The 57,500-nt window shown below is 52.7% G+C and overlaps 2 protein-coding genes across 2 annotated transcripts in view; both read left to right on the top strand.

Annotated features, from left to right (window-relative positions):
* CCDC187 (coiled-coil domain containing 187) overlaps positions 1-4,607 on the top strand; it is a 74,724-nt gene extending 70,117 nt beyond the window's left edge. The window contains exon 28 of the mRNA XM_083161127.1: positions 4,005-4,607. Coding sequence (XP_083017253.1) covers positions 4,005-4,166 — 162 coding nt within the window. The 3' untranslated portion in view covers positions 4,167-4,607. The remainder of the gene's footprint in view (positions 1-4,004) is intronic.
* A 4,594-nt stretch (positions 4,608-9,201) lies between these two features.
* On the top strand, positions 9,202-37,115 carry QSOX2 (quiescin sulfhydryl oxidase 2). The gene is made up of 12 exons (XM_083161126.1): positions 9,202-9,542; positions 15,632-15,732; positions 16,326-16,374; positions 16,640-16,748; positions 17,447-17,537; positions 17,821-17,966; positions 21,024-21,167; positions 21,569-21,698; positions 25,610-25,732; positions 30,985-31,135; positions 35,321-35,509; positions 35,608-37,115. Exons 1-12 carry the CDS (start codon positions 9,287-9,289, stop codon positions 36,081-36,083), a joined length of 1,965 nt encoding a protein of 654 aa, XP_083017252.1. The 5' UTR covers positions 9,202-9,286; the 3' UTR covers positions 36,084-37,115.
* Positions 37,116-57,500: the final 20,385 nt, after the last annotated feature.

Here is a 57,500-nt window from a genome sequence, read left to right as displayed (position 1 = left end):
GAGTGTCACTTTTCATTGGCAGCAGTAGCCGGGAGAGCCGGGACTTGGCGCAGACGGATGCGGCAGGAGGTAACGGCCGCACGGGGGGGCAGTGGGGAGTTTGTTTACCCTAGGGGGGAGGGGGTGTTTACCCTAGAGGGAGGGGATGTTTGTTTACCCTGGGGGGGGCGCCCCTCTGCATTTTCGGCAGGGGGGCGCAGAAATAATAGTTAAAATGTAATACACACCGGGACTCGGGCATATTTTAGGCATAACCCATTCTGGTACAGACATTCCTCACTTAACGACCTACCTGTTTACCGACCACCCGGACTTACGAACCGGGCCTTCGTTTAGCGTCCGTGCTGTGACTCCTCGGATTTACGACCCTGCCTGCTCTGATTTACGACCTGCCCGGCTACCGTCTCGCAGTTACGACCTGCCCGCCTACCCTCTCGCAGTTATGACCTGCCCATCTACCCTCTCGCAGTTACGACCTGCCCTGCCTGTTTAGCGACCCGCGTCTCAGAAGTCTTTAAGTGGTTTTATATATGCTCGTTTAACAACCAATTCACTTAACGACCGGGTCGTAGGAACGGAACCTGGTCGTTAAGTGAGGAATGTCTGTATATGGGAAAGTTTATTTGAACACAAGACATTTAACAATGTGTTTCCAGCAATACCGGAAGTCAACTTAAACACGTGACCGAAAGGAGTGAACATCACATACTGGGACTCTGTATAATTTAAACACTACCCATTCAGCTAGAAGCCCATAATTCAGCATGAATTCTGATATGGGGTATGAGGATTAGATGGAATCAAGTATGCAATTAAGGGGATAATTATGCCCAATCAGCCAGTGGGTCCATGAACAAAGATCATCACTAGATCGAAACTCATTGGTTTGGATTGGACCGCTGGCTTTTGAACAGAAGGGACCCATACTTAACAATTATATGAGCGTCTATGGCAGTTCCCACCATAGATGCCTCTGTTAAAGTTTTAACATAGGCGTCTATGGTGGGCTACCCTCCATAGACTACCAAGTGCGGAGCTCCCCCAGAGTCAATTCCTGATAGTCTAAAGGGAATCCTTCATTCTCGGGGAGGAGGCACAAGTTTAAACACTCTTGCGGTTCACTTGGTATAGTGCTTTGCCGGTTTGTTATTTTTTAAACCCTGGATGCCTACTTGGACCAAAGAGGACCGATCTACACTGGAGGGATGATGAGTATAATTTTTTTCACAGGTACCCTTTTAGATTTTCTAGTGGTCAAGTGGACCGAAACTAGCAACTTACCTATCAAGATAGGTAAGTATGTATTGGACGTGTAATAAAGTTGTACTTTATTTGTGAGTGGGTAATTTCTTTCAGTATTGGTTCTGTAGTATGACAAACAAGTCCTAGTGTGCCCATTTATTCCCTGCATGCTGAGAATTGTTGTTCTTCAAGTACCAGTATGCAGGAGAGGTTTGGTGGGCCTTGTAGTTCTAGCACAAACCCCAATATCTTATTTTTACACTGTTTTTAGCCCTTTAATTACCATCAGTCCACGGCCCAGGGGTGCTTGGGACAGCCCTGTGCTTCAGCCCATGCCACGGGTGTACTGAGGGGGGAGACCCTTTGTTTGGGGAGGACACCCGGCCAGGGCTGACCAGCCAGGGTGTCCTGTTTTGGCTGGGAGAACTTATATAAAAAGTTTCCCCCGACTGTGGCATGATACCGCTGTCTGGAGCCTGGTGCTGGTTATATATAGGAAAACCCTATTTTTTGTCCCCCATGTTTTTGTACGCATAAATGGTCCAAGAGCAGGTGCTGGTCTCTTGAATGGACCCTATTTAATTTTTAAAACCAGAATCTGCCGTTTTTTTGCACCGAGAAGTCAGGTCCGTGCAGGCTTCAGCCAAATACGGATGAAAAGTAACTGAATTCAGCAGTATGAATGATAGTAAATGAGACGATCACCACAGAACTCATGGCCATATACAGCCGAGTTTTATCGATGGTGTAGTCATCATACAGCCGAATTCACCTGATAGTAAATTTGCCGGGTCCCGGACGTATTTTTAGATCAAATGCACCGATTCGTAAATTTACACCTACATTGTCCTTACAAAGAAAAAAGGATTAAAAAGGGTTGAGAGGGTTGAGATTACCTGAAGGGTAAAAAAAGGGGCAGACTAGATGGGCCAAATGGTTCTTATCTGCTGTCAAATTCTATGTTACATTGGATGTAGCAGAGGAGTACTGCTGTGATGTATAACATACTACATCGGGTGTAGCAGAGAGGTATTGCTGTAATGTATAACATACTACATCGGGTGTAGCAGAGGGGTATTGCTGTGATGTATAACATACTACATCGGGTGTAGCAGAGAGGTATTGCTGTGATGGATAACATACTACATCGGGATGTAGCAGAGGGGTATTGGTGTGCTGTATAACATACTACATGGGGTGTAGCAGAGGGGTATTGCTGTTATGTATAACATACTACATCGGGTGTAGCAGAGAGGTATTGCTGTGATGTATAACATACTACATCGGGATGTAGCAGAGGGGTATTGGTGTGATGTATAACATACTACATGGGGTGTAGCAGAGAGGTATTGCTGTGATGTATAACATACTACATGGGGTGTAGCAGAAGGTTATTGCTGTGATGTATAACATACTACATGGGGTGTAGCAGAGGGGTATTGCTGTGATGTATAACATACTACATCGGGTGTAGCAGAGGAGTATTGCTGTGATGTATAACATACTACATCGGGTGTAGCAGAGAGGTATTGCTGTGATGTATAACATACTACATCGGGTGTAGCAGAGGGGTATTGCTGTGATGTATAACATACTACATGGGGTGTAGCAGAGAGGTATTGCTGTGATGTATAACATACTACATGGGGTGTAGCAGAGGGGTATTGCTGTGATGTATAACATACTACATTGGGGTGTAGCAGAGAGGTATTGCTGTGATGTATAACATACTACATGGGGTGTAGCAGAGGGGTATTGCTGTTATGTATAACATACTACATGGGGTGTAGCAGAGGGGTATTGCTGTTATGTATAACATACTACATGGGGTGTAGCAGAAGGTTATTGCTGTGATGTATAACATACTACATTGGGTGTAGCAGAGAGGTATTGCTGTGATGTATAACATACTACATGGGGTGTAGCAGAGGGGTATTGCTGTGATGTATAACATACTACATTGGGGTGTAGCAGAGAGGTATTGCTGTGATGTATAACATACTACATGGGGTGTAGCAGAGGGGTATTGCTGTGATGTTAAACATACTACATGGGGTGTAGCAGAGGGGTATTGCTGTGATGTATAACATACTACATGGGGTGTAGCAGAAGGTTATTGCTGTGATGTATAACATACTACATGGGGTGTAGCAGAGGGGTATTGCTGTGATGTATAACATACTACATCGGGTGTAGCAGAGAGGTATTGCTGTGATGTATAACATACTACATTGGGGTGTAGCAGAGGGGTATTGCTGTGATGTATAACATACTACATGGGGTGTAGCAGAGGGGTATTGCTGCGATGTATAACATACTACATGGGGTGTAGCAGAGGGGTATTGCTGCGATGTATAACATACTACTTGGGGTGTAGCAGAGGGGTATTGCTGTGATGTATAACATACTACAATGGTGTTGCAGAGGGGTATTGCTGTGATGTATAACATACTACATGGGGTGTAGCAGAGGGGTATTGCTGTGATGTATAACATACTACATGGGGTGTAGCAGAGGGGTATTGCTGTGATGTATAACATACTACATGGGGTGTAGCAGAGGGGTATTGCTGTGATGTGTAACATACTACATGGGGTGTAGCAGAGGGGTATTGCTGTGATGTGTAACATACTACATGGGGTGTAGCAGAGGGGTATTGCTGTGATGTATAACATACTACATGGGGTGTAGCAGAGGGGTATTGCTGTGATGTGTAACATACGACATTGAGCTGGTACTGAATGCAATATCTCTGCCCACAGACTGCTGCCCACCCAGCGCTGAGGAAATGCAGCACCCAGGGAACATCTGAAGATAACTCACAGCGGGTGTCCAAGATGGGGACTCACGGGAAGAGCAGCGAGCCCTTCACCCTCCAACGGGGGGCACTGTCACTTCATTTCACCAATCTGCAAGGCACCTAATATCTCCTGTCTGCTGTGTCCTATATTAAGCACTTTCTCAGGTTTTGCACTTTGATTTATTGCACTATTGTACAATCACCTCTGCTCCTGTCTGATCCATACTCTGGTAAATGATAAATATCTATCAGCCAATTGGGTAAAATCGCACAACCAAAATGCAGCGTTCCATATGATTGGCCGGGGAACTACGCACGGTGAGAGCAGAGCACGTCATCTGGGACGGTGACTTGTGTGAGGGAATCGCCATGTCTGCTGCTGCTGCTGCCCCCTTATCAGGGTGAAAATAGGCCTCTGCCTCATGTTCCCGGGAACTGGCCTCCATTTGTAGTATGGATTATATATATTATGTATTTGCCACACTTGTCTTACTGTATACAGGAACGTTATATATATATATATATAATATGGATTTGCCACACGTGTCTTGTGCAGATTTTCTATTTAAATAAATATTGGTAATTTCCTAATCCTCCGGTGTTGTGACATCCGCGTTCTCTGTAGAGCGCCTGGGATCATGGATCTTGGTGATGAATATGTGAGATATTTGCCCCTCATGAGGATACAGATGTGTATGGCGATCACTACAGAACCATGCGCTGTACCTGTCACTAAATTCTGCCACCTGCCAAAGAGACAACAGGCCCCCAGCTGTGTCCGTCAGGTGGATGATGGACGCGGTGAGCGCGGGTCAGGATTACGGTTATCGTATAGGAGATCAGCGATGTCTAGATCGACAGTAACAAAAAATCAACACTAGCAAAAGGTTGACAAGAACATGGTCGACAGTGAAAAGGTTGACACAAGTTTTTTAACATTTTTTTTAGTGTGGTATATGGTTCCGACAGTCATTAGCCCGACATCAGTATCCCAACTGGCCCGGACTGAGACAGCATGGCGAGCGCAACAAAGCCCCTTGCGGGCACGGTTGCTCGCCACCTATTCTATTCTCCCTCTCTGGGGGTCGTGGACCGCCACGAGGGAGAATAGCCAGTGGCCGTCGGGAACCCGGCTGTCTGTGTTTTAACAGTTGGGATCCTGACGTCGGGTAAATAACTGTCGGGATCCCGTCCAGCACCCGTGACAGCAGTATCCTCTGGGTCATTCATAAGGCACCTCAGGCTCCTGCCTATGGCCCGGAGGGCACCAAAGAGCCTGTATTACTTCAAAGTGTGTTTCTATGGGGTCTCTGTCAGGCACTGGGGAAAGTTGGAGGGGGGGGGGGGGGTGTGCAAGGTTCCACCTCATCCTCTGTTTTATGTCTCATCGCTGCCCACCCAGCAAATGGGTTAAACCCATGAAAGGAGCGTCCGATGTTGTAGCAGGAGACAGAGGTGGCTTTCCTTGTGTAATCCCATCAAAGTGTAGAGATCTGAGACTCCCCCAGCCCTGATTAATGCCAGGCCTAATCTGGCTGGTCTCCGGATGTCTCTGAGGGATGCCTGAGGTAATCCGGCCCTGTGTTACCTGTCTGCTTGTCCTGCCTGGAGGTGAATGACTGTGGTGGTGTCTGGTATAACACAAGCTGTGGACAGAACCATCAGAGCCAATGAGACCGAGAGGAGGGTGCATGGGAGAAGGTTCCCACCATATAACGTGTACAATAGACGCAGCGCCCCTGGCAGTCACCCCCTGGTGATCGCATTAACTAATAGTCTCTACATCCCTGAGACGCCCACAGAAGCTGCATCTGACTGCGCACAACCTTGTTCATGCGCAGTGTGACTGATATCGCCTGCGTCCGATATCACCGCTGCCTCCACCTCTGCAGCGAGCACAGACTCGCCAAATCTAGGAGCTGAAGAGTAGGGAACACCATCGATGGTGCCATCAGCGATTTACACCTATAGTTACAGCCATGGATGTTCACATTGGTACCACGTACGTGACCGACGTGATACCAGTGTTATCCAATGACCACCACAGTCACCAGGTCTCAGTACAGACCTCGCCATCTCACGCTGGTACCAGGGTCAGAGTCCTTCAATGGCTGTCGTGTGTGTATATACAGTATGTATGTACAGTATATACAGACATACCGCACTTAATGACCAGGTTCCATTCCTACGACGCCGTTGTTAAACGAACATGTATAAAAAATACATAATACAAATACAGTACACTTCTAAATAAAGAAAAGTCATACTCCTCCTATTCTCTGACATGTCACAGAGACGCTGCAAAACGTGTGCAGCACGGGTCACTAAACAGTCTGCGCAGGTCGTAAGTATGAATGGGTAGGCAGGACGCAAGGGCAGAGTCGTAAGTCTGAGCAGTCGCAGTGTGGTCGAAAAAAGAAGGCCAGGTTGTAAGTCTGAGTGGTTGTTAAGTGAGGAATGTCTAGATAGACAGATAGCAAATGTATTCAAAATATGCAGAAGTTGGGAGAACCTGTCCGCCTATATCTGTGACATCACACGTTGGGGAGACGTTGGTCAGTTGGATGGTTGGTCAGTTGACTTTATGCTGGCCACACATCAGACCAACTTTCCTCCAACCATCCAACTAGTTGGTTGGATGGAATAAAAACCTGGTACTGGATAGGAGCAAATGTAATTTGTAATTAAGTCATTAGTTTCCCAAATCGGAAAATGGACAACAACTGTCACCTATTTGATTTAAACAATTTCACTGAATGTTTTTGTCCATTCTCCTGAGTTTGTGAGCAAATTGCTTATTGGCATTTGCCCAGTGGCGTAACTATCGTCCCGCAGCCCCCGCGATTGCGGGGAGGCGATGAGGGTATGTGGGCGCCGGGGGGGCTGCGGGATGATAGTTGCCTTCTGCCGCCGGACCGGTGGTTTTATTTGCACCACCGGGTCCCAGCTCTCCCGAGTCCCGGCAACCGCAGCGCTGTTCTAATACAAAAAGGTGACACTTGGAAAATGGCTGCCCCCATACCGCAGACAGTTTTTCGTCTGCAGTATGGGGGCAGCCATTTTCCAAGTGTCACTTTTTCATTAGCAGCAGTAACGGGAGAGCCGCCCGGGACCCGGCGCAGACGGATGCGGCCAGCCGGCCACGCCGGCCAGAGGTAACACACACACACACATACACACAAACACGTCACACATACATACAAACACACACACACAGAAACACAACCCCCCCTCCCCACCGCCGTACCATGGCTCCGCTCCGTTTTTTTTTACCGGGGGGCGCCTCCTGCATTGTCGGCAGGGGGGCGCCGAAAATCTAGTTACGCCGCTGCATTTGCCCCCATATAGTACCAGATTTTCAGTCCAACCATCCAACTAATTGGATGGTTGGAGGAAAGTTGGTCTGATGTGTGGCCAGCAGAGACTGTTAGCCATTTGGATGGTTGGACGGTTGATTAATCGATGGTTCGGGGAGAGGGTGCTAGGGCTATTTCACACCCTCCGGCTGACGCCAGCCTAAAGCTGTGTTGTACACAGAAGTTTACAATGGATGGGACGGTCACTGCCCGATCTGTCCTTTCCAATGGTGACATCCGGCAGCCAGGCCGTGACCATCCCATGTGAAAGGACACAAAGTTCTCCAGTGTTAACTACTGTGTACGACGCAGCTTTTGTCTGTTTCACCGCCCGACGTCAGCTGCAGGCACCATTATATATGACAGCAGTGCAGTAATAGTCTACATGGTATCTGGTCGACAGTCACTTGGTGGACCACTGATGTTCGACAGTGGTCACCGCCTAATAATGGTTGACATACACTAGGTTGACATTGACAAAATGAAACACAAAAAAATGTCAACATGTACATGGTCAACACAGGAAATGGTTGACACCAGTTTTTGGTGATTATTTTAAATCCAACTTGTTATTGTTTCACGATCCAAGTGGGCATAGATTTAGATTATAATTGTGGGCCGAGTGCAGGGATACACTTAGACAGTGGCCATGACAACATATGTGGACATGTGAACTCATGTTGACCTTTCCCTGTGTCGATCATTTTCATGTCGAACTTTGCTTTTCTGTTAATGTAGACCTAGTGTATGACGAAACGTTTTAGGTGTTGGCCTACTCACTGTCAACGATTACTGTCAACCAAGACACTGTCGACCATCTATTCTATAATAGCATAACCAGTTAACTGTTAACATATGGTAGGCAGGGCTGCCAAGAGAAATCCTGGGCCCCGGTACAGCAACTTCCTGGGGCCCCCATGGACGGAGATCCCTGCACACTCTGCGGACCCGATGTTACGCCACTGCTTCCAAGGTGGATACACGTACAAAAATTTACACTGTAAAGCCTATTACACATGTCACACACCCATTACATATTATACCACATGCCATAATGCTCATTACACATTATACCACACACCGTAATGCTCATTGCATATTAATAAGTTAACATGCTCTACCAGGGGTTAACATGCTCTGCCAGGGGTTAACATTCTGTGCAAGGGATTAACCTGTCTGCCCTGATTTACATGCTCTGCCAGGGGTTAACATGCTCTGTCAGGGGTTACATGCTCTTTGCAAAGGATTTACACATACCCTCCAACATGGCCCATTTCATTAGGTACAAAATGCTCTGTTCCTGGACTTCCCTGCCAGTGGCAATTACAGATGTGAGCCAGCAGCACAGTCCAATATTCAAAAGTGGGGGTCACATATACTGCCACCCCAAGCATCACTGTCCTGGACTCACTGGCAGTTGATGTGACTGCCCCTCTTTGAATTTTGGACTGTGCTGGAGCGCAACCTCATTTTGTACCTAATGGAATGGGTCATGTTGGGGGTACTTGCCACCAAATAAAAAAACCTGTGTGTCCAGACCAGGGCCCCCCTGACAGGCCCGGGCCCGGGTAAATTGTACATGCTCCCCCCCCTCTCTCGGCACCCCTGATGGTAGGTACATTACATTACACGTACAGTAGCGCAGTATTAGTGTGCATACGGTAGCAATGAGTATCGTATTAATGTATATACGGTAGCAATGAGCTTCACTGAAGGCAGCGCACTATTAGTGTACATACGGTAGTATTGACCATTATACTGACGGCAGCGCAGTATCAGTGTACATACGGTAGCAGCGGCAGACCCTCCCTCTGACCGTCCGTGCGTAGCCCCGCCTTCCGTGCCGTGACGTCACGGGGAGAGAGAGGCCGCCGCTGGACCGGTAGCTATGGCCGCACGTTGCGGGGCTCCGGTGATGCGGGCGGCGCTGCTGCTGCTCCTGGCCGGGGTCAGGGCGCTGATGGCGGGCGAGACGTCGCTGTACGGGCCGCAAGACGCGGGGATCTCAGTGCTGGATCGGAGCTCGGTGAGCGGCTCCCTGTACAACTCATCCTCCGTCTGGTTGCTGGAGTTCTACTCCTCCTGGTGCGGCCACTGCATCCACTATGCCCCCACCTGGAGGCTGCTGGGGTCCGACGTGCAGGGTGAGAGCACCAGGGGGGAGTCCTGTACACAAGGGGGGACTGCCACACTGTACACAAGGGGGGGGGGACTGCCACACTGTACACAAGGGGGGGGGACTGCCACACTGTACACAAGGGGGGACTGCCACACTATACACAAGGGGGGACTGCCACACTGTACACAAGGGGGGACTGCCACACTGTACACAAGGGGGGACTGCCACACTGTACACAAGGGGGGACCTGCCACACTGTACACAAGGGGGGACTGCCACACTGTACACAAGGGGGGGACTGCCACACTGTACACATGGGCGGGACTGCCACACTATACACAAGGGGGGGACTGCCACACTGTACACATGGGCGGGACTGCCACACTATACACAAGGGGGGGACTGCCACACTGTACACAAGGGTGGGACCTGCCACACTGTACACAAGGGGGGACTGCCACACTGTACACAAGGGGGGGACTGCCACACTGTACACATGGGCGGGACTGCCACACTATACACAAGGGGGGGACTGCCACACTGTACACATGGGCGGGACTGCCACACTGTACACAAGGGGGGACTGCCACACTGTACACAAGGGGGGACTGCCACACTGTACACAAGGGGGGGACTGCCACACTGTACACAAGGGGGGACTGCCACACTGTACACAAGGGGGGGACTGCCACACTGTACACATGGGCGGGACTGCCACACTATACACAAGGGGGGGACTGCCACACTGTACACAAGGGGGGGACCTGCCACACTGTACACAAGGGGGGGACCTGCCACACTGTACACAAGGGGGGGGGGGACGACTGCCACACTGTACACAAGGGGGGGGGGACGACTGCCACACTGTACACAAGGGGGGGACGACTGCCACACTGTACACAAGGGGGGGACCTGCCACACTGTACACAAGGGGGGGGGACCTGCCACACTGTACACAAGGGGGGGGGACCTGCCACACTGTACACAAGGGGGGGGGACCTGCCACACTGTACACAAGGGGGGGGGGGACCTGCCACACTGTACACAAGGGGGGGGGACCTGCCACACTGTACACAAGGGGGGGGGGACCTGCCACACTGTACACAAGGGGGGGGGGACTGCCACGCTGTACACAAGGGGGGGGGGGACTGCCACGCTGTACACAAGGGGGGGGGGGGACTGCCACGCTGTACACAAGGGGGGGGGGGACTGCCACGCTGTACACAAGGGGGGGGGGGGACTGCCACGCTGTACACAAGGGGGGGGGGACTGCCACGCTGTACACAAGGGGGGGGGGGACTGCCACGCTGTACACAAGGGGGGGGGGGACTGCCACACTGTACACAAGGGGGGGGGGGGACTGCCACACTGTACACAAGGGGGGGACAGGCCGGTTGCCACACTGTACACAAGGGGGGACAGGCCGCTTGCCATACTGTACATGGTGGACTGCAATACTTTACACAGGGGAGAGGGAGCTGTCAATACTGTATACAGGGGAGGGGGTACTGTCATACTGTACAATGGGGGGGGGGCGGGCACGACTGACACTGTACATGACCTAATGACCCTGTCAACCTAGACACATGTCGACCTAGTGGTGTCGATCTAATGACTGTCTAACAACTTGCTGGTGACCAACTGATCCACACCCACCCGACTGGGGGCCTGACATTCTGTACAATGGGGGGGGGACGGACATGTAACTGGCTGTGTATGATCGATGACAGGCGCTGGTTGGTGCTTTCGCTCTCTCCGAGGTTTGGTACATCTCCCCATTATGTACAGTGGGGGCAGAGGCGTTGTCCTGGGCTATGTAGTGGGGTCACATTGAGCACTATAATACCCAATATCTTCCATCAGGTGCCATCTGGTGCCCAGGGCATTGCCCGTGTAGCAGTGTGTGGGCTGACGTGTGCTCGTTGAGATTTGTCCAACCTGATGAACTTGAAAAACCAGGAGCCAGTAAATGGGAAGTTTCACTGGGTGATGGCGCAGACAGTCCTTACTGGCAACCGTTATAGCACCTGATGCCTCCTGTTTTTGGGTCAGAGGGTTCTGGGCTCCCAAAATGTGCCCCTGACCCTGGCTGATGCCTCCTGTGCAGACCAGCTTCCCCGAGGTGTGGCAGTGTGCCCATGATGCCTAGCTGATGCCCCCTGTACAGAGCAGGTTCCCCAAGGTGTGGCAGTGTGCCCCAGACCTTGGCAAATGCCACCTGTACAGAACAGGTTACCTGAGGTGTGGCAGTGTGCCCCAGACCTTGGCTGATGCCCCCTGTACAGAGCAGGTTCCCTGAGGTGTGGCGGTGTGCCTCGGATGTCTGGCTGATGCCTCCTGTACATACCAGGTTCCCCGAGGTGTGGTAGGATGCCCCTTGTACAGAGCAGGTTCCCCGAGGTGTGGCAGTGTGCCCGGGACCTTGGCTGATGCCCCCTGTACAGAGCAGGTTCCCTGAGGTGTGGCGGTGTGCCTCGGATGTCTGGCTGATGCCTCCTGTACATACCAGGTTCCCCGAGGTGTGGTAGGATGCCCCCTGTATAGAGCAGGTTCCCTGAGGTGTGGCAGTGTGCCCCAGACCTTGGCTGATGCCACCTGTACAGAGCAGGTTACCTGAGGTGTGGCAGTGTGCCCCAGACCTTGGCTGATGCCCCCTGTACAGAGCAGGTTCCCTGAGGTGTGGCAGTGTGCCTCAGATGTCTGGCTGATGCCTCCTGTACATACCAGGTTCCCCGAGGTGTGGTAGGATGCCCCCTGTACAGAGCAGGTTCCCAGAGGTATTATATGTGAGGTGATGCAGAAAACCTGCTCCACAGAGGTTGGAAATACAGCTACATGTAAGCAGCTTTAGGGAGTCTTGGGCACCCTAACAGTGCGTTTTTTTCCAGGTCTCCTTATAGAATCACATAGGAAATAGTCTACACCAGCTGAGGATATGTTATCATGTGCTCCAACAAGGAGCTATGGAAAACATGCACTGCTGGGTTCCCTGAGGACTGCAGCAATTATATGTGCCACCAAAGTCCCATTGTCCTCCATGTACACCTATTACCGCAGCGATCTGCCATTGCTCCCAGCGCCCAGTAGGGGGCGCAGTCCCCTTGTCCTCCATGTACACCTGTTACCGTAGCGCCTTACCATTGCTCCCAGGGGCCAGTAGGGGGTGCAGTCCCCTTATCCTCCATGTACACCTGTTACCGCAGCGTTCTGCCATTGCTCCCAGCGCCCAGTAGGGGGCGCAGTCCCCTTGTCCTCCATGTAACCTGTTACTGCAGCGCGCTGCCATTGCACCCAGCGCCCAGTAGGGGGCGTAGTCCTCCATGTACACCTGTTACCGCAGCGCTCTGCCATTGCTCCCAGCGCCCAGTAGGGGGCGTAGTCCTCCATGTACACCTGTTACCGCAGCGCTCTGCCATTGCGCCCAGTAGGGGGCGTAGTCCTCCATGTACACCTGTTATCGCATTGCTCTACCATTGCGCCCAGTAGGGGGCGCAGTCCCATTGTCCTCTATGTACACCTGTTACCACATCACTCTGTCATTGCTCCCAGCGCCCAGTAGGGGGTGCAATCCCCTTGTCCTCCATGTACACCTGTTACCACATCGCTCTGTCATTGCTCCCAGCGCCCAGTAGGGGGTGCAATCCCCTTGTCCTCCATGTACACCTGTTACCACATCGCTCTGCCATTGCACCCAGTGCCCAGTAGGGGGCGCAGTCCCATTGTCCTCCATGTACACCTGTTACCGCAGCCCTCTGCCATTGCTCCCAGTGCCCAGTAGGGGGCGCAGTCCCATTGTCCTCCATGTACACCTGTTACCACATTACTCTGCAATTGCACCCATTGCCCAGTAGGGGGCAAGTCCCCTTGTCCTCCATGTCCACCCATTACCATATTACTCTGCAATTTCACCCAGTGCCCAGTAGGGGGCGAAGTCCCATTGTCCCTTATGTACACCTGTTACCGCAGCCCTCTGCCATTGCTCCCAGTGCCCAGTAGGGGGCGCAGTCCCATTGTCCTCACCTGTTACCACATCGCTCTGCCATTGCTCCCAACGCCCAGTAGGGGGCGCAGTCCCATTGTCCTCTATGTACACCTGTTACCACATCGCTCTGCCATTGTTACCAGCGCCCAGTAGTGGGCGCAGTCCCATTGTCCTCCATGTACACCGGTTACCACAGCCCTCAGCGTGATGCATTAATCTGTGCTGTGCTGGGCTCTTTCCGCTTTGCTGTGGTTAATAATGGATGATTAGTGGGATCTGCAAGGTGTTATCAGCCAGGCAGTGTTCTGTATACGGTATATATTACCTGTGGGCGGCGTCACCTGGGCCTCAGGCGCACTTCTCGCTCTAAGTAAACAGCGTTATCCGGCGGCTTGGAGATTGCTCTTTTAGTAACGTGTCATTAACCAGAGCTGTCATTAAGGCATTAGCACAGCCGGCTGAGTTCCCCGCACGCTGCCAGGACCCGGGTCAGGTTCCAGCCTGTACATGTTGCTGGCCGGATGGCAGGTTCCCAGGCATGGCAAACGCTGGCCAATAGGATTCCCTGTTCTCACCCATCTGAATGCTGTGATGTCACCAGGCTGACATGCACAGCAGGGGCCTGTAACACCGCACTGTCCTGATTGTGCGCTGGAATGGCGCAGTCACATCTTAGTTATTTTATCTACGCTTGTATAGTATATGTTTCTGGTGTAGCCGGGGCAGACTTCCAGAGACATATGGCAGTGATCAGGAAGCAACTTATATATGATTCTTCTGTGGACATTGCCCAAGCCTCCCAGCCAGAGAAGCAATGGGCAGTCGTGGCCATAAAGCGCTCCTCATTAACACGTACAGTATATGGATGACGGGTCAATGGTGACATAAACCCGACACAAGCAATATGTCAGCATGGCAATGAAAATGTTGACCAGAGTTTTTCTAATGATCGTCCAATGATCCACCCCCATTCGGACCTGTTACCTGCTGTATGAGACTTTTAGGGGGCTCATTCGCATACACAGGCGCAGTGCAGAAGAGATGCCGCTTGTCCTGACCTTACCCTGTGCAGCGTTTGCATCATCCCTGCGGTTGGTTATTTTGACCATATCGTATCTGTTTCCGCCTGTCCCCCAGCTGGCACACTGACCCGCGGGCAGACACAGGTGGCTATTGTCAGGCAGCATTAACATTGCAGAACATATATCAGTGACATTGGGAGGGTCCGCGCATCCCCCAGCCGCCCCCGCTCTGTTTGTGCCACAGAATAGTCGGTTACATCCTTTGTCTGCAGTTCAATGGTCTCCCATCTGTCCTCCCCGGTACCTGCAGTCTGCTCATCTGCTGCAACGGCCGGCCCCTCAGCTGCTGTCAGCCTGCCCGTGCATGCCTGGGGGGGGGGGGGTCTCTATGAATGGGATGTCTGTGTTACTGGGTGGGTAATGGTCCCACAAGTGTGTGTGTGTGTGTGTGTGTGTGTGTGTAGATATCTATCTATCTGTGCATATCTCTTTATATGTGTCTTATCCAAATATCCATCTCCAAAATCCATCTCTTTTTTTGGGGGGGGGGGGAGATATATAACACGATAAATATTTTCAAGAAAATGGTAGCTTGGCATTCAATTCAGTGTCTCAGAACACAAACTTTGTTTCATGTTTTAAAACCTTGTTTCATGCACAAATAAAATCTCTTTCTGTGTATCGGATGTGTTTGATTATTTGCTTATACAACATAAATGCAAGATCCCTCGTTGAAATATAAAAATATTCCAAAATATGGAATAATCCGTTATCCAAAATTTTTCCGGTCCTGAGCATTTTGGATAAGGGATACTCAACCTGTGTGTGTGTGTGTGTGTGTGTGTGTGTGTGTGTGTGTGTGTGTGTGTGTGTGTGAGCTCTGCGGTTCCGGTTACACCATAGATGAGCATTAGCTGCCCCTATAGAGTAACACAGGCCATGGTTCTCCGTATAGAGGTGTTTATTGCGCGGGATATCTGATGCCGCGTTCACGGCCTGTAATAGGACATTTGGGTATTAGCACAGTAACCGGAGACTGCTACTGACATGATGATAATCCGTGACACACGTATGTTACTCTATAACCTCTCCTGATGTTTCCTCCCTTAGACTGGCATCCGGTAATAAAGATTGGCGCGTTAAACTGCGCAGACGAGGAGAACACCCTGATCTGCAAGGATTACGGCGTCCAGTTCTATCCAACCTTCCGGGTAGGTGCTGTGAGCGCAACGCACTAAGCGCTGTGCGCGATGGTCCTCTACCTGTCTGACCCCTAACAGGCCCATAGCTAAGGATTCACTTCATCATAACTAGTTGAACCCTTTTCGTTATCTCCTATAGTCTCACTCAGGGAAATACTGAAAACCTGTCCTGCTTTTAATGTGTCCATAAAGCAATGGCAACTGTTAGCAATAATGCACAATTACATTCTGTGTGCAGGTGATCTCATTTACATATGCAAATAGCTTCTGGGAATGGGTCGCAGTAGTTGCTGGCACGCCCTGGTTGCTGCTGCAGGCAAATGTGGTTTGTTACACGTGACCTAGGGAAGTACATGGTAGCGTGACAGGGACTGTGTGTGCGTCATCAGGCGCTGCACTTGTATATAAGGCGTTCGCTGTACGGCTTAGAAATGTCTGTATACAATATGTGACATATGGAGATGTTGGGGTGGGGGGGGGGGGGGGGGGTGTTGTGTGACCAGGTTACACCCCGGTCACGGCTGCCCCTGAATAGTCTATTACACATTGGGCCTATTGCAGTATATCTTTGCGTGTTCTAATATACAGTGTTCTGTTCTCAGTTCTTCAGCGCGTTTACCAAGGAGATTGCGCAAGGTGAAAACTACAAAGGTAATTACTATTATTAGTGTAATGCATGCGCTCCAACATGTCGTGAATTCAGGATAGCCAGATGTTAGGCGCCAACAGCAGTGACAATGTGAAACGCGTTGTCGTTCAGTCTGGGGGATTATATCCTTCATGTATGTGGTGACTCTGCGCTGGTGCAGATGACTGTTGTCTTGTACCCGGGGGGAGGGGGCCGAGTATCCAGAGGCCGGGGACACTAAATCGGAGCAGGGAGGTAAAATAACGCCCTCCTCTCATCCTATTACAGCAGATACTGACCGGGAAGTACAGACGGTCCGACATGTGATTATAGATTACCTGCAGGCCTCGCCCACAGAGCACAGGCCCCCGGCCCTTCCGTCCTTCCAGCCAATCAGGTGAGCTGCTGATCTGCTTTCTGTAGGATCACAATGTATATTGGACCATCTCCTGTGTGTGTGTATATAATATTGGGAAACAGTCATCTGTCAGACCACACTTGGGTCGACAGTCAATAGGTCGACCCTGGAAGGTCGACTGGCCCCAAGGTCGACGTGGGTCTAGGTCGACATGGTTCTAGGTCGACGTGAGTTTTTCACAGTTTTTTTTTTTTTTTGAGCCGACATGTGCCGACAGGCGGTATTTCATGCCCTACCATCCACTAGGGCGTGGCGGGAGAATAAAATAGTGCCAGAAGCATTGCGAGCTGCTGCGGTTCAACTCCAACTGTGTCCATATCGACTGTGTCGACATTCGGGGCAAAAAAAAAAAACCCAGTGAAAAACCCATGTCGACCTAGACCCATGTCGACCTAGACCCATGTCGACCTAGACCCATGTCGACCTAGACCCATGTCGACCTAGACCCATGTCGACCTAGACCCATGTCGACCTAGACCCATGTCGACCTAGACCCATGTCGACCTAGACCCTTGTCGACCTAGACCCTTGTCGACCCTTGACCCTTGTCGACCCTGGGGCCAGTTGACCTTCCGGGGTCGACCTAATGACTGTAGACCTAAGTCTGATCTGACAGATGTACCGATTCCACAACATTTTATACATATTCTACCCTGACGTGTCCCCTCCCTTTCCAGCCTCAGTGACGTCGCCGCTCTCTTCCACCAGACACAGACTTATTACACAGCGATTATCTTCGAGAGCGAGGAGTCGTACATTGGGCGAGAGGTGCGTTCTCCATTCTGTTTTTGCGATTTTTTTTATTTATTTATTTTTCTCCCACTCCCCCAATTATCACCGAGGTCAGGCCCATGTCTCCCCACCTCCCCAATTATCAGGCAGGTCAGGCCCACGGTTGGGGATTTGTAATATTAGATATGTGGTATAGGGTGGAGTGTAATGAGCTGCACATAGGGTTCTGGTAAGTGCAGAAGCTCCGGTTATACGCGGTCCTGCAGCGCTGTTCTCCCCACAGATTGCTCATCTCTCACGCTGCGGTCTCTTCCTCCAGGTGATGCTAGATCTGATTCTGTATGAGAACATTGTGGTGCGGAGAGCGCTGAATTCCGATAAGGCCGCCTTGGAAAAACTCGGGATTGTGTCCGTTCCGTCCTGTTACCTGATCTACCCCAACACTACACATGGTCTAATTAATATGTAAGTAGCTGAGTGCTGGTAGGTGCACAGGGGATGTATTAGGAGCCCTGGTGTAATAGGATGATTATATAGCACGTACACGTATGTAGCTCACGGGCTGGAGGATGTATGTCCTGATGAAGGTTACCAGCCTCTGACCTATAGCACGTACATGTATGTAGCTCACGGGCTGGAGGTTGTATGTCCTGATGAAGGTTCCCAGCCTCTGATCTACAGCACGTACACGTATGTAGCTCACGGGCTGGAGGATGTATGTCCTGATGACAGTTCCCAGCCTCTGATCTACAGCACGTACACGTATGTAGCTCACGGGCTGGAGGATGTATGTCCTTATGACGGTTCCCAGCCTCTGACATACAGCACGTACACGTATGTAGCTCACGGGCTGGAGGATGTATGTCCTGATAGCGGTTCCCAGCCGCTGACCTATAGCACGTACACGTATGTAGCTCACGGGCTGGAGGATGTATGTCCTGATGACTGTTCCCAGCAGCTGACCTATAGCACGTACACGTATGTAGCTCACGGGCTGGAGGATGTATGTCCTGATGACGGTTCCCAGCCGCTGACCTATAGCACGTACACGTATGTAGCTCACGGGCTGGAGGATGTATGTCCTGATGAAGGTTCCCAGCCTCTGATCTACAGCACGTACACGTATGTAGCTCACGGGCTGGAGGATGTATGTCCTGATGACGGTTCCCAGCCTCTGACATATAGCACGTACACGTATGTAGCTCACGGGCTGGAGGATGTATGTCCTGATAGCGGTTCCCAGCCGCTGACCTATAGCACGTACACGTATGTAGCTCACGGGCTGGAGGATGTATGTCCTGATAGCGGTTCCCAGCCGCTGACCTATAGCACGTACACGTATGTAGCTCACGGGCTGGAGGATGTATGTCCTGATGACTGTTCCCAGCAGCTGACCTATAGCACGTACACGTATGTAGCTCAGGGGCTGGAGGATGTATGTCCTGATGATGGTTCCCAGCCGCTGACCTATAGCACGTATACGTATGTAGCTCACGGGCTGGAGGATGTATGTCCTGATAGCGGTTCCCAGCCTCTGACCTATAGCACGTACACGTATGTAGCTCACGGGCTGGAGGATGTATGTCCTGATGGCGGTTCCCAGCCGCTGACCTATAGCACGTACACATATGTAGCTCACAGGCTGGAGGATGTATGTCCTGATGAAGGTTCCCAGCCTCTGACCTATAGCACGTACACGTATGTAGCTCACGGGCTTGAGGATGTATGTCCTGATGAAGGTTCCCAGCCTCTGATCTACAGCACGTATACGTATGTAGCTCACGGGCTGGAGGATTCATGTCCTGATGGCGGTTCCCAGCCGCTGACCTATAGCATGTACATGTATTTAGCTCACGGGCTGGAGGTTGTATGTCCTGATGGCGTTTCCCAGCCGTGATCTATAGCATGTACATGTATGTAGCTCACGGGCTGGAGGATGTATGTCCTGATGGCGGTTCCCAGCCTCTGACCTATAGCACGTACACGTATGTAGCTCACGGGCTTGAGGATGTATGTCCTGATGAAGGTTCCCAGCCTCTGACCTATAGCACGTACACGTATGTAGCTCACGGGCTTGAGGATGTATGTCCTGATGAAGGTTCCCAGCCTCTGACCTATAGCACGTACACGTATGTAGCTCACGGGCTGGAGGATGTATGTCCTGATGGCGGTTCCTAGCCTCTGACCTATAGCATGTACACGTATGTAGCTCACGGGCTGGAGGATGTATGTCCTGATGGCGGTTCCCAGCCGCTGACCTATAGCACGTACACGTATGTAGCTCACGGGCTGGAGGATGTATGTCCTGATGACGGTTCCCAGCCGCTGACCTATAGCACGTACACGTATGTAGCTCACGGGCTGGAGGATGTATGTCCTGATGACGGTTCCCAGCCTCCGACAGTTTGGATGTGAGCGGAATCTGGGACCAGGGCTCTCCGTGATCTCCCTGACCTGGATCATTAATCACTGTCCTTGTTCTAGAAGTAGGACTGGTTGTCTTAGATAAATCTATATGTATGTCTGTGTCGGGGAGAGTGTGGGGAGACCTGTACTTCTGGGGCTTATTACCATAAGTCACTATAGTGCAGCCAGGAAGCATCTGTCGCTGCTGTGCTTCCCGCAGGACCTGCACAAATCCGCCTCCCTGTAGGCAGTGGAACGGACACAGCCGCGGGAGGGAAGTGGTCCAATCAGGGGATAATGTCTCGTCCATTATGGGAGATCCCATTGGTTTATTAGGCTCAGGCCTGTCCTGTGCATGGGAATATAATCACTCATTGACTATTGCAATGGCCTCCTTACCGGTCTTCCTACAAAAGACTCTCACCGCTACAATCCATTCTAAATGCTGCTGCTAGGCTGATCTTCCTGGCTAGACGCTAATCGTCTGCTGATCCGCTCTGTCAGTCCCTCCATTGGTTGCCTGTATATTACCACATTCAATATAACATACTTATACTTGCATACAAAGCCATCACTCTGACTACACCGACTTATATCTCTTCAATTATCTCACAATATACCCCCCCCCCCCCCCCCCCGACCTCTCCGCTCTGCTCAAGATCTGCGTCTCTCATCCACACTCATTACTCGCTCCCACTTACACTTGCAGGATTACTGTCGGGCTGCTCCCACCCTATGGAATGCCCTTCCATGCTCACGGAGACTCTCCTGTAGCCTCCAAACTTTCAAGCGTTCCCTGAAAACTCACCTCTTCAGGCAGCCTATCATATTCAGGACCCCCCACACAACCTCCAGTAGCATTTATATCTATTTGCATCCCATCAGGACTGTCTTGTAATCTGATGGGACTGCCATGCTATGGAATTCTATCCTTATGTATCCCTCCTATTATCCCTATGGATTGTAGCATGCGAGCAGGGCCCTCCTACCTCTGTCGGTTTGTATCTATTACTGTTGTATCCAATTGTAAAGCGCTATGGAATATGCTGCGCTATATAAGAAACTAAATAATAAGTAAGTAATCCTATATGTTCTGTATACCCGCCATCCATACAGTGTGAAACCTCTGCGCTCGGTGATCTCCTCCCACCTGAAGTCCCTCCCCAACGTACGGAGAAAGGCGGGAACACACCCTGCGCCACAACCAGGACTCGCTAAGTCGGACGAGGAGAAGGAGGTGCCCTGGAAGGACTATGATAAGTAAGGACTCTGGGACAGAACACGGCTGGGAATAGTGATTGGTAACATGCACCAAATATAGGTGCCCATTATCACACCCCTCATTGTCCCCACAATGTGCTGAGTGCGCTGCCAGGGCTTCTCGCATGCACAGCTGGGAACCTACCGGAACTACATCTTCGATCTGTAGCTCATGCCTGGACACTGCGGTAGCTCAGGATGCGTCAGATAGAAACCGTTGGGGGGTGCGGGTGGGGGTAGGGGGATCACAGCAGGTATCGGAGATATTGTTTGATAGATGGGCCCCGTAATCCTACATAGATCACGTGTTATAGATCAGCACCTGTCCGCGGTATCCCGGCTGGTTAGTAAGTCAGTAACATGGCCGCCAGTCGTCACCTAGTTGTGTTCTCGTGGTCTAGGTCCAGGCTGTACACGGCGGACCTAGAGTCTGGATTACACTACCTCCTGCGCGTGGAGCTGGCCACACATCACACACTGGAGGGAGAAAAGCTGAAAACCTTCAAGGATTTCGTTACCATCCTGTACAAGGTACGTGTGTCGGCAAAGCAGTGTCGGCATAGGAGCCACAGCGATGTGGGTTAATAATGCTCATTTCGGTGTATTGGGGGGGGGGTGCGCCGTGCGCTACATGTATACGGATGCGGTGCCATCATGTTGCACAGATACAATACTGCCACACGCCGGCCTGGATCAGGTTATAGCAGATCCCAGGTGTCTGAGCCACTCGCTGGGGCCACAAGTCGGCCAGGACAGGGCTTACTGGGTCATTAGATCATGGAGGGAGCTTAGCAGAATACAGGCTGCCAGGGGCCACTTCCTGCAGAACAAGGTGATCTGTGACTAACCATCTAATGGGCAACTACAAGTCCCAGCCATCCCTGATTAATTAGTTAGCAAATACTTTAATGTAGACTTCTGACTGTAGTTTGTCCATTACATCGAGGAGGTATATTGTAATAGGGATGCGGTCATTCGTCAGACTATATTTAGGTCTACAGTCATTAGGTCGACCCCACTAGGTCGACTGTCAGGAAGGTCGACATGACTTAAGGTCGAATTTGCATAAAGGTCGACATGAGGAAGGTCGACTGGTCATAAGGTCGACATGGGTTTTTCACTGTTTTTTGAGCCGACATGTGCCGGCAGGCGGTATTTCATGCCCTACCATCCACTAGGGCGTGGTGGGAGAATAAAATAGTGTGCCGAGCGCAGCGAGGCACCGTGCCCGAAGCATTGCGAGCGATGCGAGGGTCCGATTCTCATTGCCAACTGTGTCCATGTCGACTGTGTCGTCATTCGGATCAAAAAACAGTGAAAAACCCATGTCGACCTTATGACCAGTCGACCTTCCTCATGTCGACCTTTATGCAAATTCGACCTTAAGTCATGTCGACATTGGCCCATGTCGACCTTAAGTCATGTCGACATTGGCCCATGTCGACCTTAAGTCAGGTCGACCTTCCTGCCAGTCGACCTAGTGGGGTCGACCTAATGACTGTAGACCTAAATGCAGTCTGACGAATGATCCCATTCCGTAACAATAGGCTCTAGAAGCAGCTGCTCCCTGCCTCCACCTATCTGTCACAGTCGGTACTGCAGCACTGTATTCTATAGCTATAGATATATCGGTACTTTTTACCTAGAAGGGCGCCCATCGCGGGCATCGCATGTACATCGCATGCCATTATAATGGCATGCGATGCGACCGATGCGATGCCCGCAATTTCACATAGAAATGAATGGTAAAAGGTAAATCGTGTCGGTCGCATCGCATGCGGCCAAAAAAACGCATGCGATGCGACCGACGCGATTACCGCGATTTACATAGGGAACAATGTTAAATGGCCCAATTTTACATAAGGAACAATGTTAAATGGCCCACAGACCCCAAATGGCCACCCTGAAGTGAGGGGCGGCGGTACGCGTCCTCCGACCTTTTCATACCCCCACTATCCACGTCGGCGTGGAGTTGAGAATAGAAAGCGTGACGAGCGCAGCGAGCCACCGAGCCCGAAGCGTGGCGAGGGGACGTGGATACCTGTGAAGCCCGCGAGGGGACGCGGATACCTGTGAAGCCCGCGAGGGGACGCGGATACCTGTGAAGGTATCCGCGTCCCCTCGCTGCGCTCGCCACGATTCGGGCTCGGTGGCTCGCTGCGCTCGCCACACTTTCTGTTCTCAACTCCACGCTGACGTGGATAGTGGGGGTATGAAAAGGTCGGAGGACGCGTACCGCCGCCCCTCGCGGGCTCGCTGCATTCGCCACGCTTCGGGTTGATGTTGATCGTGGGGTGGCGTTAACAATTGGGGGGCCATTTCACACTTCAGGGTGGCTATTTGGGGTCTGTGGGCCATTTAACATTGTTCCCTATGTAAAATCGCGTCGGTCGCATCGCATGCGATTTTTTGGCCGCATGCGATGCGACCGACGAAATTTTTTTCCTTGCGATGCCTAGGGTCAAAATCGTCTGCGCCGTTCTAGGTAACAAGTACCGATATATCTATACCTTATTAGGTTCCTGATATTGATAATGATGGAGCTGCAGGGGAAGCACTTTGTCCTCTTGTCTCTGTAGGTCAGACCTATAGATGTCACTATAGCAGCTAGCGCCGGCACGGTCTTAGGTGAGATCCTGCTGTTATCCCTGGTGCCGACTGTGAGCGACTGGACGAGCTTTCTCCTAACATATCCTCGCCCAATGGGAGGAGGAGATCCGGAATCTGTGCGTGTCCCCATTCCTTGCAGAAAGTGTAGTGCTAATCTCTGTCATATTATCTGCATTCTGGTGATGGGGCCGCGCACTAATGCTTCAGGCAGATAAGTCTCAATGTCCTCATTTAGCTGATCAAATGGTTCCAGCAGATGAAGGAGGCTGTGGTGTCTGCTACCCATTATCTCGCTGCGTCATGTAGCAGAATTCTGGCTTCTACCCCTCGCTGTGTCATATAGCGGAATTCCGGCTTCTACCCCTTGCTGCGCCATGTAGCAGAATACTGGCTTCTACCCCTCGCTGCACCATGTAGCGGAATACCGGCTTCTACCCCTTGCTGCGCCATGTAGTGGAATACCGGCTTCTACCCCTCGCTGCGCCGTGTGTCCGGGAATACCGGCTTCTACCCCTCGCTGCGCCATGTAGCGGAATTCCGGCTTCTACCCCTCGCTGCGCTGTGTGTCTGGGAATACCGGCTTCTACCCCTCGCTGTGTCATATAGCGGAATTCCGGCTTCTACCCCTCGCTGCGCTGTGTGTCTGGGAATACCGGCTTCTACCCGTCGCTGTGTCATATAGCGGAATTCCGGCTTCTACCCCTCGCTGCGCCATGTAGCAGAATACTGGCTTCTACCCCTCGCTGCACCATGTAGCGGAATACCGGCTTCTACCCCTCGCTGCGCCATGTAGCGGAATACCGGCTTCTACCCCTCGCTGTGTCATGTAGCGGAATACCGGCTTCTACCCCTCGCTGCACCATATAGCGGAATACCGGCTTCTACCCCTCGCTGCACCATGTTGCGGAATACCGGCTTCTACCCCTTGCTGCGCCATGTAGTGGAATACCGGCTTCTACCCCTCGCTGCGCCGTGTGTCCGGGAATACCGGCTTCTACCCCTCGCTGCGCCATGTAGCGGAATTCCGGCTTCTACCCCTCGCTGCGCTGTGTGTCTGGGAATACCGGCTTCTACCCCTCGCTGTGTCATATAGCGGAATACCGGCTTCTACCCCTCGCTGCGCCATGTAGCGGAATACCGGCTTCTACCCCTCGCTGCGCCATGTAGCGGAATAACGGCTTCTACCCCTCACTGTGTCATGTAGCGGAATACCGGCTTCTACCCCTCGCTGCGCCATGTAGCGGAATACCGGCTTCTACCCCTCGCTGTGTCATGTAGCGGAATACCGGCTTCTACCCCTCGCTGCGCCATGTAGCGGAATACCGGCTTCTACCCCTCGCTGCGCCATGTAGCGGAATACCGGCTTCTACCCCTCGCTGCGCTATGTAGCGGAATACCGGCTTCTACCCCTCGCTGCGCCATGATCTGCCCCCCTGCTGCCGCATGCTTTGTATTGGCATGTTCCCCGCATAGATGAACACCAGATTAGGTCGCCTGCTGCCCCTTGTGTTGTGTGGAATACCAGCTACTGCCCCTCGCTGCGCTGAGGGGTAGAATTGTCGCATTAAGCTGTACTATGAGGAGGACATGGAGGCCCGGTCAGTAACCTGTTCTCATCCAATAATGTATGTCCTGATGATTGCATCTCAGAACATAATTGCACTCCCTGTAATTGGTGCCATATAATGCATTTGGTGTTTCGGGATGTGCGCTGTTAGAGGTGAGAGCCGCAAGTCGCTGCGTAGACCCTGTGTCCCCATTACTAATGGTACCGTTATATACTACTGTTCTGTCCGCTGTGAGTGACCCCAGACTCCCCCTCTCTGCTCCAGTTGTTCCCAGGGCGCCCCCATGTGGTGAAGTTGCTGGAAACGCTGCAGGAGTGGCTGGTCAGTATGCCTCTGGACAAAATCCCTTATGACGCCATCTTGGATCTGGTCAACAACAAAATGCAGGTGAGTAACGATGTGTCTGTCAGGAAATACCCCCGCCCACACACACACTTGGCTATCGGCCATCCGCGCCACATGTATACCCAGCCCGTGCCATGCCTCAGTGATGTCACCGGTACCCAGACATAAGATGGGCATCAGTCTCCTACATGTATACCCAGCCCGTGCCATGCCTCAGTGATGTCACCGGTACCCAGCCATAAGATGGGCATCAGTCTCCTACATGTATACCTAGCCCGTGCCATGCCTCAGTGATGTCACCGGTACCCAGACATAAGATGGGCATCAGTCTCCTACATGTATACCCAGCCCGCGCCATGCCTCAGTGATGTCACCGGTACCCAGACATAAGATGGGCATCAGTCTCCTACATGTATACCCAGCCCGTGCCATGCCTCAGTGATGTCACCGGTACCCAGCCATAAGATGGGCATCAGTCTCCTACATGTATACCTAGCCCGTGCCATGCCTCAGTGATGTCACCGGTACCCAGACATAAGATGGGCATCAGTCTCCTACATGTATACCCAGCCTGTGCCATGCCTCAGTGATGTCACCGGTACCCAGACATGAGATGGGCATCAGTCTCCTACATGTATACCCAGCCCGTGCCATGCCTCAGTGATGTCACCGGTACCCAGACATAAGATGGGCATCAGTCTCCTACATGTATACCCACCCCTTGCCATGCCTCAGTGATGTCACCGGTACCCAGACATAAGATGAGCATCAGTCTCCTACATGTATACCCAGCCTGTGCCATGCCTCAGTGATGTCACCGGTACCCAGACATAAGATGGGCATCAGTCTCCAACATGTATACCCAGCCCGTGCCATGCCTCAGTGATGTCACCGGTACCCAGACATAAGATGGGCATCAGTCTCCTACATGTATACCTAGCCCGTACCATGCCTCAGTGATGTCACCGGTACCCAGACATAAGATGGGCATCAGTCTCCTACATGTATACCCAGCCTGTGCCATGCCTCAGTGATGTCACCGGTACCCAGACATAAGATGGGCATCAGTCTCCTACATGTATACCTAGCCCGTGCCATGCCTCAGTGATGTCACCGGTACCCAGACATAAGATGGGCATCAGTCTCCTACATGTATACCTAGCCCGCGCCATGCCTCAGTGATGTCACCGCTACCCAGACATAAGATGGGCATCAGTCTCCTACATGTATACCTAGCCCGTGCCATGCCTCAGTGATGTCACCGGTACCCAGACATAAGATGGGCATCAGTCTCCTACATGTATACCCAGCCCGCGCCATGTCTCAGTGATGTCACCGGTACCCAGACATAAGATGGGCATCAGTCTCCTACATGTATACCCAGCCCGCGCCATGCCTCAGTGATGTCACCGGTACCCAGACATAAGATGGGCATCAGTCTCCTACATGTATACCCAGCCCGCGCCATGCCTCAGTGATGTCACCGGTACCCAGACATAAGATGGGCATCAGTCTCCTACATGTATACCTAGCCCGTGCCATGCCTCAGTGATGTCACCGGTACCCAGACATAAGATGGGCATCAGTCTCCTACATGTATACCCAGCCCGCGCCATGCCTTAGTGATGTCACCGGTACCCAGACATAAGATGGGCATCAGTCTCCTACATGTATACCCAGCCCGCGCCATGCCTCAGTGATGTCACCGGTACCCAGACATAAGATGGGCATCAGTCTCCTACATGTATACCTAGCCCGCGCCATGCCTCAGTGATGTCACCGGTACCCAGACAAGAGATGGGCATCAGTCTCCTACATGTATACCCAGCCCGTGCCATGCCTCAGTGATGTCACCGCTACCCAGACATGAGATGGGCATCAGTCTCCTACATGTATACCCAGCCCGTGCCATGCCTCAGTGATGTCACCGGTACCCAGACATAAGATGGGCATCAGTCTCCTACATGTATACCCAGCCCGCGCCATGCCTCAGTGATTTCACCGGTACCCAGACAAGAGATGGGCATCAGTCTCCTACATGTATACCCAGCCCGTGCCATGCCTCAGTGATGTCACCGGTACCCAGACATAAGATGGGCATCAGTCTCCTACATGTATACCCAGCCTGTGCCATGCCTCAGTGATGTCACCGGTACCCAGACATAAGATGGGCATCAGTCTCCTACATGTATACCCGGCCCGTGCCATGCCTCAGTGATGTCACCGGTACCCAGACATAAGATGGGCATCAGTCTCCTACATGTATACCCAGCCCGTGCCATGCCTCAGTGATGTCACCGGTACCCAGACATAAGATGGGCATCAGTCTCCTACATGTATACCCAGCCCGCGCCATGTCTCAGTGATGTCACCGGTACCCAGACATAAGATGGGCATCAGTCTCCTACATGTATACCCAGCCCGCGCCATGCCTCAGTGATGTCACCGGTACCCAGACATAAGATGGGCATCAGTCTCCTACATGTATACCCAGCCTGTGCCATGCCTCAGTGATGTCACCGGTACCCAGACATAAGATGGGCATCAGTCTCCTACATGTATACCCAGCCCGCGCCATGTCTCAGTGATGTCACCGGTACCCAGACATAAGATGGGCATCAGTCTCCTACATGTATACCCAGCCCGCGCCATGCCTCAGTGATGTCACCGGTACCCAGACATAAGATGGGCATCAGTCTCCTACATGTATACCCAGCCCGCGCCATGCCTCAGTGATGTCACCGGTACCCAGACATAAGATGGGCATCAGTCTCCTACATGTATACCCAGCCCGCGCCATGCCTCAGTGATGTCACCGGTACCCAGACATAAGATGGGCATCAGTCTCCTACATGTATACCTAGCCCGCGCCATGCCTCAGTGATGTCACCGGTACCCAGACATAAGATGGGCATCAGTCTCCTACATGTATACCCAGCCCGTGCCATGCCTCAGTGATGTCACCGGTACCCAGACATAAGATGGGCATCAGTCTCCTACATGTATACCCAGCCCGCGCCATGCCTCAGTGATGTCACCGGTACCCAGACATAAGATGGGCATCAGTCTCCTACATGTATACCCAGCCCGTGCCATGCCTCAGTGATGTCACCGGTACCCAGACATAAGATGGGCATCAGTCTCCTACATGTATACCTAGCCCGTGCCATGCCTCAGTGATGTCACCGGTACCCAGACATAAGATGGGCATCAGTCTCCTACATGTATACCTAGCCCGCGCCATGCCTCAGTGATGTCACCGGTACCCAGACATAAGATGGGCATCAGTCTCCTACATGTATACCCAGCCCGCGCCATGCCTCAGTGATGTCACCGGTACCCAGACATAAGATGGGCATCAGTCTCCTACATGTATACCCAGCCCGCGCCATGCCTCAGTGATGTCACCGGTACCCAGACATGAGATGGGCATCAGTCTCCTACATGTATACCCAGCCCGTGCCATGCCTCAGTGATGTCACCGGTACCCAGACATGAGATGGGCATCAGTCTCCTACATGTATACCCAGCCCGTGCCATGCCTCAGTGATGTCACCGGTACCCAGACATGAGATGGGCATCAGTCTCCTACATGTATACCCAGCCCGTGCCATGCCTCAGTGATGTCACCGGTACCCAGACATAAGATGGGCATCAGTCTCCTACATGTATACCTAGCCCGTGCCATGCCTCAGTGATGTCACCGGTACCCAGACATAAGATGGGCATCAGTCTCCTACATGTATACCTAGCCCGTGCCATGCCTCAGTGATGTCACCGGTACCCAGACATGAGATGGGCATCAGTCTCCTACATGTATACCCAGCCCGTGCCATGCCTCAGTGATGTCACCGGTACCCAGACATAAGATGGGCATCAGTCTCCTACATGTATACCTAGCCCGCGCCATGCCTCAGTGATGTCACCGGTACCCAGACATGAGATGGGCATCAGTCTCCTACATGTATACCCAGCCCGCGCCATGCCTCAGTGATGTCACCGGTACCCAGACATAAGATGGGCATCAGTCTCCTACATGTATACCCAGCCCGTGCCATGCCTCAGTGATGTCACCGGTACCCAGACATAAGATGGGCATCAGTCTCCTACATGTATACCTAGCCCGTGCCATGCCTCAGTGATGTCACCGGTACCCAGACATAAGATGGGCATCAGTCTCCTACATGTATACCTAGCCCGTGCCATGCCTCAGTGATGTCACCGGTACCCAGACATGAGATGGGCATCAGTCTCCTACATGTATACCCAGCCCGTGCCATGCCTCAGTGATGTCACCGGTACCCAGACATGAGATGGGCATCAGTCTCCTACATGTATACCCAGCCCGCGCCATGCCTCAGTGATGTCACCGGTACCCAGACATAAGATGGGCATCAGTCTCCTACATGTATACCCAGCCCGCGCCATGCCTCAGTGATGTCACCGGTACCCAGACATAAGATGGGCATCAGTCTCCTACATGTATACCCAGCCCGTGCCATGCCTCAGTGATGTCACCGGTACCCAGACATAAGATGGGCATCAGTCTCCTACATGTATACCCAGCCCGTGCCATGCCTCAGTGATGTCACCGGTACCCAGACAAGAGATGGGCATCAGTCTCCTACATGTATACCCAGCCCGCGCCATGCCTCAGTGATGTCACCGGTACCCAGACATGAGATGGGCATCAGTCTCCTACATGTATACCCAGCCCGTGCCATGCCTCAGTGATGTCACCGGTACCCAGACAAGAGATGGGCATCAGTCTCCTACATGTATACCCAGCCCGCGCCATGCCTCAGTGATGTCACCGGTACCCAGACAAGAGATGGGCATCAGTCTCCTACATGTATACCTAGCCCATGCCATGCCTCAGTGATGTCACCGGTACCCAGACATAAGATGGGCATCAGTCTCCTACATGTATACCCAGCCCGCGCCATGCCTCAGTGATGTCACCGGTACCCAGACATAAGATGGGCATCAGTCTCCTACATGTATACCCAGCCCGCGCCATGCCTCAGTGATGTCACCGGTACCCAGACATAAGATGGGCATCAGTCTCCTACGTGTATACCCAGCCCGCGCCATGCCTCAGTGATGTCACCGGTACCCAGACATAAGATGGGCATCAGTCTCCTACATGTATACCCAGCCCGCGCCATGCCTCAGTGATGTCACCGGTACCCAGACATAAGATGGGCATCAGTCTCCTACATGTATACCCAGCCCGCGCCTGTCCCATTGATTAGTTTGCTGCTTTCCAGATATGTTTTTGTTCTGTTCTTCAGATCTCCGGAATCTTCCTCACTAACCGCATTGAGTGGGTCGGATGCCAGGGGAGCCGGCCGCAGCTCAGGGGATACCCGTGCTCGCTATGGAAGTTGTTCCACAGTCTGACCGTCCAGGCCGCCACTCAGCCCAGTGCCTTGGCAAACACCGGTAATGTCCGTGTAATACTGTCCGTGTAATACCTGTATGTGACCGTGTGTGAGACAGGCGCATGGTTGCTATACTCTGGGCGCTGACGTCTGGTTTGCTACGCCCACCTGCCACTGTAATGCTTGGCATTGAATGGGCAATGGTCTGAGATTAACCCTAGAGCTGGGACGCCGCCGGTAGTTCCAGAGCTATGTACTAACTATGGACCATAAAATGCTTCAAATAAGAAATGGCCAGTGATAAGTAACTATGTACAGACAGCGCACTTGGCGGCCCGGAGGCTGCTTGTTGTACCGACCTATAACAGCCCTGTAATTGGCCGGTGGCCTGGAGGCTGCTCTCTGTACCGCCCGGTAATCAGCCAGCGGCCCCGGCCGACACTCTCCTTACTGCTCTGCAATTGGCCGGCTGCCCAGCCCCTGCTCTCTGTACCGCCCTGTAATTGGCCAGCAGCCCCGGTCGCCACTCTCCCTACTGCCCTGCAATTGGCCGGCTGCCTGGCCCCTGCTCTCCATACCGCCCTGTAATTGGCTGTAGGTAGACTTCTTCTGGGAACATCAGTACATGAATACTGTCTCCGGGCAGGAGGGGTATCTCAGTGCCGCGTGCTTTATATGAACGAGCTGCCACATATATCCGGGGGCTCCTGTGGCGTAGAACGTGTTGCCGGGCATATTGCGCAGTGACTGGCCTGTTGCGGGGGATTAGTAGTAGTAGTGGGTGATAGGGACGTGTGACCCTGCTCTGCTCGCCCCATCCCAGCACAGCTGATAGTCTCTTGTTATGCTGAAAGAATTGGGTCACTTGGAGTCTGCTGGATTATATCTTGGGAAGGTTTTTTTTCCCCCTCTCCTTATATCTTGTTGCAAATCCCATGGAGTAAAAAGCAGGCAGCTCTAATCCCCAGCGCCAGGTAGGGCTTTAATGGCTATTGTCCACTTTAGAGATTAGGGTGAAGCAGAATCGCCGCACTTGGTGAGGAAGGAGGGAAGGAGGATTACGCGCTGATACGCGGCAGATGTTCCCAGAAGATTCATCCGGGGACTTAGCCAAGAAAAAAACAAAATGAGCCATTTGTCTCTTAACTCCTTCCCCGGCGCCGGCCAGGGGCTGGTTGTATGGGGTGACGCTGGAGAGGTGCTTCCCGCAAGTGGGGCCCATTCGGAATGGTTCTTGTGTGTCGCCGTTATTTTATAAACGTAGCCCGCACACTCACAAGTAACCCATCGCACGATTGAGTCTTTGTCAAGTGCACAGCAGAGGCAGCCATTTTGTGATGCCAGAAGACGTGGTCTACAATTCTCGTCAACAAAATGGCTGCTTCCGCGGTCGGTAGTCCACAGGCGACACAGGATTTTCAATTGGCCACAATGACCGGCGGGGGATTAAAAAGTCTCTCTCTCTCCCTGCTTTTGTGTTCCCTGCGAGCGGCATGTGTATGAGGACAGGCTCCATATTAATCGCTCATTTACAGTTTAATCAGCGTATTCTCATTACACTGCGGCAGTTCATAAATCTCCTCATTCTCTGAGACTTTACCAGAGAAATGCGCGTCTGGGAATGGAGTCATTAGATGCTTTAATTTTGTTTCCAAAATTGTATGAAGCTTTTTTTTTTTTTTCAATCCTGGCATTTAATCAGATTTAATCTCAGCCGGCGTCTTATTTATGAGGCTGGATGAATGAGGTATCTCACACTGCATGGTGTGCTGAGGCTGGATGTACGAGGCATCTCACGCTGCATGGTGTACTGAGGCTGGATGTATGAGGTATATCACGCTGCATGGTGTACGGAGGCTGGATGTATGAGGTATATCACACTGCATGGTGTACTGAGGCTGGATGTATGAGGTATATCACACTGCATGGTGTACTGAGGCTGGATGTATGAGGTATATCACCCTGCATGGTGTACTGAGGCTGGATGTATGAGGTATATCACGCTGCACGGTGTACTGAGGCTGGATGTATGAGGTATATCACACTGCATGGTGTACTGAGGCTGGATGTATGAGGTATATCACCCTGCATGGTGTACTGAGGCTGGATGTATGAGGTATATCACGCTGCATGGTGTACTGAGGCTGGGTGTATGAGGTATATCACCCTGCATGGTGTACTGAGGCTGGATGTATGAGGTATCTCACACTGCACGGTGTACTGAGGCTGGATGTATGAGGTATATCACGCTGCATGGTGTACTGAGGCTGGATGTATGAGGTATCTCACGCTGCATGGTGTACGGAGGCTGGGTGTATGAGGTATATCACGGTGTACGGAGGCTGAATGTATGCGGTATATCACGCTGCACGGTGTACGGAGGCTGGATGTATGCGTTATATCACGCTGCATGGTGTACTGAGGCTGGATGTATGAGGTATATCGCGCTGCACGGTTTACTGAGGCTGGATTATGAGGTATCTCGGACTGCATGGTGTACTGAGGCTGGGTTATGAGGTAAATCACGCTCTATATAGATATCTGTTGCGGCACTTCAGGGTCTGACTGCCAGAGCCGATGCAGCATTGTTCCCCTACCGCAGAGCATTGCACTGGTTAATGCCGCAGAGGGTATTAAAGCACCACATCCTCTCCCTATCTCCCCATCTTCCAGAACCTATTTTGTCTGTGTAGTAACTGATGCCTCATGCTGAAATCCTGATCCCTCTGCGCTGCTCCTCTTCCCCGCGCACACTCCTGATAAGGAGCAGCAAAACATTACCATTGCCAGAAAGTTAATTATTGATATTGGTAAAGTGGGCAGTGGCGCGGTGCCAGGCCATTATGTGGAAGACGAGCTGCCTGAGGCGTGTCCCACTGACCGGCGTGGTATGAGGTTTCTGTGGTGCCTCGCAGCTGCCCAGATTGCAGACCATTGCACTATATTCAGCACGTCGCTGCTTACACTCGCCCTAGGCAACCCGTCGCGTTATAGTGCGTGTGCGGATCGCCCATACACCCGTTGTGGGGTGACCAGCATATAGTCCGGCTGTAGTTGGGGTATCCTGCTGTTAGAGCCCTAAAAATATATACGTCTGAGATTTGTGGCCTGAATTTCCTGCGTATGCCAGGATACCTGAGCCACCGATATTAACCATGGCGGTCCGGCTGCGCCCCTTAACCTGTGAACGCATTTATTGCGTGGGTGAGTGTTGGGTGCAAAGGGCTATGGGTGGGGGAAGGTGGTTAGGGGTTCGTGTGGGTGATGTGGTGGGTGCGGGGATACTGTGGGTGGTGTAGGCGGGGTATGAAGCACTATAATGTATTGTACGCCACTGTGCTCTGCTTCCCCTCCATGCACTTATGGCCGAGCGGGGAGCGGCGCCACCTGTCACTTGCTTCTGGCCACTCAGACCTGGTCACAGGCAGCATGCCGCCCATGATAGGTGCCGGCTCTAGGCCCTCTAATGGGCAGATAGCTGTGGATAGACTGAGCTGAGAGATGACGGGGGATGCTGCTGGGGGGAGAGTGGGGGATCAAGGGGGGGAGGAGCTCGGGATACATCTTCTCTCGCTCATCACAGCTGATAGGCTGCCCAATCTGTCACTCTATGACTCAGTAGTGCTAGAATATATATTTATATATATCAGTAGTGCTTAGGTACATTACAGGCAGCAGAAGAGGAGGCACAGAGCAGGGGGAGGCTGCAGTGCTCAGTATTGGGCATCACTTGGGATAATGCTCACCCCTCTTCATAGCTGCTGCTGCATAGCAGGGGACAGTGCTGCTGCTGAGCTTCATCTCGCATGCATAGTCCATAGGCAAGCTGCATCCGGCCAATCAGAGGTCGCCCTTCACCGCACAGCATGCCGGGATTTGTAGTCTCTAGCAGCATGGTGGTGGGGAATGGAATGATTTGTAGTACAGAACTACACACTGATCCCAGTAGCCGGCTGTCCCTCACCTGTGTCAGCTCCTCTCCTCCAGCATGTTCCCTGTCATCTATTCTGTTTGATTATCACATGGGCAGTGACATGTAGCATGTATGTATGTTGTTACTGTAGATACAGCAGTGTGTGTGTGTGTGATCATCATATGGGTATCTCCTTCTCTTGCTATTTGATAGGCTACTCGATCTGTCACTCTATAACTCCACCCAGCGTTATTCGCACAGTCACAGAGTGACAGATTTGGGAAAATATCTAAGAGATGACATCTGATATAATGTTTCTATATATTTATATAGGGTTTGAAGGTGACCCCCAAGCAGTTCTGAAGACCATGCGACGCTACATCAGGGAGTTCTTCGGCTGCCGCGACTGTGCGCAGCACTTTGAGACGATGGCAAGAGCATCTGTGGAGACTGTGAAAACGATGGACGACGCTGTGCTGTGGCTGTGGCAGAAACACAACGTGGTGAACCAGAGACTGGCCGGTATGTGAGCGATAGCAATACGTGGTTCGGACTGTTTGTGCCACCAGTTGCCCAGATCATGTGCTAACCTCCCCCTCCATGTTCCTGTGTCCACATAGGTGCCCAGAGCGAAGATCCCAAAAGCCCCAAAGTGCAGTGGCCGACCCCTGACCTTTGCTCCGCGTGCCACGAGGAGACCAATGGGCTGCACAACTGGAATGAGCAGGAAGTGCTGGCGTTCCTGAAGCAGCACTACGGGAGCAAGGCGATCTCCTTTCAATACGCCGATCCCAGCATTAGCAGCCCACAGCATGCCGCGGAGGGCGGTCCGCAACAAGCCCGCACCCTCCTCCCTCATCCAGATAAGCCCCGCGACGGTCCTATCCGGAAACCAGAATTCCTGGACAAATTAATCCCAAAGCAGCCGGAGCATAACCAGTCTGCTGGGTTCCTGGGACTTGGGTTCTCCAACATAGACATGAGCCTGTGTGTGGTCCTCTACCTCACCTCCTCGCTCTTCCTAATTATCATGTACTTCATCTTCAAAGCTCGCTCCAGGCGCTGGAAGATTCGCTACAACCGGCCTTACGTCTAAATTAGAACACTTATTAATGCTGCTCAGCACTTGCGACACTCCGGAGAGCGGGTTCTGTGGTGTAAATAGGTCTGTGGATCAGGGATATACATAGGAAGCCACTGCCGCCGGTGGGTTATCTCCTTCCAAGCCTTTGGGTCAGCCATACTCGCCAAGAACATTAATGCCAGCGTTGGCCTTTTCCACCAAGGGAACAGCGGATGGATAAAGCCATATCAGCAATAGCCTGCGGTGGACAGCAATTAGCGGAGCAGGTTCAGTTACAGACATAATGTTCCGCAGTTCCCGGTCGGACTCGGCCAATTGTGCCAGAACCACCAAAGTGTTCCATTTCCTTCATAGAAGTCACATTCCCAATATAACACAGGAGTGACAGCCCCTGTATGAGAGAAGAGGGTTGCTACAGGCAACGTCATGTTTCTGCCGGTTCCGTGTGATTTATTCCCTGAACACGGATTTACATTCCCCAGTAGCCATGAAGCAATATTGTTATAATAAAGTCTTTGTTCCATGTCAGTCAGCGAGAACGCTCTTTGGGACCATTTTGGTTCTCATTTGTCGCTAACACCACAGTGAGGCGGTGACTATGGCGGCAGATGCGCAGTGTGGCTCCTCCACATGCAGACCACAGCACCTCAGCCGTGCGTCCACCTCTGAATCCAGCCCATAGCTGTATCACAGTGCTATGGTGTTCGTGTCTGCCCCGTCTCCCTGTCTAGATCCCACCCCTGTATGTATCCTTGTGTCCATATATGTGTTCAGCATGTTACCCGTGATTATCTTACTGCATTGCTCGCAGGCGCGGATGTGTTGGGACTTGTAGTCCCCCAGGTGCTGGTGTGACAGTTTGGATATAGCTAGATTAATGAGAGAACAGAGCTTTCTGGCCTAACGAGACCAAATGACCCAGACTGACCCCAAGACAATGAATTTAAATATTATTTATGTTTTTGGTTTTTAAATCAGGGACCCGATTTTGTTTTGTACTAAATATTTTCATTGGTCTGATCTTAATAAATGATGGCGGCTCTGGCTGTGATGTCATTATATTGTAATGGAACGTTGTTATGTGACAATGGCCGGTAGGTAGTAGTATATTACAGTGTTGCAGAGGTAAAAGTCCATGTTTTTCTCTGTACAAAGCAGGCAGCCCCTTACATAGCACAAGGCTGAGCATACAATGACATGACATGACATGGTGGAGGTAATTCAATGGTAGGTGGTAATCTAAACTCCATACTGTCACCTAGTGGCCATACACCGGTACACCTGCACATACAGGTACGCCAAGGGCAAATCTAAATATGTGAAAGTGAAATGTCCATTTCCTTTTCAGGGTCCATGGGTCCCACAGGGGACATCGGGGTTGTAGGTGGATCCAGGGGGTCCGAGGCACCAATCAGCGAAGCTTCTTAAGATTTCCCAGGATGCCCGGCCCTCTCCCCTATAACCCCGCCTCCAGGCTCACACAGCTCAGTTTTTGTTTGGTGCCTGCAGGAAGCAGACGCACCTTTTATCAGCAGGGATTACCTCACTGAGGTAATCCCATAAGAAGCTGCTATATTTTTTACTTTTATTTATTTTTACACTTTGAATCTGCCGCCTAAGAGGCTGAGCCGCTTTGCGGCTGAGGCTGCTCACCGCCGTCAATCATCTGACGGCGGCGCGAGCAGCCGCATCACTCCTGCCGGTGCCGACATTCCCCCACGACCTCGGTCAAGCGGGGTAGCCCGGCGGAGGGGAGACAGCGCCTAGCACCGCGGAATCTCCTCCAGGCAGCGTGGCCGGCGTCCAGGAGAAGGTAAGGCTCTCTTAGAGAGCACAAACCGCTGCCATGCTGCGCGCTGTGGGAGACAGCCGCAGCAGCTGGCGTGGACACTGGCCTTCGAGTCAGGGACTCCACTAGACCACCGGGGACCGGAGCGCAGGCCAGGATGTGGGGGACATCCATTTTACAAGGCTCCTTTTTACCTGGTGGGGGAAGACCAGCAAGGGGAGGTGGCGCGTAGCCTGCAGTCCCTCCCCCAGCTTTGGCGCCATTCTCCTCGGAGATAGCCGCTCAGTTAGCTGCATTAACCCTGTGCCCGCCCCCCCTTCTCTCAGACCAGCGCCATTCCCACAGGCACAGTAGTCTTCCAGAGAGAGGGCACAGTCTCCCCTGTGAAACCGTTCACTGACTAAGTGATTGCTTTCACAGACACCCTAAATCCCCCTTACTCCATTAGAGTTCAAGCGGTTGATACAGGGTGTGACAGCATTTATAGGCTGTAAAATGGCTGTATGTAAATGCTTGTGTATGTGACTGCAATGTGCTAGTTCTTTTACTTTCACTTTCTGTCAGTACTTCTGCACTGTCCACTGTATTTCTCTCATCTTCTGAGGAGGATGACAGAGGTTTAATCCTCTAGGGTCACATACACTCAGTGATATCACTCTAGGTTTTCCTCTGTGGTATATACCTATTGTGCACTGTAACCCCCCACTTTGGGTTTGTTTGCATTATATCCAAACGGGGGTACAACCAGACAGAGTTTACAAAGCTCCTGTCCTGCAAGAGCTGTGCTGCAGGCCTGTCTAACAGGATGTCTTCCAGGACGGGTTATGTGTTATTCACTTTATCCCCCCCCCCTGGCCAGTCCTCTGCCACGGGGGTTTCCCACAACCTCCCTGGGCAGCTGAACAACAGTTACTAGGCAACCTATTGGATTGCCTTTGACCCCCTACTGCACCCTCTGTAGTCCAGCCCCCTCCACCTTGGTTGGAGGCCCTGTCTACCTCTGTGCAGATCTGGCAGCAGTTTTCGGTAGCTAGGCAACACCTGCTACCTGATGCTGCACTACCTAATAGGTTTCTGTTAACAATTGCTTTCTGTAGCACAGGTTGACACAGATCATAAGGGGAAAATAATGTTAATGCTGAGGATGTCATCAATATTCATAATGACAATATGATGATGCTATGCCTACAGCACTCCTGCTTCAAAGCAGGGACAACTGATGTGGCAGCTCTCACTCATGCAATCCGTGAGGTGTTAATGTCAGACTTGGTGAAGCCTGAACCTACTGCTAAAACCAGAGATGGTTTTTAATAAAAGCAGAAACTAACCCTAATGCCCTCATTCAGACCACTTGATGGTAGTCAGGAGTTTAAGGGGCTAATCAGGTTTGTGAACCACGACTAATCCCTTGGTTTATTCTAAGGTATCCTTCAATACTGTTGGTCACTTCAGGATTGATATTAAAAGACCCTACCAAGGTGTTTGAAACATTCCTTAAGGGCCATATCCCCATTCACTGGGAAGGACCTCTGTTGACATGGCTAAAGCCACTTTATACACGTCCTAGAAGACTCCTCTGAGGATGCGAAGTTATGTGTACTTCACATTAAACAAGCAGCATTATATACATATATATATATATACATAGATATTTATATCTATATATACATAGGAGCTATATCAGAGGCTGACACTGTCGCTGCCCAGACATCCACCAGCTTCATTCAGGCCAGCCGTATCCTTTGCCCAATACAGGGAAAGTGGACCTGGATTCCTGGTAGACCTTGGAACTTTTACCTTTTTAAGGGTAAGAATTCATTTGGGGAAAGGCCTTAACAAGTTTGTGGCCTCTCTGACAGCTACCAAAATGGCGTGTCTATCCACGGCTTTACCTCAAAAAGGAAAGCCTGAGATTAGCCCTATTCTAGGACCAATCAGGCCATTAAGGCAAGCCCAAGCATGGGCTGCTACAGGCTCCTGCCAATCCCGGCAACCACCTGCATAACAGCCCCTCCACAGGGGGAACCCCAAGCGGGAGGCTGACTTCTCGTCTTCCTCACCTGCATCCATACCACACTGGATAAGACCTTTCTTCAGCGGTAGACGTCAGGGGCCCCAGGGATAACATTGGGTCTAGGAGTGACGTCACGACCAATCCAGCACCAGAAAGGTTAAACTTCTGGGCTGCTCAGAGACAGCCCCTGGGCTCTCACCTCCTATACCCCGCCTCCCAGGCTAGTCAGTTTTTATCGTGCTGGCAGGAGCCAACACGCATTAGAAAGGTGCTGCTTTAATAGCAGCATAAAACTTCTTTTAATTTTTTTTTTTTTTAATTCTGATTTTTACACTGACCGGAGTCAGTGACAGAGCAGCAGCGCCGGGGGTCTGTTAGACCCCTGCACTGCGCTCCATCACCCGGGACCCGGCAGCCCAACACCACCCACGTGGTTTCCACAAGCGGAGGTGTTCGGCTGGCTCTAGAGCACTGGAGAGCACAGCCGCAACGGGGACCGGGACAACAGCGGTGAGCCGCTTACAGGTAACGCGCTCCCCGCTGGGAGCGCGCGCGCGCATGGTTAATGGCGGCTGAGCAGCCCGGCGAAAGGGGGATCGCCGGGCTGCACTAGCAAGCGGCAGAACCGCCGCCTTTTCAAAAGTGTTGAGCGCTCTGTCCCGCTGGACCACCAGGGAGATGTTGAGTGTGGGCAGTGGCGTCGGTACGCGGGGCCGCCCGGCAAGCGCCGGATCCCCGCCATTTTACCGGCGCCACATGAGTCATATATTCCCAGTGGCCATTTGCTAGCAGGGGGAGGGAGCCTCTCCTCACACAGCCCCTCCCCCGGAGACAGGAGCTAGGATGTACCCACGGGGTTTCCAGCCCTGATCTCTTCCTGCCTGCCTGCTGCAAGTGTTGGAAGGACACAGAGAGCTTTCTGCCAGTCTGGAGTTCCATCTCTTCACGGCCGGGCCATCTGGGCAAATCCCCCCTGTACCTCTCCTTCAAGGATACCAGGTTACAGTAATTTATGCTCCTGCCGGCCTTAGTGCTTTGCGGAGCTCAGTGCCAGGTTTTTTATTTTGCATTGTATGCCCTGTCTGTGTGCTGTGTCTCATATTGTCTTAACACTTTCACTGCCTGTCAGAAAGTATATTGTGTTAATTGTTACAGTCAGCTGCCTCTTGTACAATGTCAGAGGAAAGCGGTGACGACACATGGGCCCCTATATTGGTGTCCTGCACGCGTTGCAGAGCGGGCGTACCCCAGCTTGTAGAGGGGTTATGCCTACAATGTATAAAAACACATGCGCAGCCCCCTGTGGCAGCTCCCTCAGGGGAACCTGCTTGGGCCCAGCTTACCCAGGTCATGTCGCAGTTAATAGACAGGCTCTCTGCTGCACCATCACTGCAGCCGGGACCGTCCGTGTCTCGGCCATGTGCCCCCCCCGAGGAGCCGGCATGGGCGCGTGCTTTGGCAGACTCAGTTCAGGGCATCCGTGCCTCTTTAAAGGGTAAATCCCGTAAGCCCCGGGGGGAGATTCCTTCTACCCTCACCCGTCAGGATACGGATGTAGATACTGATGAGGAGGAGGATCAGCTGGTTGACGACACAGTCGACGCAGATGCTGACGACACCTCCAACGACATAACAGCAAAAGTCGATGTAGAAGCCCTGGTAATTGCGGTTAGAGACGTGTTACATTTACAGGAGGTCTCTGAACCAGTACAGTCTGTGGGCCCATCTTTTAAGCGTCACAAGCAGACGCGGACAGTGTTCCCTAACTCTACAGAGCTAGAGGATGTCCTTGGGGAGGCCTGGGTGTTACCAAATAGGAAGTTTCCGCTCCCTAAGCGGTTTAATTCCCTGTACCCGCTCCCTCCAGAGGATAGAGTTCGCTGGGAGACTCCTCCCAAGGTGGATGCACATATTGCTAAGATTGTGCGTTCCAGTACTTTACCCATTCCAACCGCCTCTCTTAAAGATGCCGCTGACAGAAAGTTAGAGAACTTTCTTAAGCTGATTTTTACAACAACTGGGGCGGTTGCACGACCTACCCTGGCATCTGCCTGGGTAGCAAAGGCCATGGTCAAATGGATTTCTCTCCTCACTAATATTATTACTGAGGGAGATAGTGTAGATGACATGTTTCCTATTCTTGACATCATGCATCAAGCTGCACTATATTTGGGAGAGGCTGCATTAGATGCAGCCACTCTTACTTCAAGGGCATCTGCCTCGGCAGTGGCGGCTCGACGATCCCTGTGGCTTCGCTCTTGGAAAGCGGATACTGAGTCCAAACAAACTCTAGAGGCATTACCCTTTGCGGGTTCTCTATTGTTTGGATCAGAGCTGGACAAAATCGTGGCCACGGTGGCTGCCTCAAAGGCGGCTTTCCTGCCATCCACTCAGGCTCCACGTCCTCGACCGGCGTTCCAGTCCTTTCGTTTCCAGGGCAGGGGTAGGGGACAGTCGTTCACAAAGACTCAGGCCCAACCCGCAAAGCCCTCTAGGGCCAGAGGAAAACGTCCCTGGCCCACTAGACGTGCTGAACATAAACCCGAGGTTAAGCCCTCGGCATGATGGGCCGGCGCTCCACCTGGGGGATCCCAGGGTGGGGGGTCGCCTGCTTCGGTTTTCGCACATGTGGCTGGAGTCCACGACAGACGCTTGGGTTCGAGACTTAGTCTTCAAAGGCTATTCTATAACCTTTCGCCGTCGACCACCGAGCTCGTTCTTTTCAACAAGTTCTCCCAAGGACTTGGAAAAGCGCGTAGCCCTGGAACAGGCCATACAAAAACTACTTTCAGCAGGTGTCATTGCCCCCGTTCCAGTGTCGCAACAAGGCACAGGTTTCTACGCCAGTCTTTTCTTGGTACGGAAGCCCAATGGGACTTTCCGTCCCATTTTAAATCTAAAAAGATTAAACAAATTCCTTCGGGTCCCGAAGTTCAAAATGGAGACCTTGCGGTCCATTGTGCTGGCGTTGCAACCAGGGGACTACATGGCATCCCTCGACATACAAGATGCGTATCTACATGTACCCATCAAACAAGAACACTGGCGGTTCCTCAGGTTTGCGCTGCAAGACCGTCACTTTCAATTTCAGGCACTACCTTTCGGCCTGGCCACAGCTCCCCGCGTGTTTACGAAGGTCATGGCAGTGATGTGCAGTGCTCTTCGCCACCAGGGGGTTCGGATTCTCCCATACCTGGACGATCTGTTGATCCTGGCTCAGTCGCCCCAGGTTCTCCAGGCACACTTGACCAAAGTCGTGGCGGTCCTGGAACGCCATGGCTGGATAATCAATTGGCCAAAGTCATCCATAGTCCCTACTCAATCTATGATTCACCTAGGGGCCCTGTTGGACACAGTAAATCAGCGGATTTACTTGCCGGAGATACGCCGCAAGGCCCTGCAGTCCAGAGTTCAACATCTTCTCTCGCTCAGGTGTGTCTCAATACATGCCTGCATGAGGGTGCTGGGCTCCATGGTCTCGACTTTCGACATGGCGGAGTACGCTCAGTTCCACTCTCGCCCCTTACAACGGGAAATTCTAAGGAAATGGTCGGGGTCATACTCCAACATACGGTCACACCTGATTGTCTTATCACCGGCAGCTCGGAGTTCCCTGTCATGGTGGCTTCTAGATCAGAACCTCATGGAAGGGAGGCCTTTTTGGATCCAAAAATGGACTCTCCTCACCACGGATGCCAGTCTTCGTGGTTGGGGAGCAGTCACATGTCAGAAATCCTTTCAGGGGCTTTGGACTCCACAGGAATCCTTGCTATCCATCAACACTCTCGAACTAAGAGCTGTCTTACTGGCTCTCCGCCAGGCAGAGCCTTGGCTTCAAGGTCACCCGGTGCAGGTACAGTCGGACAATGCGACGACGGTGGCTTATATCAACCACCAGGGTGGCACTCGGAGTCGAGCAGCTATGGCGGAGGCCTCTTGTATCTTCCAGTGGGCGGAGAACAAGATCCCGGCATTATCGGCAATCTTCATCCCGGGACTCCTCAATTGGGAGGCGGACTTCTTGAGTCGGCAGACTCTGGATGCCGGCGAATGGACCCTACATCCGAAAGCATTTCAGATGTTGGTAGACCGGTGGGGCAGACCGGAGGTGGATCTGATGGCATCTCGCCACAATCACCAGGTCACCCTGTACGGTTCCAGGTCTCGAGATCCGAACGCTTGCATGGTAGACGCTCTGTCAGCCCAGTGGCCGTTCGCTCTCATGTATGCCTTTCCCCCATTTTCACTCCTTCTCCGAGTTCTTCGCAAATTGAAGGCAGAAGGGGGCACGATGATCTTGGTGGCCCCTCATTGGCCTCGGAGGATCTGGTTCTCAGATCTACAGGCCCTGTCAGTGGCCCCTCCAATCCGGCTACCTCTGTGGCCAGATCTGCTCTCGCAAGGGCCGTGCCTCCATCCCGATCTGCAGCGGTTGTCTTTAACGGGGTGGCTGTTGAGACCGCCTTGTTAAAAGCTAAAGGCTTTAATTCACGGGTGATTTCGACTATGCTCAGAGCTCGTAGGCCTTCTTCGGCCGGTGCTTATCATCGCATCTGGCGAGCTTACTTCGCCTGGTGTAGCTCACGCAAGTTTAACCCAAAAACCTATCGGTTGTCTCGAATTCTGTCCTTTCTACAAAAGGGTTTAGAAGCCGGCCTTAGACTGTCATCACTAAAGGTACAGGTGTCGGCCTTGTCTATTCTATTTCGAAGGAGGCTGGCGTTGTTGCAAGACATCCGCACTTTCTTGCAGGGGGTTTTGCGAATCCAACCTCCGTTTGTCCCACCGGTTGCTCCATGGGATCTTTCTCTGGTTCTTAAGGCTCTACAGGGTCCCCCTTTTGAACCATTGCGATCAGTGGATCTATCTTGGCTTACATGGAAAACTGTTTTTCTGCTGGCCATTGCTTCGGCCAGGAGGGTTTCAGATTTATCGGCTCTGTCCTGTCAGTCTCCTCTTCTGGTTTTCCACCCTGACAGGGCGGTCCTTCGAACAGTCCCTTCACACCTTCCCAAGGTGGTGTCCAAATTTCACGTTAATCAGGAGATAGTGGTCCCAGCCTTTCGGGGGCTGGAAGCTTCTCCTGAACAGCGATTCCTAGATGTAGTGCGAGCGTTACGTATCTATGTGCGTCGTACTAAAGCACTTAGGAAATCTAACTCTCTCTTTGTCCTCTATGGATTTCAGAAAAGAGGTTGGCCTGCTACGAAGCAGACCATTGCCCGGTGGCTAAGGTCTGTCATAAAACAAGCTTACTTGGGTGCCGCCCTTCCGGTTCCAACGGGCGTCCGGGCTCATTCCACGAGATCTGTGGGTGCGTCTTGGGCTGTTAGGGGTGGTGCGACAGCAGAGCAACTTTGCAAGGCGGCGACCTGGTCGTCTCCTCATACTTTCTTACGCTTCTATGCGTTTGATACGTTTACCTCACAAGACTCGGCATTCGGCCGGAGTGTATTGGCTGCGGCCCAGGCGCGCCCCCACCCATAGGTGGCTGCTTTAGGACATCCCAATGTTATCCCTGGGGCCCCTGACGTCTACCGCTGAAGAAAATGATATTTATGTCTTACCTGTTAAATATCTTTCTTCGAGGACGTCAGGGGCCACAGGGATCCCTCCCTGGCGCGCCTACTTCATGATTAACATTAAGAGTTACTCCGTTGAGTCAACTTAGTTAAAATTCCTCTGTTGAGGGTGTTTACACATGTTACAGTTATGGTTTCTCTATTGAGCAACCACACATACACATATATTTGTTGAGTGTGTTTCTGTATGGGTTTCTCTTCCTTCTATCTTGTCTCCTGCCTGGCTTGGGAAAAAAACTGACTAGCCTGGGAGGCGGGGTATAGGAGGTGAGAGCCCAGGGGCTGTCTCTGAGCAGCCCAGAAGTTTAACCTTTCTGGTGCTGGATTGGTCGTGACGTCACTCCTAGACCCAATGTTATCCCTGTGGCCCCTGACGTCCTCGAAGAAAGATATTTAACAGGTAAGACATAAATATCATTATCTCTTCCAATCCTGGAAAACAGTGTTAGACCTGGTTACTAAGTGGATCGGTGCCACATGGGAACACCAGGTGCTGTAGGAACACCAGTGACTATACATATAAAGGATGCCTGGGTAAAGGAAGTGGTGGCAAAGGGATAAGGTCTTTGCATGGGTCTACCTCACTATTCAGACTAAGCAGAACAATTATTAAAATAAAAAGGTCTGCTACGGTCTCGGGTCATCCCTCACCACTAGAGAAGACTCTGCTACTACTCGTCTTTGGTCCTGGTTCTAAAACGGAACTTACAGGCCAATTCTAAAACTGAAGTCTCTTTAAGGTGGTGCAGGGTTCAAAGTTTCGGATGGAAACTTTAAGGACAATAATCCTACCCATGGACCGGGGGATAAATAGTCACCCTGGGCATTCGGGACGCTTACTGGCATGTCCCAATTCTGCCAGCACACCAGAAACATTTCAGGTTTGCTTTTTAAAATAGCCATTTTCAATTCTAGCCCCAGGATTTTCACAAAACTCATGGCATTTATGGATGAACATCTCCACTGTCTGGGTATCCGAGTCTTTCTATATATATATAGACGACCTACTACTGGTGGCCAAGTCCCTATTATTGCTATCACCTATCGATAACAATCGGGACACTCCAACATCTCGGTTGGCTCCTCTCGCAATAAATGTGACATTTGGAGAGCTACCCTGGACACTCAGTCATGGAGGATGTCTCTTCTCATGGACAAGGACGATTCTCTGCATCACCAAATATGGGTGTTTTTGCAGAGTTCCAGATTCGTAAGCCACTGGGCGCAATGAAAATCTTGGGATTGCTGATGTCATTGTTTGAACATGGTGGAGTGGGCACAGTTTCATTTCTGCCCTCTCAACACCTCATTCTGGCAAAACGGATGGACAATATCAGGTCCACAAGTCAATGTCCCTTCTGGTTCTAAGAACGGACGATCCTCACTTACGACGCCACCCTTCGAGGCTGGGGAACATTAGCTTACTCCCGAGCCTTGCAGGGCGTGTGGACCAATCCAAAAACACGTCTCTCCATCAACGTGTTGGAGCTTCGGGCAACTTACAATGCCCTAATCCGCTCTCAGGACCTTCTTCAGAAGAACCCGGTCCTGATCAGAGCAGACAAGGCCACGGCTGTGGTGTACATACTTGACCAAGGAGACCCTCGCAGCACTGCTGCTCTCAAAGTAGTCTCTAGGATCTCTTCCTGGGCGAAACCGTGTCTTCTGGCTCTGTCTGCGATCTTCTTCCCAGCAGTTCTAAATTGGAAAACAGATCCCTAAATAGACTTCCATCGGGGGGAGTGGTCACTCCTTCCAGAGTTGTCGCCCTCCTCAAAGACCGATGGGACCTACCAGACGTGGACTTAATAGTGTCCAGACACAACAAAAGTGTCAACATTCGGGTCAGGGTACAGGGATCCTCAAGCTAGCTTCATGGATGCCCTAGCAGTTCCAAGGAATTATCATCTTCCGTATGCCTTCCCACCAAGATCCATGATTCCCAGGGTAATCAGGATATTCAAACAGGGAGGCGGGAATCTCGTTCTGATAGCTCCAGCCTGGCCACTCAGCACTGGTATGTGGACCTTCTACAAATGTCCTCCCAACCACCCTTCCTCTTAATTTTCGGGTGGTCTCATACTCGAGGACCTTGTCAGCGCCTGTCTTTGATAGCGTGGCGCTTGAAACTACTTTACTGTAAAGTTAAAGTTTTTTTCTTCCAAAAAGGTCATGATTCAGGCGTGCAAGCCAGCATCATTCAGAATTTATTACCAAATATGGCACACCTACTGTATGTGGTGTACGGCTAGGAAGTTTGATCCAAAGGTTTTCAAGGTGGCCAGAATTCTGGCATTCCTACAAAAGGGTCTGAACAAACAAACAGACAAAATGGTCTGAACATTGGAGTTAGACTGCCGTCTCTGATAATCCAAGTCTCACCCTTATCCATCTGGGTTCAGATGAAATTAACCTTCTTACCGGAGGTACGTACACTCCTACAAGGAGTGATTCATTTTCACCTCCATATGGTCCTCCTACAACTCAGTGGGATTTGTCACTCGTACTGCAGGCCTTAATCAAGCCTCCTTTCGAGCCGCTACAAGCGACGGATTTCAAAAGGTTGACAGACAAGATAGTATTTGTCTTGGTCATTGCTTCTGCAAGATATGTCAGCTTTTTCATGTAAGCTCCTCATATTTCATCCCAATAGGGATGTTGTGGACTAAAACATCGCACCTTCTAAAGTTGGTCTCCAGATTCCACATCAATCAGGAGATTGTGATTCCGGCATTTAACACGGAATATATCTACAGAGGAACGCTTATTGGATGTGGTCAGGGCTCTGACCATCTACATTGACCGTACTAAGACGGTCAGAAAATCTAATTCCCTTTTCGAGGTTTATGAATTCCACAAAAAGGGTTGGTCAGTGAGCAAACAGACTATTGCTCGCTGGATCTGCATGGCTATTCAAGATGCTTATTGGCAGGATAATCTGCCTTTTCCTCCTTCCACCAAAGCACACTCTTCCAGAGCGGCTGACCTATCATGGGCAACATGCCAAGGTGCTTTGGCCGAACAGCTGTGCAAGGCTGCAACGTGGTCATCTGTTCATACCTTCATTAAGTTCTATGCTTTTGACACGTTCGCCTCCCAGGATTCCTCCTTTGGTCGTCAGGTACTTCTGACACCTCAGGCAAATTCCCTCCCTTGAAATACGGCTTGTGACATCCCCGATGTCCCCTGTGGGACCCATGGACCCTGAAAAGGAAAAGGAAAGTTATGGTAGAACCTACCTTTGTTAACTTTCTTTCCTTGAAGTCCATGGGAACCACAGGGCGCCCTCCCTTCAATTTGTTCCTGAGGTATCCCTAGGTGTGATATACTGCACTGTGTCCTTTAACGACCATAGTCTTGTTCATGTACCGTGATATGTATGTATGTGTACTTGGACATGTGTTCTCTCTGTCCTCTTCTTTTCTCCGCTTCCTGCTTACGGCTTGTTACCAAAACTGAGCTGTGTGAGCCTGGAGGCGGGGTTATAGGGGAGAGGGCCGGGCATCCTGGGAAATCTTAAGAAGCTTCGCTGATTGGTGCCTCGGACCCCCTGGATCCACCTACAACCCCGATGTCCCCTGTGGTTCCCATGGACTTCAAGGAAAGAAAGTTAACAAAGGTAGGTTCTACCATAACTTTCCTTTTTTGAATACTCTGCAGGTAAAAGTGGTTTGTTTATTATAGAACGCCATCCCATTCTCAGCATACGTAGGTAACCGATGCATCGCGGCCCCATTCCCAGCATACACAGGTTACCCACGCATCGCGGCCCCATTCCCAGCATACGCAGGTTACCCACGCATCGCGGCCCCATTCCCAGCATACACAGGTTACCCACGCATCGCGGCCCCATTCCCAGCATACGCAGGTTACCCACGCATCGCGGCCCCATTCCCAGCATACGCAGGTTACCCACGCATCGCGGCCCCATTCCCAGGTTACCGACGCATCGCGGCCCCAGTCCCAGCATACGCAGGTTACCGACGCATCGCGGCCCCATTCCCAGCATACGCAGATTACCTATGTATTACACCATTCCATTTCCAGGTTAACTGTGCATGATACATAGTCCAGTTCCCAGCATACGCAGTTAACTATGTATCTCACGCAGCCCCATTCCCAACATGCACAAGTTACCCATCTATCTCGCACGACCCTATTCCCAGCATACGTAGATTACCTATGTATAACACAGTTCCATTCCTGGCATATGCAGCTTAAATATCTATTTTACACAGCCCCATTCCCAGCATACGCAAGTTACTGACGCATAACCGCCCCATTCCCAGCATACGCAGGTTACTGACGCATAACCGCCCCATTCCCAGCATACGCAGGTTACTGCGTATCTCACATGTCCCTATTTAAAGCAAACACAGGATACATAGGTTACCTGCGTCTGCTGGGCCCATGTGAGATACAGCATTAAGCTGCGTATGCTGGTAATGGTGCTGCGTATAAATATATACATAGGTAACCGGCTTATGCTGGGAATGGGAGTATGGATCATAAACTGTCCAAGTCCCAGAATACGCAGGTAACCTATGTATCCTGTGTTTTCTTTGCAAAGGGACATATGAGATGCATAGTCCCGTTCCCAGCATACGCAGGTTCCCGCGTATCTCGCGCGGTCCCGTTCCCAGCATACGCAGGTTCCCGCGTATCTCGCGCGGTCCCGTTCCCAGCATACGCAGGTTCCCGCGTATCTCGCATGGTCCCGTTCCCAGCATACGCAGGTTCCCGCGTATCTCGCATGGTCCCGTTCCCAGGATACGCAGGTTCCCGCGTATCTCGCACGGTCCCGTTCCCAGCAGACGCAGGTTCCTGCGTATCTCGCATGGTCCCGTTCCCAGGATATGCAGGTTCCCGCGTATCAAGCATGTTCCCGTTCCCAGCATACGCAGGTTCCCGCGTATCTCGCAGGGTCCCGTTCCCAGCATACGCAGGTTCCCGCGTATCTCGCAGGGTCCCGATCCCAGGATACACAGGTTCCCGCGTATCTCGCATGTTCCCGTTCCCAGCATTCGCAGGGTCCCGTTCCCAGCATACGCAGGTTCCCGATCCCAGGATACACAGGTTCCCGCGTATCTCGCATGGTCCTGTTCCCAGCAAACGCAGGTTCCCGCGTATCTCGCACGCTCCCGTTCCCAGCATACGCAGGTTCCCGCGTATCTCGCACGCTCCCGTTCCCAGCATACGCAGGTTCCCGCGTATCTCGCACGCTCCCGTTCCCAGCATACGCAGGTTCCCGCGTATCTCGCACGCTCCCGTTCCCAGCATACGCAGGTTCCCGCGTATCTCGCGCGGTCCCGTTCCCAGCATACGCAGGTTCCCGCGTATCTCGCATGGTCCCGTTCCCAGCATACGCAGGTTCCCGCGTATCTCGCATGGTCCCGTTCCCAGGATACGCAGGTTCCCGCGTATCTCGCACGGTCCCGTTCCCAGCAGACGCAGGTTCCTGCGTATCTCGCATGGTCCCGTTCCCAGGATATGCAGGTTCCCGCGTATCAAGCATGTTCCCGTTCCCAGCATACGCAGGTTCCCGCGTATCTCGCAGGGTCCCGTTCCCAGCATACGCAGGTTCCCGCGTATCTCGCAGGGTCCCGATCCCAGGATACACAGGTTCCCGCGTATCTCGCATGTTCCCGTTCCCAGCATTCGCAGGGTCCCGTTCCCAGCATACGCAGGTTCCCGATCCCAGGATACACAGGTTCCCGCGTATCTCGCATGGTCCTGTTCCCAGCAAACGCAGGTTCCCGCGTATCTCGCACGCTCCCGTTCCCAGCATACGCAGGTTCCCGCGTATCTCGCACGCTCCCGTTCCCAGCATACGCAGGTTCCCGCGTATCTCGCACGCTCCCGTTCCCAGCATACGCAGGTTCCCGCGTATCTCGCACGCTCCCGTTCCCAGCATACGCAGGTTCCCGCGTATCTCGCACGCTCCCGTTCCCAGCATACGCAGGTTCCCGCGTATCTCGCACGCTCCCGTTCCCAGCATACGCAGGTTCCCGCGTATCTCGCACGCTCCCGTTCCCAGCATACGCAGGTTCCCGCGTATCTCGCATGGTCCCGTTCCCAGCATACGCAGGTTCCCGCGTATCTCGCACGGTCCCGTTCCCAGAATACGCAGGTTCCCGCGTATCTCGCACGGTCCCGTTCCCAGCAGACGCAGGCTCCTGCGTATCTCGCAGGGTCCCCCCTGGATACGCAGGTTCCCGCGTATCTCGCATGGTCCCGTTCCCAGGATATGCAGGTTCCCGCGTATCTCGCACGCTCCCGTTCCCAGCATACGCAGGTTCCCGCGTATCTCGCACGCTCCCGTTCCCAGCATACGCAGGTTCCCGCGTATCTCGCACGCTCCCGTTCCCAGCATACGCAGGTTCCCGCGTATCTCGCACGCTCCCGTTCCCAGCATACGCAGGTTCCCGCGTATCTCGCACACTCCCGTTCCCAGCATACGCAGGTTCCCGCGTATCTCGCACGCTCCCGTTCCCAGCATACGCAGGTTCCCGCGTATCTCGCATGGTCCCGTTCCCAGCATACGCAGGTTCCCGCGTATCTCGCACGGTCCCGTTCCCAGAATACGCAGGTTCCCGCGTATCTCGCACGGTCCCGTTCCCAGCAGACGCAGGCTCCTGCGTATCTCGCAGGGTCCCCCCTGGATACGCAGGTTCCCGCGTATCTCGCATGGTCCCGTTCCCAGGATATGCAGGTTCCCGCGTATCTCGCACGCTCCCGTTCCCAGCATACGCAGGTTCCCGCGTATCTCGCACGCTCCCGTTCCCAGCATACGCAGGTTCCCGCGTATCTCGCACGCTCCCGTTCCCAGCATACGCAGGTTCCCGCGTATCTCGCACGCTCCCGTTCCCAGCATACGCAGGTTCCCGCGTATCTCGCACACTCCCGTTCCCAGCATACGCAGGTTCCCGCGTATCTCGCACGGTCCCGTTCCCAGCATACGCAGGTTCCCGCGTATCTCGCACGGTCCCGTTCCCAGCATACGCAGGTTCCCGCGTATCTCGCACGGTCCCGTTCCCAGCATACGCAGGTTCCCAGCATACGCAGGTTCCCGCGTATCTCGCACGGTCCCAGTCCCAGCATACGCAGGTTCCCGCGTATCTCGCATGTTCCCGCGTATCTCGCACGGTCCCGTTCCCAGCATACGCAGGTTCCCGCGTATCTCGCACGGTCCCAGTCCCAGCATACGCAGGTTCCCGCGTATCTCGCATGTTCCCGTTCCCGCGTATCTCGCACGGTCCCGTTCCCAGCATACGCAGGTTCCCGCGTATCTCGCATGGTCCCGTTCCCAGGATACGCAGGTTCCCGCGTATCTCGCATGGTCCCGTTCCCAGGATACGCAGGTTCCCGCGTATCTCGCACGGTCCCGTTCCCAGCATACGCAGGTTCCCGCGTATCTCGCACGGTCCCAGTCCCAGCATACGCAGGTTCCCGCGTATCTCGCATGTTCCCGCGTATCTCGCATGGTCCCGTTCCCAGGATACGCAGGTTCCCGCGTATCTCGCATGGTCCCGTTCCCAGCATACGCAGGTTCCCGCGTATCTCGCACGGTCCCAGTCCCAGCATACGCAGGTTCCGCGTATCTCGCATGTTCCCGTTCCCGCGTATCTCGCACGGTCCCGTTCCCAGCATACGCAGGTTCCCGCGTATCTCGCACGGTCCCATTCCCAGCATACGCAGGTTCCCGCGTATCTCGCACGGTCCCATTCCCAGCATACGCAGGTTCCCGCGTATCTCGCACGGTCCCGTTCCCAGCAGACGCAGGTTCCCGCGTATCTCGCACGGTCCCATTCCCAGCATACGCAGGTTCCCGCGTATCTCGCACGGTCCCATTCCCAGCATACGCAGGTTCCCGCGTATCTCGCACGGTCCCGTTCCCAGCATACGCAGGTTCCCGCGTATCTCGCACGGTCCCGTTCCCAGCATACGCAGGTTCCCGCGTATCTCGCACGGTCCCATTCCCAGCATACGCAGGTTCCCGCGTATCTCGCACGGTCCCATTCCCAGCATACGCAGGTTCCCGCGTATCTCGCACGGTCCCGTTCCCAGCAGACGCAGGTTCCCGCGTATCTCGCACGGTCCCGTTCCCAGCAGGTGCCCGCATATCTCGCACGGTCCTGTTCCCAGCATACGCAGGTTCCTCACAATATTCTTTCAAGTATCAATCAGTATGTATGGGTTGTAACACCTACCGCCCAGTGTCAGACCTCTGTCTCAGTGACAGGTCCTGGGGTCCTCCAACATAATGACCTAAACACAGCTACAGGCTGACAAACGTGGACAAGAGCAGAAAGGACTGTCCTGACGTGACCTCTGAGTTCTATGGAGCATCTATGGGAAAAGCCAAGACCTGCAGCCTGGAAAAGGCACTATCACACCTGGGGCAGGTAGCTCAGGAGGAGTGGCCCAGACCACATGCAGCCTGGAGACGGATCTATCGCACCTGAGGCAGGTAGCTCGGGGAAGTGGCCCAGACTACATGCAGCCTGGAAATGGCCCTATCACACCTGGGGCAGGTAGCTGTGGGGGGAGTGGCCCAGACTACATGCACCCTGGAGATGGCCCAATCAGACCTGGGCAAGTAGCTCAGGGGGAGTGGCCCAGACTACATGCAGCCTGGAGACGGTGCTATCAGACCTGGGGCAGGTAACAGGGGGAGTGGCCCAGACTACATGCAGCATATAGACAACACTATCACACCTGGGGCAGGTAGCTCAGGGGGGAGTGGCCCAGACTACATGCAGCCTATAGGAGACGCTATCACACCTGGGGCAGGTAGCTAAGGGGGAGTGGCCCAGACTACATGGAGAGGGCCCTAGCACACCAGGGGCAGGTAGCTAAGGGGGAGTGGCCCAGACTACATGCAGCCTATAGAAGGCGCGGTACTTGTTTCCTAGCACGGCCACAATCGTAACTAATCGTGTCCCTTAATTAAGGGACACGATTAGCCCGATGGACCCGATTTCCTTTGAAATCAGGTCCATTTTGCCGGCTAGGAAACAAAAATCGGGGGCATCGCGTCGGTCGGGACCATTAACATTGGTCCCGACGCGACCGACGCGATGCCCCCGATATTTGCATTGACTTCAATGTTAAAAAAAATTTTAACATTGAAATCTTGTCGGGAACTGTAAAATATCGGGGGCATCGCGTCGGTCGGGACCATTAACATTGGTCCCGACGCGATGCGACGCGATGCACCCGATTTTTACATAGGATTCAATGTTAAAAAATTTTTTAACATTGAAATGGTGTAAAAATGTTAAAAAATGTGAAATGGGTCAATATGACCCATTTCACATTAAAAATGTCCCCGTCGTCACCCCACGATAGACGGCAACCCGAAGCGTGGCGAGCGCAGCGAGCCCGCGAGGGGCGGCGGTACGCGTCCTCCGACCTTTTCATGCCCTACTATCCACTAGGGCGTGGAGTGAGAATAGAATAGTGTGGCGAGCGCAGCGAGCCACCGAGCCCGAAGCGTGGCGAGCGCAGCGAGCCCCGCGAGGGGACGCGGATACCTTCACAGGTAAACGCGTCCCTTCGCGGGCTTCACAGGTGTCCGTGGCGACGCCGACAACTGTGAAGCCCGCGAAGGGACGCGATTACCTGTGAAGGTATCCGCGTCCCCTCGCGGGGCTCGCTGCGCTCGCCACGCTTCGGGCTCGGTGGCTCGCTGCGCTCGCCACACTATTCTATTCTCACTCCACGCCGTAGTGGATAGTAGGGCATGAAAAGGTCGGAGGACGCGTACCGCCGCCCCTCGCGGGCTCGCTGCGCTCGCCACGCTTCGGGTTGCCGTCTATCGTGGGGCGCTGTGTACACGCTTCAATTTGGGGGGGGTTTGGAATTTTTTTCATTCAATCCAATGTAAAATTGGGTCCCAGGGACCCAATTTACATTGGATTTAATGAAAAAATCGGGTCAAAAATCGGTCGCATCGGTCGATCGCATCGCATGCGACCAAATCGCATGCGATGCGATCGACCGATTTTTTTCAGCACGACCACCCCGATCTTAATCGGTGTGGCCGTGCTAGGAAACAAGTACCGAAGGCGCTATCACACCTGGGGCAGGTAGCAAAGGGGGAGTGGCCCAGACTACATGCAGCCTATAGAAGACGCTATCACACCTGGGGCAGGTAACAGGGGGAGTGGCCCAGACTACATGCAGCATATAGACAACACTATCACACCTGGGGCAGGTAGCTCAGGGGGGAGTGGCCCAGACTACATGCAGCCTATAGGAGACGCTATCACACCTGGAGCAGGTAGCTAAGGGGGAGTGGCCCAGACTACATGCAGCCTGGAGAGGGCCCTAGCACACCTGGGGCAGGTAGCTAAGGGGGAGTGGCCCAGACTACATGCAGCCTATAGAAGGCGCTATCACACCTGGGGCAGGTAGCAAAGGGGGAGTGGCCCAGACTACATGCAGCCTATAGAAGACGCTATCACACCTGGGGCAGGTAACAGGGGGAGTGGCCCAGACTACATGCAACCTGGAGACTGCGCTATCACACCCGGGGCAGGTAGCTGTGGGGGGAGTGGCCCAGACTACATGCAGCCTGGAGATGGCCCAATCAGACCTGGGGCAAGTAGCTCAGGGGGAGTGGCCCAGACTACATGCAGCCTGGAGACGGTGCTATCAGACCTGGGGCAGGTAACAGGGGGAGTGGCCCAGACTACATGCAGCATATAGACAACACTATCACACCTGGGGCAGGTAGCTCAGGGGGGAGTGGCCCAGACTACATGCAGCCTATAGGAGACGCTATCACACCTGGGGCAGGTAGCTAAGGGGGAGTGGCCCAGACTACATGCAGCCTGGAGAGGGCCCTAGCACACCTGGGGCAGGTAGCTAAGGGGGAGTGGCCCAGACTACATGCAGCCTATAGAAGGCGCTATCACACCTGGGGCAGGTAGCAAAGGGGGAGTGGCCCAGACTACATGCAGCCTATAGAAGACGCTATCACACCTGGGGCAGGTAACAGGGGGAGTGGCCCAGACTACATGCAGCATATAGACAACACTATCACACCTGGGGCAGGTAGCTCAGGGGGGAGTGGCCCAGACTACATGCAGCCTATAGGAGACGCTATCACACCTGGGGCAGGTAGCTAAGGGGGAGTGGCCCAGACTACATGCAGCCTGGAGAGGGCCCTAGCACACCTGGGGCAGGTAGCTAAGGGGGAATGGCCCAGACTACATGCAGCCTATAGAAGGCGCTATCACACCTGGGTCAGGTAGCAAAGGGGGAGTGGCCCAGACTACATGCAGCCTATAGAAGACGCTATCACACCTGGGACAGGTAACAGGGGGAGTGGCCCAGACTACATGCAACCTGGAGACTGCGCTATCACACCTGGGGCAGGTAGCAAAGGGGGAGTGGCCCAGACTAGATGCAGCCTGGAGATGGCGCTAACACACCTGGGGCAGGTAACGGGGAGTGGCCCAGACTACATGCAGCATATAGACGACACTATCACACCTGGGGCAGGTAACTCGGGGAGTGGCCCTGATTACATGCAGCCTGGATACGGATCTATCACACCCGGGGCAGGTAGCTCAGGGGGAGTGGCCCAGACTACATGCAGCCTATAGAAGACGCTATCACACCTGGGGCAGGTAACAGGGGGAGTGGCCCAGACTACATGCAACCTGGAGACGGTGCTATCACACCTGGGGCAGGTAGCTCAGGGGAAGTGGTCCAGATTACTTGCAGCATATAGACACTATCACATCTGGGGCAGGTAGCTCAGGGGGGAGTGGCCCAGACTACATGCAGCCTATAGAAGATGCTATCACACCTGGGGCAGGTAGCTAAGGGGGAGTAGCCCAGACTACATGCAGCCTGGAGATGGCCCTAGCACACCTAGGGCAAGTAGCAAAGGGGGAGAGGCCCAGACTATATATAGCCTTCTTTAAAATAAGTGATCCATCTTATACTGTTAGAATATAGTGTTCCAAAATTGATCCCAGACACAAATAGGAATAACTCCATGGATAACACCGGTCCAGGTGTAACGATGG

Source organism: Crinia signifera, chromosome 9 (genome assembly GCF_055691185.1).
Source record: "Crinia signifera chromosome 9, ASM5569118v1, whole genome shotgun sequence".
Classification (NCBI taxonomy): domain Eukaryota; kingdom Metazoa; phylum Chordata; class Amphibia; order Anura; family Myobatrachidae; genus Crinia; species Crinia signifera.
Note: the sequence above shows the minus strand (reverse complement) of the source record. Positions and strands in the feature narration are given on the sequence as shown.

What these genes read in the sequence shown, in the direction of transcription:
- QSOX2 (XM_083161126.1), top strand. Translation starts at nt 9,287, where the DNA reads ATGGCCGCACGTTGCGGGGCTCCGGTGATGCGGGCGGCGCTGCTGCTG. An exon ending in AGTCGTACATTGGGCGAGAG is followed by an intron (nt 17,538 to 17,820) that starts GTGCGTTCTCCA and finishes CTCTTCCTCCAG; the next exon opens with GTGATGCTAGATCTGATTCT. An exon ending in TGGTCAACAACAAAATGCAG is followed by an intron (nt 25,733 to 30,984) that starts GTGAGTAACGAT and finishes TCTGTTCTTCAG; the next exon opens with ATCTCCGGAATCTTCCTCAC.